The sequence below is a fragment of the Oncorhynchus nerka genome, linkage group LG11, assembly GCF_034236695.1.
Source record: "Oncorhynchus nerka isolate Pitt River linkage group LG11, Oner_Uvic_2.0, whole genome shotgun sequence".
Taxonomy (NCBI): Eukaryota; Metazoa; Chordata; class Actinopteri; order Salmoniformes; family Salmonidae; genus Oncorhynchus; species Oncorhynchus nerka.
In genome coordinates this window covers 66,727,469-66,794,603 of record NC_088406.1, presented here as the reverse complement: position 1 = coordinate 66,794,603, position 67,135 = coordinate 66,727,469, and the positions used below count along the sequence as shown (strand labels likewise).

The window sequence follows — 67,135 nt, the reverse complement described above, 5'->3', positions numbered from 1 at the left end:
CCTGGGCTGCACTGGGGTGGTGGTGGGTTCCTCTGTGACTACAGGGGTCGCGCCAGCCTCTCCCGTCTGGATGTCTCTGCTGTGCCGCAGGTCCTCCCCTCCAGCTTGACCCCAGAACCTGTAGCCTTTGACACAAGAAGAGAGGAGGTTATTACCGGAACATGAGTACAATTGGATAACAATATCCTTGGGACGTTTCACAAGCTCCCCTATGGCAGATGTACATGTAAGAAAGTGAATAGCAGAGTGGAGCCTTTCTGGGGAAAAAAAATAATAGACCACATTTAATTTACAAAGTACTTGCAACAATATTACCCTGACCTCTATCATGTGCTGGGTTGAGGTTCCACTCCCCTCATCAACAGTGATTGGTTGGTCATCTCTCCATGTATTGTGTCCCGCTGGCTTCACAAAGCACCTATGGCCTCCAGTGAGATGTCCTTCACCTGAGAGTGTGATTGGGGGATAAGAGGTGGTTAGGTTAGCTATTGTCTGCTCAAAGGTATAGACCCCTTTTTGTGTTTGCAAACATTGCTGCACGAGGGCGATACGCGCAATTTGGTTGCAGAACACGGGGGAGTTATTATAGAAAGCCGCCCCCCAAAACATCTATTTACATGTTTCTTATTAATGTATTTCAAACTACTTTTGGATTATAATTGTATTTTAAGGCTCACATGAACGTCCTGCTTTGTGTCATCATTGCAAATCAACTGCATAATACTTTAAAAAAACACTTGGCCCAGTAAAATCTGAATGAGCGTTAGCATTCTAGCTAACAACTGCTACATCCAAAATATATATCGTACAAAGATCACAACCAAATATAATGTGGGTGACTGTTCCAGCAATAATCAAAACAACACTGTAAGCGTATGACATCCCCAAAATATATTGCTGTTGTTACAACAACCTATGAATGTTTCTTCGTGGAGCTGGGTGACCCGGGTGGCAGATTAATCTGCATCCAAAAATCACGCGCATCTGGTTAGAATATTCATGGTTGAGTAGGTTACTTTCTAAATGTAATCCGGTACCAGTTACCTGTCCAAAATTGTAAATAGTAACGTAACTTTTGGATCACCCAAACTCAGTAACGTAATCTGATTACTTTAGATTACTTTCCCCTTAAGTGGCTTTAGAAGAGGACAAAGATGTATATTACCAATTGAACAACATCTATTGCAGGATAAATCAATGTTAGAATTTACATTGCTGGCCATATATGGATGTTGTATTTTACTTTATGGGTTGGTTATGTAGGCTTCTTCTAACACATTGCTTTCGCCAGCATAATACTACGATTAGACTAAATCTTTACATTCAAAACCAAATTCTGTCAAATTTCCAGTCATTACAATTCATTCAATACCCCTTGATCTTTAAGAGTAGGACTTGGAATTATGGAAATATTAGATTAGCCTAAATGTTTTACCTGAGCATAATCCCAAAACAAAGGATTTATCTGTTTTTTATGATTTTGTTGTCATGGAGGACTGATTGGGCTCATAATTGATTCGTGATGAAAAATAAATGCTGCTCTTAGAATGGCATGCTTTGAGCACTACTGAAAAGTGCTATTTGTATGTGAAAAATGTATGCCATATGCTGCATTTGCTACAGGCCTATTGTTTACGTTTTTGTTAGTGATACTTAGATATTTCAATAATTTGCAGCTGTCAAAAGTGTGTGAGTTTGAGCAGACTGTATTTGCAAGCTGACGGCTAGAGTGCACGTGCCAAGACCAGAGTAAGAACATTTGCGATTTAACGCAACAGTTTGTGACAAAACTATCCGTAGAGTTGAAAATGGGATGGAAACACTTTGAACATTATATTTTTATTTGGTGTATTGAAACTTAAGCGAAAAATGCATCATCATGCACTGATTTTTATGTGAAACGAGTCTGTTTGGTGGAAACACACCCCTGGTGGTAAAATGCTCGTACCTTCTTTATGCAGATTTGAGAATATTCGCATGAAAATCTGCCACCAATTGGATGGAAACCTATCTATTGAGAAAAAAGAAAGGTCTCAAAAAAAAATTGCGCAAAACATCGTTTCTGAATTTTTAAGGAATCCTCAAAGTAATGATCTATTTTTTCAAAAGGAATCTGTAATCTGATTACAATATTTTTAGCTGGCAATGTAATGGATTAGGCTACAATTAGTATTTTTGTAATCCGTTACATGTGATCCGTTACTCCTCAACCTTGAATATTATACATGGTCTTTGTGCAAGATACACTACCTGACCAAAAGTATGTGGACACCTGCTTGCCGAACATCTTGGGAGAAAATCATGGGCATCCTATACAGTGCCAGTCAAAAGTTTGGACACACCTACTCATTCAAGGGTTTTCTTAATTTTTTTACTATTTTCTACATTGTAGAATAATAGTGAAGACATCAACTATGAAATAACACATATGGAATCATGTAGTAAACCAAAGAAATGTTAAACAAATCAAAATATATTTTATATTTGAGATTCTTAAAATAGCCACCCTTTGCATTGACGACAGCTTTGCACACTCTTGGCATATTCTCTCGACCAGCTTCATGATGTAGTCACCTGTAATGTATTTCGATTAACAGATGGGTCTTGTTTAGTGAATTTGTGGAATTTCTTTCCTTCTTAATGTATTTGAGCCAATCAGTTGTGTTGCGACAAGGTAGAGGTGGTATACAGAAGATGGTCTTTTACCAAATAGGGCTAGGTCCATATTATTGTAAGAACAGCTCAAATAAGCAATGAGAACGACAGTCCATCATTACTTTAAGACACGAAGGTAAGTCAATCTGGAAAATTTCAAGCACTTTGTGCAGTCGCAAAAACCATCAAGCGCTAGGATGAAACTGGCTCTCATTAGGACCGCTACAGGTAAGGAAGACCCAGAGTTACCTCTGCTGCCGAGGAGAAGTTCATTAGTTACCAGCCTCAGAAATTGCAGCCCAACTAAATGCTTCAGAGTTCAAGTAAGAGACACATCTCAATATCAACTATTCAGAGGACACTGTGTGAATCAGGCCTTCATGGTCGAATTGCTACAAAGAAACCACTACTATAGGACACCAATAATAAGAAGAGACTCGTTTGGGCCAAGAAAAACAAGCAATGGACATTATACCGGTGGAAATCTGTCCTTTGGTCTGATGAGTCCAAATTTGACCACTGTGTCTTTGTGAGACGCAGAGTTGGTGGACGGATGCTTCCGCATGTGATGGTGAAGGGATGCCTCCGCATGTGATGGTGAAGGGGTGCTTTGCTGGTGACACTGTCAGTGATTTATTTAGAATTCAAGGCAGACTTAACCAGCATGGCTACCACAGCATTCTGCAGCGATACACCATCCCATCTGGTTTGTGCTTAGTGGGACTATTATTTGTTTTTCAACAGGACAATGACCCAACACACCTCCAGGCTGTGTAATGGCTATTTGACAAAGAAGGAGAGTGATGGAGTGCTACATCAGATGACCTGGCCTCCACAATCACCTAACTTCAACCCAAATGAGGTGGTTTGGGATGAGTTGGAACGCAGAGTGAAGGAAAAGCAGCCAACAAGTGCTCAGCATATGTGGGAACTCCTTTAAGACGGTTGGAACATAATTGCAGGTGAAGCTGGTTGAGAGAATACCAAGAGTATGCAAAGCTGCCATCAAGGCAAAGAGTGGCTACTTTGAAGAATCTAAAATATACACTACCGTTCAAAAGTTTGTGGTCACATCGAAATGTCCCTATTTTTGAAAGAAAAGCACATTTTTTGTTCATTAAAATAAAATGAAATTGATCAGATATACAGCGTAGACATTGTTAGTGTTGTAAATTACTATTGTAGGAAACTGCAGTATTTTAGGGAATATCTACATAGGTGAACAGAGGCCCATTATCAGCAACCATCACTACTGTGTTCCAATGGCACGGTGTGTTAGCTAATCCAAGTTTATACTTTTAAAAGGCTAATTTATCATTAGAAAACACTTTTGCAATTATGTTAGCACAGCTGAAAACTGTTGTGCTTATTAAAGAAGCAATAAAACTGGCCATCTTTAGACTAGTTGAGTATCTGGAGTATCAGCATGTGGGTTCGATTACAGGCTGAAAATAACCAGAATCAAAGACTTTGTTCTGAAACTCGTCAGTCTATTCTTGTTCTGAGAAATTAAGGCTATTACATGCAAGATATTGCCAAAAATCTGAAGATCTCATACAACGCTGTGTACTACTCCCTTCACAGAACAGCGCAAACTGTCTCTAACCAGAATAGAAAGAGGAGTGGTAGGCCCCGGTGCACAACTGAGCAAGAGGACAAGTAAATTAGTGTCTAGTTTAAGAAACAGACGCTTCACAAGTCCTCAACTGGCAGCTTCATTAAATAGTACATGCAAAACTCCAGTCTCCACATCAACAGTGAAGAGGCGACTCCAGGATACTGGCCTTCTAGGCAGAGCTGCAAAGAAAAAAGCCATATCTCAGACTGGCCAATGAAAAGAAAAGATTAAGATGGAAAAAAGAACACAGACACTGGACAGAGGAACTCTGCCTAGAAGGCCAGCATCCCGGAGTCGTCTCATCACTGTTCATGTGGAGACTGGTGTTTTGCAGGTTCAAGTAAGAGACATCTCAATATCAACTGTTCAGAGGAGAGACTGTGTGAATCAGGCCTGCTGGAGTGGTGTAAAGCTTGCAGCCTTTGGACTCTGAAGCAGTGGAAACGCATTCTCTGGAGTGATGAATCAATCTTCACCATCTGGCAGTCCGAAGGACGAATTTTGGTTGGCGGATGCCAGGAAAATACTACCTGCCAGAGTGCATAGTGCCAAAAGTAAAGTTTGGTGGAGGAGGAATAATGGTCTGGGGCTGTTTTTCATGGTTTGGACTAGGCCCCATAGTTTCCATTGAAGGGAAATCTTAACGCTACAGCATTCAATGTAGTGGAGCAGGTTGAGAGCTTCAAGATCCTTGGTGTCCACATCACCAACGAACTATCATGGTCCAAACACACCAACAGTCGTGAAGAGGGCACGACAACATCTATTCCCCCTCAGGCGACTCAAAATATTTTGAAATGGGTCCTCAGATCCTCAAAACGTTCTACAGCTGCACCATCCTGACTGGTTGCATCACCGCCTGGCATGGCAACTGCTCGGCCTCCGACCGCAAGGTACTACAGAGGGTAGTACATACGGCCCAGTACATCACTCGGGCCAAACTTCCTGCCAGTACATCACTGGGGCCAGGACCTCTATACCAGGTGGTGTCAGAGGAAGGTCCTAAAAATTGCCAAAGTCTCCAGCAACCCTAGTCATAGACTGTTCTCTCTGCTACCGCAATGCAAGCGGTACCGGAGCACCAAGGTCCAAAAGGCTTCTTAACAGCTGCTACCCCTAAGTCATAAGACTCCTGCACATTTTGGAGAATATTCAGAGGTGGAAACTTTCCAAAACTTTCCATGACATTTTTTTTTGCATTGGGTATATTTTCCATATCAGATGGAGACAGAAACATAAACATTGTACCTTATCATAAGGAGACATAATTGCAAATGATTAAATGCTTCCAATATATATATATTTTTTAAAGTCATGAACTGAACTTAAATTAAACAAGTGGACTCTTCACATGGGATGATTTCACTGAACAACAAAAAAAGGGAATATTGAATGATCCCCAATGATCCATCACATCTCCCAAATACATCTGTAAAATTATAGTCTAGAAACTAAAGCTTTGGTTGTCTTCCTCTCAGGTTTCCATGTCTTCTCCCTGGACTTCCTCAATGTTCACCTCTTGAACATCAGACTCTGAGGCCTCATCTTTACTGTCACCTTTCAACCTTGTTGAGGATGGCTCGTTGTCAGGCTCAAAAAGCCTCAAATTTGCCACCAATTTTTCAACCCTTGTATTGGACAACCTGTTGCGTGCTTTGGTGTGTGTGTTCCCAAACAAGGACAGGTTGGGCCCTGAGGTGGCTGATGTTGATGGGATTTGGAGGATGATGGAGGCAACAGGGGAAAGAGCGTCAGATCCACAAAATCCCTTCCATCAGGTGGCTGATGAGATATGTTGGCACGACTGCCAAATTGCATCTCCATGCCAAAGCTCTTGCTTGAAAGGGTACTTCGCCAGACTGCCAAGAACCTTGCCCTCATCCAGGCCATGCTGGTATCTGCACCAGACAGGATGCTCTTGCCAGCATACTTGGGGTCCAAAATGTACGCTGCGGCGTGTATGGGCTTCAGGCAGAAGTCTTCTCGCTTTTTGATGCAACAGTGAAGTGGGCAGGGCAGTACGGATTTCTTCTCTTACAGGATGTTCAGTCCATACCGAGATATGGCAATTTCTTGGAAAGACTCCTTCTCCTCCAGGAGACTGTCAAACATGATGACAACACCACCCCAACGGGTGTTTCTGGGAAGCTTCAATGTGGTACCCTTATTCTTCTCACTTTGCTTGGTGAGGTAGATTGCTGCTACCTAACCATTTCCTTCGCTCTCTTGTAGAGTGTATCCATTGTTTTCAGTGCCATGATGTCCTTGAGGAGCAGATTCAATGCATGAGCAGCACAGACAATGGGTATGATGTGAGGGTAGGACTCCTCCACTTTACACCAAGCAGCCTTCATGTTCACAGCGTTGTCTGTCACCAGTGCAAATACCTTCTGTGGTCCAAGGTCATTGATGACTTCCTTCAACTCATCTGCAATGTAGAGACCGGTGTGTCTGTTGTCCCTTGTGTCTGTGCTCTTATAGAATACTGGTTGAGGGGTGGAGATGATGTAGTTGATTATTCCTTGCCCACGAACATTCAACCACCCATCAGACATGATTGCAATACAGTCTGCTTTCTCTATGATTTGCTTGACCTTTACTTGAACTCTGCATCCAGTAAATGAGTAGATAAAGCATGTCTCGTTGGAGGGGTGTATGCTGGGCAAAGAACATTCAGAAAAGTATTTCAATACACATTGCCTGTAAGCAATAGGGGCGGCAGGGTAGCCTAGTGGTTAGAGCGTTGGACTAGTAATCAGAAGGTTGCAAGTTCAAACCCCCGAGCTGTCGTTCTGCCCCTGAACAGGCAGTGCTTACAGGCAATGTGTATTGAAACACTGTTCCTAGGCCGTCATTGAAAATAAGAATTTGTTCTTAACTGACTTGCCTAGTTAAATAAAGGTAAAATAAAATTAAAATAAAAAGCATCAGAGGTGAACAAGTTGCATACACAGCTCGAGCAAGACATTCATCAGCATTTCTTTGACTACAATCCTCCATAGAGTAAAACAAAACTGCTGATTCCAGGAGGACCATGAGCTGTTACTATTGTGAAGGTGTCTGATTCATCATTTTCACCTTGAATAGAAGTAGAGGGACTTTTGTCAGAGGTTGTGAGTGCTAAGGGAACTTTATGCCAGATGATTCTGCATCTTTGTTGCATTCTTCACATTTGATTTGGCACAGTATTTGCAAATGTACACAGCTTTTCCTTCTACATTAGCTGCAGTCTCCACACATCAGATAGTGCCTAATATAATGTTTACATGCCCTACATTATTCATCTCATATGTATACGTATATACTGTACTCTATATCATCTACTGCATCTTTATGTAATACATGTATCACTAGCCACTTTAACTATGCCACTTTGTTAACATACTCATCTCATATGTATATACTGTACTCGATACCATCTACTGTATCTTGCCTATGCCGCTCTGTACCATCACTCATTCATATATCTTTATGTATATATTCTTTATCCCCCTACACTTGTGTGTATAAGACCGTAGTTTTGGAATTGTTAGTTAGATTACTTGGTTATTACTGCATTGTCGGAACTAGAAGCACAAGCATTTCGCTACACTCGCATTAACATCTGCTAACCATGTGTATGTGACAAATAAAATTTGATTTGATTTGATGGCATTTTCCTGTAAAGATTAGAAAGAAAAAAATAATACAATTCCATGTAGAGATAAATAATTAAGCAGTTAGATTAAACAACTCCTTTGTAAGATAAATGTTTTAAATGAAACATGTATGGAAAGAGGCGAATTAACACTCCTCATTTAGCAGGCTCAAGCAACCCACATGGTAGCAAAAACTAACTAGCAGAAATTGTTCACAAGTTAGAAATGATTTAAACACACTTTGCTGTAGGCTACTATTTACTAGTTAACAAAAAAAGTATGTATGTCATAGAATATATTCACCCCACCCATTATTATAATTGAAACGTACCAGAAAGCATGTAGTCCTTGGCTCAGACAGTGTAGTAGTGTGGCCTCAATAGCATCTCATTAGTTAATGATTTGAAACTTGATAGAGCAGTCTGACTGAGAGGTGGTAGGCAGCAGCAGGCTTGTAAGCATTCATTCAAACTTTACTGCGTTTGCCAGCAGCTCTTAGCAATGCTTTATCACAGCGCTGTTTATGACTTCAAGCCTATAAACTCCTGAGATTCGGTTGGCAATACTAAAGTGCCTATTAGAACATCCAATAGTCAAAGGTATATGAAATACAAATTATATAAAGAGAAATAGTCTGTCATAATTCCTATAACTACAACCTAAAAATTCTTAACTGGAATATTGAGGCGGCAGGGTAGCCTAGTGGTTAGAGCTTTGGACTAGTAACCGGAAGGTTGCAAGTTCAAATCCCCGAGCTGACAAGGAACAAATCTGTCTTTCTGCGCCTGAACAGGCAGTTAACCCACTGTTCCTAGGCCGTCATTGTTCTTAACTGACTTGCCTAGTTAAAAAAAAAAAAAAAAAGGGAATTTTTAACCACCAGCTTTCATATGTTCTGAGCAAGGTACTTAAACGTTATCTTTTTTACATGGCACATATTGCACCTTTACTTTCTTCTCCAACACTGTGTTTTTGCATTATGTAGAGCAAATTGAGCATGTTTCATTATTTATTTGAGACTAAATCAATTATATTTACAGTTGAAGTCAGAAGTTTACATAGACTTAGGTTGGAGGCATTAATACTTGTTTTTCCACCACGCAACAAATGTTTTGTTAACAAACTATAGTTTTGGCAAGTCGGTTGGGACATCTACTTTGTGCATGACAAGTAATTTGTCCAACAGTTGTTTCACAATTCCAGTGAGTCAGAAGTTTACATTCACTAAGTTGACTGTGCCTTTAAACAGCTTGGAAAATTCCAGAAAATGATTTCATGGCTTTAGAAGTTTCTGATAGGCTAATTGACATGATTTGAGTCAATTGGAGGTGTACCTGTGGATATATTTCAAGGCCTACCTTCAAACCCAGTGCCTCTTTGCTTGACATCATGGGAAAATCCAAATAATTCAGCCAAGTCCTCAGAAAAAAAATTGTAGACCTTCACAAGTCTGGTTCATCCTTGGGAGCAATTTCCAAACGCCTGAAGGTACCACGTTCATCTGTACAAACAATAGTACACAAGTATGAACACCATGGGACCACGCAGCCGTCACACCGCTCAGGAAGGAGACGCGTTCTGTCTCCTAGAGATTAACGTACTTTGGTGCGAAAAGTGCAAATCAATCCCTGAACAACAGCAAAGGACATTGTGAAGATGCTGGAGGAAACAGGTACAAAAGTATCTATGTCCCCAGTAAAACAAGTCTTATATCGACATATCCTGAAAGGCCGCTCAACAAGGAAGAAGCCACTGCTCCAAAACCACCATTAAAAAAGCCAGACTACGGTTTGCAACTGCACATGGGGACAAAGATCGTACTTTTTGGTCCTCTGATCTGATGAAACAAAAATAGAACTGTTTGGCCATAATACCCATTGTTTTGTTTGGAGGAAAAGGGGGAGGCTTGCAAGCCAAAGAACACCATCCCAATCGTGAAGCATGGGGGTGGCAGCATCATGTTTTGGGGGTGCTTTGCTGCAGGAGGGACTAGTGCACTTCACAAAATAGATGGCTTCATGAGGGAGGAAATTATGTGGATACATTGAAGCAACAGCTCAAGACATCAGTCCGGAAGTTAAAGCTTGGTCGCAAATGTTCCAAATGGACAATGACTCCAAGCATACTTCCAAAGTTGTGGAAAAATGGCTTAAGGACAACAAAGTCAAGGTATTGGAGTGGCCATCACAGCCCTGACCTCAATCCTATAGAAAATGTGTGGGCAGAACTGAAAAAGCGTGTGCGAGCAAGGCCTACAAACCTGACTCAGTTACACCAGCTCTGTCAGGAGGAATGGGCCAAAATTCACCCAACTTATTGTGGGAAGCTTGTGGAAGGCTACCCACAATGTTTGACCCAAGTTAAACAATTTAAAGGAAATCCTGCCAAATACTAATTGAGTGTATGTAAACTTCTGATCCACTGGGAATGTGATGAAAGAAATAAAAGCTGAAATAATTCATTCTCTCTACTATTATTCTGACATTTCACATTCTTAAAATAAAGTGGTGATCCTAACTGACCTAAGACAGGGAATTTTTACTTGGATTAAATGTCTGGAATTGTGAAAAACTGAGTTTAAATGTATTTGGCTAAGGTGTATGTAAACTTCCGACCTCAACTGTATATTATAGGAAAGTAAAAGTGTTAATTGTTCATTCAGTATTGTTGTAATTGTCATTATTACAAATAAATATATAATATAAAAAATACATTGAAAAAATATATATTTCAGAAATTGGCCGATTAAACGGTATCAGCTTTTTTTGGGTCCTCCAATAATCGGTATCGGCATAGAAAAATCATAATCAGTACCCGACCTCACTAATGATCGTGGCTGAATGGAAGCAAGTCCCCGCAGGAATGTTTCAACATCTAGTGGAAAGCCCTCCCAGAAGAGTGGAGGCTGTTATTTATTTAACCCTTATTTTACCTGGTAAGTTTACTGAGAACACATTCTCATTTACAGCATCAACCTGGGGAATAATTACAGGGGAGAGGAGGGGGGATGACTGAGCCAATTGTAAGCTGAGGATGATTAGGTGGCCATGATGGTATGAAGGCCAGATTGGGAATTTAGCCAGGACACCGGGGTTAACACCCCTACTCTTACGATAAGTGCCATGGGATATTTAGTGACCACAGAGAGTCAGGACACCCGTTCAACGTCCCATCCGAAAGACAGCACCCAACAGAGGGCAATGCCTAAGGCAGTGGAAAGGGTGCTCCTGCTGGCCACTTCCAGCAGCATCTGCTCTCCCATCCAGGTGTAACGGATGTGAAACGGCTAGCTAGTTAGTGGTGGTGCGCGCTAATTAGCGTTTCAATCGGTGACGTCACTTGCTCTGAGACCTTGAAGTAGTGGTTCCCCTTGCTCTGCAAGGGCCACAGCTTTTGTGGAGCGATGGGTAACGATGCTTCGTGGGTGACGGTTGTTGATGTGTGCAGAGGGTCCCTGGTTCGCGCCCGGGTATGGGCGAGGGGACGGTCTAAAGTTATACTGTTACACAGGGACAGACCAGGAGCAACCTTTCTTAGCTTCAGAAGCAAGCCAGCCGTGGGATACATTGAACATTAAAGCGCCAATCAGTAGTTGAAACAAAGTGAAGTCCCCTCACCTGTTTCTGTAAAAAGCTGAGGAATGGGGTTAGAAAAATGTAACCGCTCTCTAATTCATAGACAAAGCTATGGATGCAAGGACTGACCATCCAAAGGACTGACCATCGATGATATCACAATTCTAGTTTTAACTATATTTTGAGGCTATATAGTGTTTGTTAACATTTACTTTGTTTACAAATATTGGAGTAAAACAAATGCCTATTTTGGGTTCTGATGGGGTTAGACAGTTTGAACTAAGCTCATGAGGCAAAGGGGGACCAACTCCATATTAAATGCCCATGTTTTTGGAATGAGATGTTCGAGGAGCAGGTGTCCACATACTTTTGGTCATGTAGTGTAGTAATCTGGCGAAATATTGCATACTATCCAAAAACTGACCAACACCCAATTCTGGGTAACACATCTGAACACATGTGCAGAGGGGCACGGGGAACCGGGCAAAGGGACTAAGCTATATGAAGAGGGGAACCGGGCAACTGTGTTTGAAATTGCGCGCGGCTTGAAATCCAAATAAGGTAATGTTACTGCTTATTACATTACACAACAAAGCGCCGATCAGTAGTTGAAACAAATCCCCTCCCCTGTTTCTGTAAAAAGCTGAGGGATTTAGTTTTCTCTATTAAGCAGCGAATCGGTGTCTGAGGCCGAGTCTTCTCTTGTCTCTACTCCTCCCGTTACGGGGTCTGAGACGCCGAAGCCTCACACCATTAGCTCTGACAAATTGAAAACCCTAGTCATTGGCGACTCCATTACCCGCAGTATTAGACTTCAAAAGAATCACCCAGCGATCATACGCTATTTACCAGGGGACAGGGCGACCAAAGTTCGGGCTAATCTGAAGATGGTGCTGGCTAAAGCTAAAACTGGCGAGTGTAGAGAGTATAGAGATAGTTATCCACGTCGGCACCAACGATGTTAGGATGAAACAGTCAGAGGTCACCAAGCGCAACATAGCTTCAGCGTGTAAATCAGCTAGAAAGATGTGTCGGCATTGAGTAATTGTCTCTGGCCCCCTACCAGTTAGGGGGAGTGATGAGCTCCACAGCAGAGTCTCATAACTCAATCACTGGTTGAAAACTGTTTCCTGCCCCTCCCAAAAGATATAATATGTAGATAATTGGCCCTCTTTCTGGGACTCACCCACAAACAGGACCAAGCCTGGCCTGCTGAGGAGTGACGGACTCCATCCTAGCTGGAGGGGTGCTCTTATCTTATCTACCAACATAACTCCTCTTGCTCCACAATGAAATAGGGTGTAGGCCAGGCATCAGGCTATTAGCCAGCCTGCCAGTTTAGTGGAGTCTGCCACTAGCACAGTCAGTGTAGTCAGCTCAGCTATCCCCATTGAGACCTGTCTGTGCTTCGACTTAGGTTGGGCAAAACTAAACATGGCGGTGTTCGCTTTAGCAATCTCACTAGGATAAAGACCTCCTCCATTCCTGCCATTATTGAAAGAGATCGTGATACCTCACATCTCAAAATAGGGCTACTTCATGTTAGATCCCTCACTTCAAAGGCAGTTATAGTCAATTAACTAATCACTGATCATAATCTTGATGTGATTGGCCTGACTGAAACATGGCTTAAGCCTGATAAATTTACTGTGTTAAATGAGGCCTCACCACCTGGTTACACTAGTGACCATATCCCCCGTGCATCCCGCAGAGGTGTTGCTAACATTTACGATAGCAAATTTCAATTTCAATTTATTTATTTATTTTCATCTTTGGAGCTTCTAGTCGTGAAATCTATGCAGCCTACTCAATCACTTTTTTTTTTTATAGCTACTGTTTTACAGGCCTCCTGGGCCATATACAGCGTTCCTCACTGAGTTCCCTGAATTCCTATCGGACCTTGTAGTCAGCAGATAATATTCACATTTTTGGTGATTTTAATATTCACATGGAAAAGTCCACAGACCCACTCCAAAAGGCTTTCAGAGCCATCATCGACTCAGTGGGTTTTGTCCAACATGTCTCTGGACCTACTCACTGTCACAGTCATACTCTGGACCTAGTTTTGTCCCATGGAATAAATGTTGTGGATCTTAATGTTTTTCCTCATAATCCTGGACTATCGGGCAACCATTTTATTACGTTTGCAATCACAACAAATAATCTGCTCAGACCCCAACCAAGGAGCATCAAAAGTCGTGCTATAAATTCTCAGACAACACAAAGATTCCTTGATGCCCTTCCAGACTCCCTCTGCCTACCCAAGGACATCAGAGGGCAAAAATCAGTTAACCACCTAACTGAGGAACTCAATTTAACCTTACGCAATAACCTAGATGCAGTTGCACCCTTAAAAACTAGAAACATTTGTCATAAGAAACTAGCTCCCTGGTATACAGAAAATACTCGAGCTCTGAAGCAAGCTTCCAGAAAATTGGAACGGAAATGGCGCCACACCGAACTGGAAGTCTTCCGACTAGCTTGGAAAGACAGTACCGTGGAGTATCGAAGAGCCCTCACTGCTGCTCGATCATCCTATTTTTCCAATTTAATTGAGGAAAATAAGAACAATCCGAAAAAATGTTTTGAAAAAGCAGCATTCCCCAAGTGAGGATGGCTTTCACTTCAGCAGTAATAAATTCATGAACTTCTTTGAGGAAAATATCATGATCATTAGAAAGCAAATTACGGACTCCTCTTTAAATCTGCGTATTCCTCCAAAGCTCAGTCTGCACAACTCTGCCAGGACCTAGGATCAAGAGAGACACTCAAGTGTTTTAGTACTATATCTCTTGACACAATGATGAAAATAATCATGGCCTCTAAACCTTCAAGCTGCATACTGGACCCTATTCCAACTAAACTACTGAAAGAGCTGCTTCCTGTGCTTAGCCCTCCTATGTTGAACATAATAAACGGCTCTCTATCCACCGGATGTGTACCAAACTCACGAAAAGTGGCAGTAATAAAGCCTCTCTTGAAAAAGCCAAACCGTGACCCAGAAAATATAAAAAACTATTGGCCTATATCAAATCTTCCATTCCTCTCAAATCAAATGAATCATTTGCGCATAGGCCTAACACTGTGTGCACATTGCGAAAATGTGACAAAATAATAGTTCAGCAACATTGTAAGATAAACATTCTAGATCTGTTCCATCAGCCTTATTGACACAGGGTATACCTCCACTACACTACTTTGATATGCATCGTGGGGATTAAGAAGTGAGTATACTAATTGCCCACTGGCGTTCTGCCCACCTCCAGAATGCCACTGCTCTTACTCCAGGTCACTTCACATGATAGCTAAAGTATGGTCCCCTGTGTACATCGTCACATTTTTATTGATTTAACTAGGCAAGTCAGTTAAGAACAAATTCTTATTTACAATGACTGCCTACCCCGGCCAAATCCTAACCTGGACGACGCTCGGCCAATTGTGCGCCGCCGTATGGGCCTCCCAATCACGGCCGGTTGTGATAGAGCCTGGAATCAAACCAGGGTCTGTAGTGATGCCTCTAGCACTGAGATGCAGTGCTTTAGACCGCTGCGCCACTCGGGAGCCCTCTCTAGCCACACTGCTCCGATTTCTCCATATTGTGGACACTCCTATGTCTGATAAGGCTACTCCGGAAGGAGAAGCTCTTGTAACATAGTTTGCACTTGAAGGGCCTCTCCTTGGTGTGAACGGTCTGGTGCTCCTTCACATAGTTTGCCTCAGCGAAGCGCTTCCCACATGTAGAGCAGGCGTAAAGCTTGTCAGCGTCTGTCCTAACGCTCGGCCTCCCACGTTGTGACCCAATGACACCAGAGGAGGTAGAAGCAGGAGCGACCACCCTCAGGTGGTTCGTCTTTGAGCTCCCTCCTTGACCTCTAGCCATTGTTTGGGTGTTGTTGGGATTGTGTGCTGTGTTATAGGCTAGGTACCTCTTGTGGTGAACGCCCATCCTGACCTTGTCTGTATTAGTGGGGTAACCATGAGGTAACTGAGGAAGGCTAGACCCAGGGCCAGGCTTTCTATGAACCCAGTCACCAGGTATTAGAGGAGACTCTGAAGGAGAAGACAGATTTCCTGATAGACTACCTCCAGGGGGGTCTCCCACCACTCTCTGTGAAGGCTGAAGCCCAGGGTGACCTGCTCTGTTCATTGTGGATACTGTGGTGTTTGTATCATAGGAACAGGAGGGTCTATCTCTATCAGCCCCAGGCCCTGCTTCATCCCTGCACTGAGACTGTGAAGAGAAGGGTCTGGGCTGCAGACTGGATCCCTGACTGGAGCCTCTATCTCTCTGATGACCACCAGGACTGAGGTTGTTCAGTCCACTTGTCCACTGGTTGTGTTTTGTGTGGTGGTGGAGTCTCTGTCCCTCGTGGTTCGGTCCTTGTTCCGACTCTGGAAGGAAGAGTGATGGCCCCTGATCTATGGTTCTGATCCGGGGCCATGGTTTGTGACCAGCCACCTCAGAGGTCCAGTATTTCCAGCCAGCAACACCGGATATCAGCAGGTCCTCATGGACTGCAGACTTTAAACACAAATTGAACAGAAAAGTATAACGTTTTACATAAGAAACTTTGCGGTACACACAAAAATATGACATTATAAAATGTTTACCACAGTCTAGCCCATATCAAACACTGTGATTCAAGTACCTACATTTTTTAATTTTACCTTTATTTAACTAGGCAAGTCAGTTAAGAACAAATTCTTATTTTCAATGACGGCCTAGGAACAGTGGGTTAACTGCCTGTTCAGGGGCAGAACGACAGATTTGTACCTTGTCAGCTCGGGGATTTGAACTTGGAGCCATTGGAGTGTATTATAAATACATAAATATAAATAATGTCCACATGTGTTGATTAAAAAAAATGTATAATGTTTTGTTTCACTGAGATAAGGGAAACTCAGTCGCTGCAATTATTTAAAAAAATTGTCTCTCAATTCTGTAATTCAGTTCAACAAAATAAATGGTCATACAGTTAAATCTAGAACCTTCACTTTGATAGAATACATTTTTAAATATTTTGAGGGACAAATGTAATAAGACACTTGGTATTTCACTATAAACCACAGCATCAAACAGGACAAGGTTTTAACTTTTCATCAGTGAAGCATTTTTACAGACACCATCACCATATCATCTACTCTGCCTCATCATACACATTATTTCCTCACTTCCCTACTACATACAAAACCAACAGAATTAATTACAAACTAACTAATACTATATTACATGTCACTATACATGGGCCGTGTGCATTTTCTGCTGGTGTATCCTGAGATAGCTCCTCTCTGAGAACCTCTTCCTGCAGTGTGTACAGGCGAACGGCCTCTCTCCCTTGTGGACCTTCAGGTGGATCTTCAGATGGTGCTGGTGGGAGAACCTCTTCTCACAGTGGGGGCAGCTGTAGGATTTCTCCCCTGTGTGGACCCTCTGGTGCATCTTCAGGTTGGATGTGTCTGGTAAACTGGCCCGGCACAGGTGGCACCCGAATGGTTTCTCCCCCTTGTCCATCCTCTGGTGGATCTCCACCTGCTTGGGGAAACTGAAGGCTTTCCCACAGAACGAACACAGGATGCGCTTCTCCTTGCCACTATATTTGCTGATAGCACTACTACTGTAATTTGTCAATGGGCTTGTCTGAGGTGTGAGGAGGATGAAGGCCAGGGAGTGTCTGTGTTGTTGCAGGGTCCATGTTCCAGTTGATAGATCCTATAGAAGGCAGGCTGAAGGCAGCACCTGTTATGGGGTTAACCTGAGGCACCATCAGTCTCTCTGAATCACAACTATAGGAGCAGGATGGAGCATCGCTAGCCGAGTCTGTGTCTGTTCTCTTCCGCTGCATATGGACACCTCCCTGTCTCTGCAGACCAAATCTACACCTCGCCCTGTTCTCAGCTAATCTGTTGTCATGGAGACTAAGTTTGGTTGTTGTTTTGTGTTCGTCAGTCTGTTTCTGGTTGTGGTTAACAGTGTTGTTCCCCAGCCCAGAGTTGAGGACGCTGTCCCATCCACTGACCTCCACTATGTTGCCTTTGGTCCCGGCTTGCTCGGTGATGTTGTCCCCTGGGCCCTTGGCTGCACCCGTATGGTAATCCAATATGGCCTCCCAGTCGCCTCTGTTATCCTCCAGCCAACCACCTCCAGGAAGAGTTTAGAAAATAGACTTTACAAACATGGCAGAGAACTCTGGATTTTTTTGTCATCAATAATAGCCAGGTGCATCACTATTCCCATTGAAGATCTATTACTGTATGTAGGCTATATGTATTTCTCCCTTACCTTGCTCCCCCATCTTTAGTCCACTCAGCAGGTCAATGCTCTCTGGTCTGTCTTCTATTGTCTCCTCTTTGACCAGCAGCAGATCAGGCTTCCCATCCTCCATGTCTACTGACTGTAAGAGATACAGAGTGAGAGGATGTTGGATCAAGAAATCTGATTTGAATACCCTGCTATGGAGCATCTTCTGATTGGACAATGAGTAATTAATCAAGACCTGGCCCTTATCCATACCTCAGTGAGACTGTGTGTGGTCCTGTGCTGCTCAGCTGGTTCCTCTGTGGGTTCAGGAGGAGGTGTAGTCTGGTTGTCCTCCATGACCATGGTCCCCTCAGGCTTCCCCAGACCCTCCTCCTTCACCAGCAGCACCTCTGGACCCTCCTCCTCCTGGAAGAGACAGGTGATACAGATTACACAGACATACACTCCCTCAGGTATGTACACACAGATAATAAACACAATTTCAACATGGAGTATTTACCCATCCCCACTACGTTTGAGTCCTGTACTGTAGTTACAGAATGACTTCATTGTTGTTAAACCCATCATGGTGGACATAAATGTGTTGTGGGTAAATATGAGTCAGCTATAAGTCAAAAGTCAGACAAACCTGACTAAACTATTTTGATGTACAGTAGGTGTTAGTTATGTGGGTATTTGTAGGTATATTTAGTAAGTGTATATTGGTTATGAAGTGCTGTCGGGTGTATGCAGAATAGGGTGAGATCAGATTTACTAAAGAGAGTCTCAATGAAAGTCTTATAATGAAAAGTCCCATTTTGTGTTTATTAACCATAAACAAGTTTGAAATATACCATATGAAAACCACACATACGTCTTAAAAAAAAATTCTGCATTCATTTTCTCATTAAAAGTGTCTTGGGAAAAAAATTGTAATTGAATGGAAGCAGTGAAATATGCATTTGTGAACATCATATACAGTACAAACACAATATATAGCAGACTTTGTAGGCTTATACAGTGGGGCAAAAAAGTATTTAGTCAGCCACCAATTGTGCAAGTTCTTCCACTTAAAGATGAGGCCTGTAACTTTCATCATAGGTACACTTCAACTATGACAGACAAAATGAGAAAAAAAAATCCAGAAAATCACATTGTAGTATTTTTAATGAATTTATTTGCAAATGATTTTTTTTTCTTCTCATTTTGTCTGTCATAGTTGAAGTGTACCTATGATGAAAATTACAGGCCTCATCTTTTTAAGTGGGAGAACTTGCACAATTGGTGGCTGACTAAATACTTTTTTGCCCCACTGTATATGCATTATATATCACACAATGTCTGGATGCAATATTCTACTGAGGAATATTCAACACTGAAATCTGTAACTCTCGTTATACCAAATGAATCCGTGGGTCTTTTCTGCTGACAACAATAAATTAATCTTTGTCTTTAATGCAGGGTTTCATCTAAATATCATCTAAATATCAGAAGCTATCGAGTGGAATGGTTACTTTTCATGTTATAGAGTGGAATGTTTTTTCTGCTGGTGTATCCTGAGGTAGCTCCTCTCTGAGAACCTCTTCCCGCAGTGCGTACAGGCAAACGGCCTTTCTCCCGTGTGGACCTTCAGGTGCGTCTTCAGCTGGTGCTGGCGAGAGAACCTCTTCTCACACTGGGGGCAGCTGTAGGGCTTCTCCCCTGTGTGGACCCTCTGGTGCCTCTTCAGGCTGCAGGCCTGGGCGAAGCGCATGTGACACTGGGGACAGCTGAATGGTTTCTCCCCTGTGTGGACCCTCCGGTGGATCTCCACCTTCTGGGGGCAGCTGAAGCCTTTGTTACAGAACATGCAGAGGAACCTCTTTTCTTTACTATTGCCTGATGTGGCTCCCCCTCCCTGAACCTGGGCTTTAGTCGTGTCGTTTGAGTTCAATACCTGATCGAAAAGGACGAGGCTATGTGAATCGGAAGGCCCCATCGAAGTGGACTCTGGGTCGTGATCCTTGAACGTGTGTAAAAGGGAGTGGGTGGCAACATTTAGATTTGTCTGTAAATTTCCCCTGTAATCAAATAAATCTCTGCCCTGTGAGTTTCCGTCCCCTAGGTGACTATCTGCATTCCATGTAGGAGGAACGTCACCCTCCACTTTCACAGTCACTTCATCTACAATCAGACCCTCCCCTTTCTTATCTAGGCACCCTTCAGAGTATACACTACTACTGTACCGGTTCCAGTCCCCTCTAGACAGATCAGTCTGTGTCTCTAAACCCAAGGGCATGTTGCCAGGGTCCATCTCTGTAGTGTAAGAACAAGACGGATCATCACCGCCAGTGTCGAACGCGTCACCATGACCACTTGAATGAACCGTCCTCTGGCTTTGGTGAAACACTGGTAAACACTCTGAGCCGGGGGCAGGAGGACAGCACAGTCTCCCAAACCCGCGTCTCTCTGGGTTTGATCTGTGGTCAGCTCCTGTGTGTACAGTTAAAGTCTTGGTGTCTGACTCTGACTTGAGGATGGAGTTCGGCGTTCCACTGACCTCCGTGATGAGGCATTGTGTCCTGGACTGCACTGGGGTGGTGGTGGGGTCCTCATTGGCTACAGGGGGCGCTCCAGACTGGATGTCTCTGTTGTGCAGTGGGTCCTCCACTCCTTCAAACCTCTCCAGCTTGACCCCAGGACCTGCAGCCTCTTTATCTGCAGACTGACACAATAAGAGGGGTTATTAACAGTACTTCGTAGGGAAGTCTCACAAGTTCCCCTATGACAGGTAAATGAGGATGTACTGTACATGTCAGCAAGTGAATAACTGAGGGGAGCCCTACTGAAATAAACAGGCACATTTGATTTACAAAGTAACTCTCATTCTTTATGCACCACTAACCTCGATCCCAATAAAGTACTGGGTTGAGGTTACACTCCCTTCATCAACAGTGATCGGTTGGTCATCTCTCCATGTATTGTGTCCCGCTGGCTTCACAAAGCTCCTGTGGCCTCCAGTGAGATGTCCTTCACCTGAGAGTGGGGGGAAAGTGGTGGTTAGGTTAAATACTGTAAATGCTCAAGGCTACATTGTACAGTCGTGGCCAAAAGTTTTGAGAATGACACCAATATTCATTTTCAAAGTTTGCTGCTTCAGTGTCTTTAGATATTTTTGTCAGATGTTACTATGGAATACTGAAGTATAATTACATGCATTTCATAAGTGTCAAAGGCTTTTATTGACAATTACATGAAGTTGATGCAAAGAGTCAATATTTGCAGTGCTGACCCTACTTTTTCAAGACCTATGCAATTCGCCCTGGCATGCTGTCAATTATCTTCTGGGCAACATACTGACTGATGGCAGCCCATTCTTGCATAATCAATGCTTGGAGTTTGTCAGAATTTGTGGGTTTTTGTTTGTCTACCCGCCTCTTCAGGAACGACCACAAGTTCTCAATGGGATTAAGGTCTGGGGAGTTTCCTCGCCATGGACACAAAATATTGATATTTTGTTCCCCAGGCCACTTTTGCCTAATGGCAAGGTGCTCCATCATGCTGGAAAAGGAATTGTTCATCACCAAACTGTTCCTGGATGGTTGGGAGAAGTTGCTCTTGGAGGATGTGTTGGTACCAAGCATTTTTTTCCGGACACCCCAAACAATTTGAAAGGGGATTCATCAGAGAAAATTACTTTACTCCAGTTCTCAGCAGTCCAATCCCTGTACCTTTTGCTAAATATCAGTCTGTCCCTGATGTTTTTCCTGGAGAAAAGTGGCTTCTTTGCTGCCCTCCAAAAGTCTTCGCCTCACTGTGCGTGCAGATGCACGCACACCTGCCTGCTGCCATTCCTGAGCAAGCTCTGTACTGGTGGTGACCCGATCCTGCAGCTGAATCAACTTTAGGAGACAGTCCTGGCGCTTGTTAGACTTTCTTGGGTGCCCTGAAGCCTTCTTCACAACAATTGAACTGCTCTCCTTGAAGATCCGATAAATGATTGATTTGGGTGCAATCTTACTGGCAGCAATATCCTTGCCTGTGAAGCCCTTTTTCTGCAAAGCAATGATGACAGCACATGTTTCCTTGCAGGTAACCACAGTTGACAGAGGAAGAACAATGATTCTAAGCACCACCCTCCTTTTGATGCTTCCGGTCTGTTATTTTAACTCAGTCAGCATGACAGAGTGATCTCCAACCTTGTCCTTGTCAACACTCACACCTGTGTCAACGAGAGAATCACTGACATGATGTCAGCTGGTCCTTTTGTGGCAGGGCTGAAATGCAGTGGAAATGTTTTTGGGGGATTCAGTTTATTTGCATGGCAAAGAGGGACTTTGCAATTAATTGCAATTCATCTGATCACTCTTCATGACATTCTGGAGTATATGCAAATTGCCATCAGACAAACTGAGACAGCAGACTGAAAATTAATATTTGTGTCATTCTCAAAACTTTTGGCCACGGCTGTACACTATTGTCACTGTCAACAATTGGCAAGAATGTAAGGTAAACATGTCTCATAAATAAATAGTATATCAATAAGTTATCAATATACTATATGTTCCATGCATCACATTGTTTTCATTGAGTAAATAATAAGAAATGCAGTAAAACAATAATCTGGTTATAATATGATTGTGTATTTGCACATTGTAGCTAAATAATTTGGGGAACTATCCCCCCCAAAATCCTAGACCCAATTATGGGTGCAGAGGGGAAAGGGGGACGGGCCGCAAAGTCTCGGCCTGCTGCTAAATGTACTGTACCTCTTGCCATTCCTCTGTATCGATCGAGGATCTTGACACTACTGGGACGACTGGCGAGGCCGCGCTCTCGCGTTGTCCTCTCTGCGCGCTCCCGTGCCACTTTCATTTCCAGTAGTTTCCTCCGCAATGCCATGTTTTCTTTCTGGCTTTGAGTTATTTCCAAACGAAACACTGCATAGTCGTCGTCTACGAGTTTACAGATTTCTGCCACGGCTGCATTCGCTAGCACCTCCATGATGGAGGCTATTTGAGTGTGAAAAACCATACAGCTAGACATTGTTAGCTAACGTTAGCAGCTAACTAGCGTTACCTAGATAACATGTATCAACCTGTCTCCAACGCAAATTAAACACTACATGGGGTAAATATGTGGCGCTGTGCAGTTAAATTAGTCATATTTTGAGTTACAGGGTGTTAATAAAGGTTTCAGTAACAACAATAAAAACGCAAACTTGGAAATTCTTCTTGGTCACGTCTTTGTGTGATTTTCCAGCAGACGAGACGCTGTGTTGCGTATTGCTGCTTGTCACAGGTCGGAGTGTGAATTACACTTTTGTAACAAAAAAGAGTTGTTAAAAAGGGAAGTGAAAAGTAAATCGCACCACCATCTAACCCTACACATATACACCACTACACCCCAAAAACCAACCACCCCTATCCCCACTACTTTAGCCCTATCAGATCCTACTCCAGGAGAACAGTCTGGGTGGAACATAATTCTCTTTAAAGTGGTCCTGTGGACAGATACTCCAATCTCCGCTGTGGAGCTTTGCAGCTCCTTCGGGGTTATATTTGGTGTCTTTGTTGTCTCTCTGATTAGTGCCATCCTTGCCTGGTCTGTGAGTTTTGGTGGGCGACCTTCTCTTGGCAGGTTTGTCATGGTGCCATATTCTTTCAATTTTTTATAATGATGTATAGGTGCTCCATGGGATGTTCAACGTTTCTGATATATTTTTTTATAACCCAACGCTGATCTGTACTTCTCCACAACCTTGTCCCTGACCTGTTTGGAGAGCTCCTTGGTCTTCATGGTGCCCCTTGCTTAGTGGTATTGCAGACTCTGGGGCCTTTCAGAACAGGTGTATATATACTGAGATCATGTGTCAGATCGTGTGACACTTAGATTGCACACAGGTGGACTTTATTTAACTAATTATGTTACTTCTGAAGGTAATTGGTTGTACCAGATCTTATTTAGGGGCTTCATAGCAAAGGGGGTGAATACATATGCACAGACCACTTTTCCGTTTTTTAGAAAAATGTCCTTTTTTTTCATTTCATTTCACTTCACCAATTTGGACTATTTTGCGTATGTCCATTACATGAAATCCAAATAAAAATGCATTAAAATTACAGGTTGTAATGCAGCAAAATAGGAAAAACGCCAAGGGTGATGAATACTTTTGCAAGGCACTGTGTTTGTTTTTTAAACAGCTGCATGCTTTTCTCCAGCAACAAAACAAAAGCTGATTCAAAGGTGGCATGGTAGATTCCAAAAAGACTATCAACGAGGGGAGGACACTTCCTTTGGACTACTAACGAATTTATATCTCCTCGGCCACTTATCGGAGGTCGGGAAGACACACCCGGGTGGAGGGTGGTTGGAAGAGCGCGCTTGTTTGAAAAGGAAAAGCGGCACGATAGCTTTTGATGAAGAACATCAAGACGAAACAGATGCTTTATAAGTGGGATACCCTGTTGAGAAATACATCCCGAGGGGTTCGTGCTGACTGCACGAGATTGTGACAGCCGGTTAAAATTGCGTCCCTTGACAAGGTAAGAACAATATGTATGTCAGTAGAAGTGCAATATTATCATAAGGAGATGTATACTTGGAATATGGAGGGGGGAAGGAGAGGCAGAGGAGGTCTGAGAGGAAGATGGTGAGGCTTGAGTTGGTTAAAAATGATTGGGAAAGGGAGATGGTTTGTTAAAGAAGAATGGTAGAAAGTGTAAGTAGAGTGAGCTGAAGACAGGAGGAGAAGTGGAAGTGAATGAGGGCGAAGTATTGGAGGTGGTCGGTGTGGGGAAGTTCTCTGAGCCCGAGGCTAGCACTGAGGGTCAGGATATTGATGAATCTGTGACCGTAGGAGTGAAGTTTGGAAAAAGTGGACCCTTTTGGCTGATCCATTTGTGGTTTCAGGTGGGTGAAAAGAGTTTGGTGCTGTGGAATCGGTGAGGGAAACTAGAAGTGGTCTTGTGATAATTGTTTGTGTTTCTGCTGGTCAGGAAAGTAGTGGTATGTGTTACCTGTAGGGGTGCCTATGGGGCTTGAGATCAGAAATGTCCAGTGCGAGAGGCAGGTTGAGGTTTCCAGGGTTAGAGTAGTGCAGAAGTTGTCATATGCTGCTGGGCTGAATTGAATGTGAGGCTGGGCTGGCTGAGGCAGTGAAGAAAGTAGAGGAAGATGGGTCAAGGAGGAGGGATCCTGAGAGGAGTGGTGTGAGTAGAATATCTGTACCAGTAGAGGGATAGGACAGCAAGTGACATATATGTTTCAGTAAGATTGGATTTACAGCAATGATCATCAATCGTACTGCAGGGATGGAATGTAAAGTTGCAGAAAATTGAGGTTGTGGTGGCAGCTGCAAAGAGGTAGCTGACATCAGAGTTAATGGTTGTGTTAAGTGGTGGTGTCAGGTTGTTGGCCTGAGGTAGGACTACATAGATTTAAATAGTGGGGTTGTGGGTTGTGTTATGGGTTGTGTTATTTTTTTGTGAGTGTCGTGTTAGATGGTAGGGCATTTGTTTTTATTTTTTCCAAGCAAAGTATACGGGAGGTGTACTCCAGTCTAGTAGGTGGCGGTAATGCAACATGCCAACCCCCATTAAACCTCAAAGAAGACCACTTATCGGTTTCCGGTTCACGGAGGACATACTTTTTTTCTCAAATACGGAAAGGCCAATGAATAGATTTGATGTGTAACGTAATAAGCAATACCGTATTTCAAAGAACAGCGCGCATATACTTTTTATTTAGCCGCACCATTTGAGCTGACTTCAACCAATAACATCTGTGTAAACGCAAGTAAACAATGATCAAGAACCATTTCCACGTTAGCATTTTTGTTGGAATTTAGACTTTTATTAACACCCTGGAACTTATAACTGCACAACATCACTCCAGGTAGAATTTAAATCGCGTTGGAGACGGGACTTACTTGATAGATGTTATCTAGGTAACGCTAGCTAGCTGTTAACGTTAGCTAACAATGGCTAACTGTATGGGTTTTCACACTCAAATAGCCTCCATCATGGAGCTGCTAGCGAATTCAGCCGTGACCGAGATCTGTAAACTCGTAGACGACGACTATGCAGTGTTTCGTTTGGAAATAAATCAAAGCCAGAAAGAAAACAGGGTATTGCGTAGGAAACTACAGCTACTGGAACTGAAGGTGGCACGGGAGCGCGTCCTCGCCATTCGTCCCAGTAGTGTCAAGATCCTCGATCGATACAGAGGAATGGCAAGAGGTACATTTTGCAGAAGGCTGTGGGTCATGTCTAGAAGGGATGTCATCCCGCTAATGTCAAAAGTTGAGTCGGTGAGAATTTTGGGATTTTAGCTTGTACTTTTCTTAACCTTAACGTAACGTAGCAGGTTATTATAGTTAGGTTAAGTATCCTATATTGCTGCGTAAAGTCTGCTAACCTGATACGGAAAGTGACTTCTGACATTAGCTGCATCCCACCTAGTCAAAATCTACACTACGCGGACAATACCTAATTTAACCACCTCCAATAACTATTAGGTGAAGGACATCCCACTGGAGGCCACATGAGCTTTGTGAACCCAGCGGGACACAACACGTGGAGAGATGACCAACCCATAGCTGTTGAGGGGAGTGGAACCTCAACCCAGCATGTTATTGTGATAGAGGTTAGTGTCATAGTATTACATCAAAATTGGAGTACATCAAATGTGGCCTGTTTACTTCAGAAAGGCTACCCTCAGCTATTCATTTGCTTACATGTACATCCTTATCTCCCATAGGGGTGCTGTGAGCCTTCCCTACAACATTGTTATCCAATTCAAATCATGTACAGATAATAATCTCTTCTTGTGTCAGTCTGCAGAGGCTGCAGGTCCTGGGGTAAAGCAGGAGAGGGCTGAAGGGGAGAACCCAAGACACAACAGAGACATCCAGACTGGCGCAGAGGCTGGAGTGACGCCCCCAGTAGTGATGGGTGACTGCCCCACCGTCACCATGCCCCAGGCCAGGACCCAACGCAACACCAGGGAGGTCAGTGGAACGGCGAACACCGTCCTCAAGTCAGATGCACTCAGAGACTTTAACTGTAACACACAGGCTCTTACACGCAGGATCTAACCACAGATCAGACCCAGAGAGATGGGGGGGGGGGCTGAACTCTTGCTCCTGGCTCAGAGTATTTACAGGTATTTCAGCAGAGCCAGAGGATGGTTAATTGGGGATACTGATGTTTTAGACATTGGCAGCCATTATCCGTCTTGTTCTTACGCTACAGAGATGGACCCTGGCGACATGCCATTTGGTTTAGACACAAACTGATCTGTCTAGAGGGGACTGGAACCTGTACAGTAGTAGTGTATACTCTGAAGGGTGCCTAGATAGGAAAGGGCAGGGTCTGGTTGTAGATGAAGTGACTGAAAGCGGAGTGTGACGTTCCTCCCACATGGAATGCAGATAGTCACCTAGGAGACAGACTCTCACAGAGCAGACATTTCTTAGTTTACAGGGAAAGCTTAGACAAATCCAAGTGTCACGACCCACTCCCCTTTCCACACGTTCAGGGATTGTGACCCAATTTCCTCATCGATGGGGCCTTCTGATTCAAATGTCCTTTTCAATCAGGTATTGAACTCAAAGGGCCAAGTTGTGGGGAGGGGGCGCAACATCAGTCAATATTAAAGACAAACGTTCCTCTGCATGTTCTTTCATGGGGTCCACAGGGGATAGAAGCCGTTCGCCTGTACACACTGCAGGAAGAGGTTCTAAGAGAGGAGCTACCTAAGGACACACCAGCAGAAAAAAATCCCATTCTAGAACATAAAGTAACCATTCCACTCGATAGCTTCTGACGTTTAGATCAAACCCTGCATTAAAGACAAAGATGTATTGTGATTGTTGTCAGCTTAAAACATCCTATCCTCGGATGCATTTGATGCATACTGAAGATGGCGCCGGCGGGTAGGGCTGCTGTCTTATCGGCTCTTAACCCACCATGCTATTTTGCTTTTTTTTGTTGCGTTGTTTGCAACTTGTTTTGTACATAATGTTGCTGCTACCGTCTCTTATGACCGAAAAGAGCTTCTGGACATTTGAACTGGGATTACTCACCTCATATTGGACAAGGCCTTCTTCAATGAGTCAGATGTGAGGGATATACAATGGACACCCGACCAGGTCCAGATCCCCATGATTCGCTGGCAAAGTAAACAGGTTTCGCAGAAAGAGATCAGGCTGGCTTGTGAGGATAAGGTGACGAGTGGCTAATCTGCCCTTGCCTTCTGTACTGCTAGCTAATGTTCAATCGCTGGAAAATAAATGGGACAAACTGAAAGCGCGTATATCCAACCAACGGGACATTAACTGTAACATCTTATTGTACAATGAGGCGTGGCTGAACGACGACAGTAAGAATATACACCTGGCGGGTTATACGCTATCGACAGAACCGCAGCCTCTGGTAAGACACAGGGCGGGGGCCTATGCATATTTGTAACAATAGCTGGTGCACAATATCTAAGGAAGTCTCAGGGTTTTGCTCACCTGAGAGTGTGGTCTACAGCTTATCATGAGATACTCTCTAGGTAGATAGAGTTCATCTGTAGCGCTCTACTAGAGGTCGACCGATTTATGATTTTTCAACGCCGATTATTGGAGGACCAAAAAAAGCCAATACCGATTAATCGGCTGATATTTTTTTTTTTTTACATTTATTTGTAATAATGACATTTACAACAATACTGAATGAACACTTATTTTAACTTAATATAAATCAATAAAATCAATTTAGCCTCAAATAAATAATGAAACATGTTCAATTTGGTTTAAATAATGTAAAATCAAAGTGTTGGAGAAGAAAGTAAAAGTGCAATATGTGCCATGTAAGAAAGCTAACATTTAAATTCCTTGCTCCGAACACGAGAACATATGAAAGCTGGTGGTTCCTTTTAACATGAGTCTTCAATATTCCCAGGTAAGAAGTTTTAGGTTGTAGTTATTATAGGACTATTTCTCTCTCTACCATTTGTTTTTCATTAACCTTTGACTATTGGATGTTCTTATAGGCACTTCAGTGTTGCCAGTGTAACAGTATAGCTTCCGTTCCTCTCCTCGCTCCTACCTGGGCTCGAACAAGGAACACAAAGACAACAGCCACCCTCGAAGCAGCGTTACCCATGCAGAGCAAGGGGAACAACTACTCCAAGTCTCAGAGCGAGTGACGTTTGAAACGCTATTAGCGCGCACCCCGCTAACTAACTAGCTATTTCACATTGGTTACACCAGCCTAATCTCGGGAGTTGATAGGCTTGAAGTCATAAACAGCTGCTGGCAAACGCACGAAAGTGCTGTTTGAATGAATGCTTATGAGCCTGTTGCTGCCTACCATCACTGTCAGACTGCTCTATCAAATCATAGACGAGACGTTTATTCTTTCAGTGAAATACGGAACCGTTCCGTATTTTATCTAACGGGTGGCATCCATAAGTCTAAAAATTCCTGTTGCATTGCACAACCTTCAATGTTATGTCATAATTATGTAAAATTCTGGCAAATTAGGCAGCCCAAACTGTTGCATATACACTGACTCTGCGTGCAATGAACGCAAGAGAAGTGACACAATTTCACCTGGTTAATATTGCCTGCTAACCTGGATTTCCTTTAGCTAAATATGCAGGTTTAAAAATATATACTTCTGTGTATTGATTTTAAGGCATTGATGTTTATAGTTAGGTACACATTGGAGCAACGATACGCACCGCATCGATTATATCGATTATTAACACAGGACATGCTAGATAAACTAGTAATATCATCAACCATGTGTAGTTAACTAGTGATTATGATTGTTTGTTATAAGAAGTTTAATGCTGGCTAGCAACTTACCTTGGCTTATTGCATTCGCGTAACAGGCAGTCTCCTCGTGGAGTGCAATGTAATCTGGTGGTTAGAGCGTTGGACTAGTTAACTGTAAGGTTGCAAGATTGAATCCCTCGAGCTGACAAGGTAAAAATCTGTCTTTCTGCCCCTGAACGTAGCAGTTAACCCACCGTTCCTAGGCCGTCATTGAAAATAAGAATGTGTTCTTAACTGACTTGTTAGTTAAATAAAGGTGTAAAAAAAACTTTTTTTTTAAACTGCAAAACCGGTGTCCAAAAATACAGATTTCCTATTATGAAAACGTGAAATAGGCCCTAATTAATCGGCCATTCCGATTAATCGGTCGACCTCTACTGTCTACATACCACCACAGACCGACGTTGGCATTAAAACAGCACTCAATGAGCTGTATTCCGCCATAAGCAAACAGGAAAACGTTCATTCAGAGGTGGCGCTCCTAGTGGCTGGGGACTTTAATGCAGGGAAACTTAAATCAGTTTTACCTATCTATCAGCATGTTAAATGTGGAACCAGAGGGAAATATTTTCTAGACCACCTTTACTCCACACACAGAGACTCACACTTACAAAGCTCGCCCTCCATTTGGCAAATCTGACCTTAACTCTATCCTCCTGATCCTGCTTACAAGCAAAAATTAAAACAAGATGCACCTGTGACTCAGTCTGTAAAAAAGTGGTCAGATGAAGCAGATGCTAAACTACAGGACTGTTTTGCTAGCACAGACTGAAATATGTTCCGGGATTCTTCCGATGGCATTGAAGTGTACACCACATCAGTCACTGGCTTTATCAATAACGTCGTCCTCACATTAACTGTACGTACATACCCAACCAGAAGCCATGGATTACAGGCAACATTCACACTGAGCTAAAGGGTAGAGCTGCCGCTTTCAAGGAGCAGGACTCTAACCCGGAAGCTTATAAGAAATCCTGCTATTCCCTCCGACAAACCATCACAGGCAAAGCGTCAATACAGGACTAAGATCGAATCGTACTACACCGGCTCCGATGCTCGTCAGATGTGGCAGGGCCTGCAAACTATTAAACTACAAAGGGAAGCACAGTCGAGTGCTGCCCAGTGATACGAGCCTACCAGACGAGCTAAATAACTTCTATGCTCACGTCGAGGCAAGTAACACTGAAACATGCATGAGAGCATCAGCTGTTCCGGAAGACTGTGTGATCACACTCTCCGCAGCCGATGTAAGACCTTTAAACGGGTTAACATTCATAAGGCTGCTGGGCCAGGCGGATTACCAGGACGTGTAATCCGAGCATGCGCTGACCAATTGGCAAGTGTCTTCACTGACATTTTCAACCTCTCCCTGTCTGAGCCTGTAATACCAACATATTTTAACTTCTTGATGCACCCATCCCGTTAGCGGGATCATTTTCGTCAACATCCTCTGAATTGCAGAGCGCCAAATTAAATTACAAAAAAATATTCAATTTTCATGAAATCATAAGTGCAATATAGCAAAACACAGTTTAGCTTGTTAATCCACCTGGCGTGTCAGATTTCAAAAAAGCTTTTCGGCGAAAGCATACCAAGCGTTTATGTAAGGACATCTCTCTCAGCATACAAAACATTACAAACAGCTAGCAACCAAGTAGATTGGTCACGAAAGTCAGAAAAGTAATAAAATGAATTGCTTACCTTTTGATCTTCGGATGTTTGCACTCACGAGACTCCCAGTTAAACAATAAATGTTCCTTTTGTTCCATAAAGATTATTTTTATATCCACAACACCTCCATTTGGTTGGTGTATTATGTTCAGAAATCCACAGGCTCGAGTGGTCACGACGGAGCAGACAAATTCCAAATAGTATCCGTAAAGTTCATAGAAACATGTCAAACATTTTTTTTATAATCAATCCTCAGGTTGTTTTAAAAATATATAATCGATAATATTTCAACCGGGACTGTAGCTTCTTCAATAGGAGAGAGAGAGAGAGAAAATGTCTGCTCCAAGCTGTTGCGCATGCAAAACGCTGCTGGCACCCAGCCATACAATGACTCTGTGATCTTTCTCGCTCAGTTTCAGGCTTTTATTTTGAAAAATATGTCTAAAGACTGTTCACAGCATGTGGAAGCCATAGGAAAAGGAATCTGGTTGATATCCCTTTTAAATGGAGAGACGGCCGGCAATGGAACAGAGCTTTCAGGAAAAACAGCATTTTCGGGTTGGGTTTTCCTCAGGTTTTTGCCTGTAATATCAGTTCTGTTATACTCACAGACAATATTTTGACAGTTTTGGAAACTTTAGAGTTTTCTATCCTAATCTGACAATTATATGCATAATCTAGATTCTGGGCCTGAGAAATAGGCAGTTTCATTTGGGTACATTTTTCATCCAAACATCAAAATACTGCCCCCTACACTCAACAGGTTAAGCAGACAACCATAGTCCCTGTGCTCAAGAACACGAAGGTAACCTGTCTAAATGACTACCGACCTGTAGCACTCACGTCTGCAGTCATGAAATGCTTTGAAAGGCTGGTCATGGCTCACATCAACACCATTATCCCAGAAACCCTAGACCCACACCAATTTGCATACCGCACCAACAGATCCACAGATGATGTAATCTCTATTGCACTCCACACTGCCCTCTCCCACCTGGAAAAAAGGATCACCTACGTGAGAATGCTATTCATTGACTACAGCTCAGTGTTCAACACCATAGTGCCCTCAAATCTCATCACTAATCTAAAGACCCTGGAACTAAACACTCCCTCTGCAACTGGATCCTGGACTTCCTGACGGGTCACCCTCAGGTGGTAAAGGTAGGCAACAAATCTGCTACGCTGATCCTCAACACGGGGGCCCCTCAGGGGTGTGTGCTCAGTCCCCTCCTGTACTCCCTGTTCACTCATGACTGCACAGCCAGGCACGACTCCAACACCATCAAGTTTGCTGATGACACAACAGTGGTAGGCCTGATCACTGACAATGATGAGAAAGCCTGTAGGGAGGAGGTCAGAGACCTGACCGTGTGGTGCAAGGACAACAACCTCTCCCTCAATGTGATCAAGACAAAGGAGATGATTGTGGACTATAGGAAAAGGAGGACCGAGCATGCCCCCATTCTCATCGACGGGGCTGTAGTGGAGCAGGTTGAGAGCTTCAAGTTCCTTGGTTTTCACATCACCAACAAACTAACATGGTCCAAGCATACCATGACAGTTGTGAAGCGGGCACAACAAAACCTATTCCCCCTCAAGAGACTGCTTCTACAGCTGCACCATCGAGAGCATCCTGTCTGGTTGCATCACTGCCTGGTATGGCAACTGCTCGGCCTCCGACCGCAAGGCACTACAGAGGATCGTGCGTATGGCCCAGTACATCAGAGGCCAAGCTACCTGCCATCCAGGACCTCTACCAGGCGGTGTCAGAGGAAAGCCCCAAAAATACTCCAGCCACCCAAGTCATAGACTGTTCTTTCTGCTACCGCACGGCAAGCGGTACCGGAGCGCCAAGTCTAGGTCCAAGAGGCTTCTAAATAGCTTCTACCTCCAAGCCATAAGACTCCTGAACAGCTAATGAAATGGCCACCCAGACTATTTGCATTGCCCCCACCCTCTTCTACGCTGCTACTCTGTTATTATGTATGCATGGTCACTAACTTTACCTACATGCACATAATTCCCTCACCGGTGACCCCCGCACATTGACTCTGTACTGGTACCCCCTGTATATAGCCCTGCTATTATTTACTGCTGCTCTTTATTTGTTATTCTTATCTTATTTTTTAGGGATTTACTTAATGTCATTGTTGGTTAAGTAATCATTTCACTGTAAGGTCTACACATGTTGTATTCGGCGCATGAGACAAATAACATTTGATTTGCAATTACGAGAGTAAAAGATTTCAGTGTTGAAGATTCCCGTAAAAGTATTGCATCCAGACACTGATATACAGGTGAAGTCGCAGATTTACATACACCTTAGCCAAATACATTTAAACTCAGTTTTTCCACAATTCCTGACATTTAATCCTAGTAAAAAATCCATGTCTTAGATTAGTTAGGATCACCACGTTATTTTAAGAATGTGAAATGTCAGAATAATAGTAGAGTGATTTCTTTTTATTTCTTTCATCACATTCCCAGTGGGTCAGAAGTTTACGTACACTCAATTAGTATTTGGTAGCATTGCCTTTTTAAATTGTTTAACTTGGGTCAAATGTTTCAGGTAGTCTTCCACAAGCTTCCCACAATAAATTGGGTGAATTTTGTTCCATTTCTCCTGACAGAGCTGGTGTAGATTATAACAGAACATGGCCAAGATGTTCATAAATGACCAGCATGGTCAAATAATAATAATCACAGGCAGAACAGTTTAAACTGGAGCAGCAGTACGGCCAGGTGGACTCGGGACAGCAAGGAGTCATCATGCCGGGGTAGTCCTGAGGCATGGTCCTAGGGCTCAGGTCCTCCGAGAGAGAGAAAGAAATTAGAGAATTAGAGAGAGCATACTTAAATTCACACAGGACACCGGATAGGACAGAATTACTCCAGATATAACAAACTGACCCTAGCCCCCCGACACATAAACTACTGCAGCATAAATACTGGAGGCTGAGTCGGGAGGGGTCAGGAGACACTGTGGCCCCATCCGATGATACCCCCGGACAGGGCCAAACAGGAAGGATATAACCCCACCCACTTTGCCAAAGCACAGCCCCCACACCAACTTGTCCATTTGGAAGACCCATTTGTGATCAAGCTTTAACTTCCTGCCTTTATGATGCCATCTATTTTGTGAAGTGCACCACTCCCTCCTGCAGCAAAGCACCCCCACAACATGATGTTGCCACCCCCGTACTTCACATTTGGGATGCTGTTCTTTGGCTTGCAAGCCTCCCCCTTCTTCCTCCAAACATAACGATGGTCATTATGGCCAAACATTTCTATTTTTGTTTCATCAGACCGGAGGACATTTCTCCAAGAAGTACAATCTCTGTCCCTATGTGCAGTTGCAAACCGTAGTCTGGTTTCTTTTAATGGTGGGTTTTGGAGCAGTGGCTTCTTCCTTGCTGAGCGGTCTTTCAGGTTTTGTCGATTTATAGGACTCGTGTTATTGTGGATATAGATACTTTTGTACCTGTTTTCTCCAGCATCTTCATAAAGTCATTTGCTGTTCTGGGATTGATAAGTACGTTCATCTCTAGGAGACAGAACGCGTTTCCTTCCTGAGCGGTATGACGGCTGCGTGGTCCCGTGGTGTTTATACCTGCGTACTATTGTTTGTACATATGAACATAGTACCTTTAGGCATTTGAAAATTGCTCCCAAGTATGAACCAGACTAGTGGAGGTCTTCAATTTGTTTTCTGAGGTCTTTGCTGATTTCTTTTGATTTTCCTATGATGTCAAGCAAAGAGGCACTGAGTTTGAAGCTAGGCCTTGAAATACATCCACAGTTACACCAAATTCTAATTGAGTGTATGTAAACTTCTGACCCACTGGGAATGTGACAAAATAAATAAAAGCTGAAATAAATTATTATCTCTACTATTATTCTGACATTTCATGTTCTTAAAATAAAGTGGTGATCCTAACTGACCTAAGACGTGGAATTTTTACTAGGATTAAAATTGTGAAACTGAGTTAATGTATTTTGCTAATGTGTACAGTGGGGCAAACAAGTATTTAGTCAGCCACCAATTGTGCAAGTTCTATACTTGTTTTCCACCATAATTTGCAAATAAATTCATTAAAAATCCTACAATGTGATTTTCTGGATATTTTTTCCTCATTTTGTCTGTCATAGTTGAAGTGTACCTATGATGAAAATTACAGGCCTCATCTTTTTAAGTGGGAGGACTTGCACAATTGGTGGCTGACTAAATACTTTTTTGCCCCACTGTATATACTTAATCTATGGCAAGAACTGAAAATGGTTTTCTAGCAATGATCAACAACCAATTTGACAGCTTGAAAATGTTAGAAAAGTATAAATGGGCAAATATTCCACAATCCAGGTGTGGAAAGTTCTTCGACTTACCCAGAAATACTCCGTTGTAATTGCTGCCAAAGGTGCTTCTACAAAGTATTGACTCACGGGTGTGAAATTTCCTTTTCAATAAATTTGCAAAAATGTCAACATCTTTTCACTTGATCATTATGGGATAGTGTGTGTAGGTGGATGAGAGAGAAATCCATTGAATTCAGGCTGTAACGCAACAATGTGAAATCAGTCAAGGTGTATAAATACTTTCATTGGCATTGTATAAGCCTAAAACGTCTGTTACATAGTGTTTGTACTGAGTAGGCTATATGATAACAAATGCCTATTTCATTACTTCCATTGAACTACTTTTTTTTTTTTTCATGCACTTTTTTTGAATGAGGAAATGTGTGCAGTTCAAGTTCATGCAGATTTTTTTTTAAACGTGTATGTTCAATAGAATAAAATCTAATTTTGTGTTAGACTTGCTTGAGGCTCTCTTTAGTATACGTACATCTGATCTCACCCTATTCTGTGTACACACAATAGCGCTTTATAAGCAAATATACACTTACTAAATATACCTACACATACTAACACCTACTGTACACGTCAAAATTGTTTACGTAGTGGGGATGGGTAAACCCTCCTGAAAGTGTGTTTTATTATCTGTGTGTGTTTGTACCTGAGGGAGTGTGTCTGTAATCTGTATCACCTCTCTTCCAGGAGGAGGAGGTTCCAGAGGTGCTGCTGGTGAAGGAGGAGGAGGGGTGTGAGGAGGGTCTGGGGAACCCTGAGGGGAACATGGTCGTGGAGGACAACCAGACTACACCTCCTCCTGAACCCACAGAGGAACCAGCTGAGCAGCACAGGACCACACACAGTCTCACTGAGGTGAGCCCACTGTGAACTACTGTCTGAATGGTATTCGGTCAGGGCCTGAATCCACACAACCTCAGAGCAGGAGTACTGATCTAGCATCAGTTTTGCCTTTTAGATCATAACGAACAAGATTTATATGGAAAGATATATGGACCATGCCTTCGAATTATCAAACTATTAAAGAATGTCAAGTAATCAAATTAACTAACATGTTTGCATTGTACTCATAGCAATCCCTCATAGCTCCATAGCAGGGTGCTCATATCAGATTTCTGGATCCAACATCCTCTCACACTGTATCTCTTACAGTCAGTAGACATGGAGGATGGGAACCCTGATCTGCTGCTGGTCAAAGAGGAGACAATAGAAGATGGACCAGAGAGCATTGATCTGCTGAATGGACTAAAGATGGGGGAGCAAGGTAAGGGAGTAATACATAAAACCTACATACAGTAATAGTTATTCAATGGAAATAGTGACGCTTCTGGCTATATATTTTTTTTCTTCAATAAAGGAAATCAATACAATTTATGTTAAATACAAAAACACAATATATAAACCTGACAAAACAAAACACGTGGAGTTTTTTAGTCGTGTTTATAAAGTATATTTTCTAACTTTTTCCTGCAGGTGATTGGCTGGAGGCTAACAGAGGAGACTGGGTGGATATCTTGGATTCCCAGATCCAGACCGGTGCAGCCAAAGGCCCAGGGGACAACTTTACTGAGCAGGCCAGGACCAGAGGTGACATAGTGGAGGTCAGTGGATGGGACAGTGTCCTCAACTCTGGGCTGGGGAACAACACTGTCAACCAGAAACAGACAGTCGAACACAAAACAACAACCAAACTGGAACACAAAATAACATCCGGATTTAGTCTCCATGACAACAGATTGGCTGCGACCAGGACGAAGCATAGATTTGGTCCGCGGGGACGGGGAGGTGTCAGTATGCAGCTGGAGAGAACAGACACAGACTCTGCTAGCGATGCTCCGTCCTGCTCCTATAGTTGTGATTCAGAGAGACTGATGGCGCCTCAGGTTAATCCCCTACCAGGTGCTGCCTTCAGCCTGCCTTCTATAGGATCTATCAACTGGAACATGGACCCTGCAACAACACAGACACTCCCTGGCCTTCATCCTCACATTCCCCTAATGTTAAATCAGACCTCAGACAATGCCAGTGCCTCAACACTAAATGGATACACAAGCCCTTTGACAAATGACAGTAGTTGTGACGCTATCAGCAGATCCGGTGGAAAAGAGAAGCACTTCCCGTGTTCTTTCTGTGGGAAAGCCTTCAGTTTCCCCAAACAGTTGGAGATCCACCAGAGGATGCACACGGGGGAGAAACCATTCGGCTGCCATCTTTGCCGGGTGAGTTTCTCCCAGTTGTCCAACCTGAAGAGGCACCAGAGGGTCCACACAGGGGAGAAACCCTACAGCTGCCCCGAGTGTCACATGCGCTTCACCCAAGCTGGCAGCCTGAAGAGGCACCTGAAGGTCCACACGGGAGAACGGCTGTTCGCCTGTACGCACTGCGGGAAGAGGTTCTCAGAGAGGAGCTATCTCAGGATACACCAGCAGAAAAACCATTCCACTCTATAGAATAGACATAATTCCACTTAATTGTTTTACATTTAGATCAAGCTTTGCATTTAAGACAATGTTCATTGTTGTCAGCCAAAAAGATCCACAGGTGCGCTTTGAATAATGAGGTTAACAGATTTCAGTGTTGAACATTCCTGGGTAGAATATTGCATCCTGACATTGTGTGATATATAGAGCATATATAAAAAGTATGTTACATATTGTGTTTGTACTGAGTAGGTTATGAGGTTCACAAATTCCTATTCCATTACATCCATAGAACGACACATTTTTAATGAGAAAATGAATGCAGTTTATCAAGTTCATGCCGATTTTTGTTGACATGTATATGTGTGATTTTCATATGGTGTATTTGACACCTTGTTTAATAAACACAAAATGGGACTTTTCATTGTGAGTCTTCAGTATTCATCACATCTGATCTCACCCTATTCTGCAAACACCAATACAACCTTCAAAGGGCCCGATTCAATCAAATCCACTTTAGGCAACATCTACATAGCTGATGTTTTGAGGTGTCGGAGGTGGAACTGAAGGTAGCACTGTCAAATCCACAAGCAGCTCCAGGCATTATACCTAAAGCGGACATTGCCATTGGCTGCACAAGTCTCATTAAGAGAGATCCCATGCAGCCTTTACAATTTTGAACAATGGAATTTGAGATGTAATCTATACCCTGATTAGGCCTCGTTTGAATGATTTTCAATTTGAGCGTCACTATTTCTGTACAGCATACACTTTCTCATTCTGAACTTCTAACGCGAGTGGGACGGGTGTAGCTTCGTGACAATGATCACGAGCTGCTGGTCACCGATTTGACAATTCCGCCACCAAAACAGCTATTGCAGGTGTCTGCTATAGCCTATTAATGATTGCTCCTATTGAATCCAAGCCTTAATATACCTACACATGCTAACAAACACCTCCTGTACACATCAAAATATTTGGCAGGTTTGTCTGACTTTTGACTTATAGCTGACTCATATTTACCTACGACACATTTATGTCCACCATGATGGGTTTAACAATTAAGTAATTTTGTAACTACAGTATAGGACTCAAACATAGTGGGGATGGGTAAACACTTCGGGGCCATACTTTTGAACATTAGGAAAAAGTAGAAGTTCAAGGTTAAGCATCAGCCAATTAAAATCATTGATGTAGTCACGCGTGATCAAAAGCTACATGTTAGCTGTTCCCATTACATAACCTTGCACATTTAGCCCTATGATAACCTCACCAGGTGGCTGATTATTTCCTGTAACAAATTATGTATCAGCCAATTAAAACCCTTGGACTTGTTCACGGAAGCTTCATCAGAGAAGTACAACAGCACATACTGATAATCAAAGCAACTACATCAAGTGTATTTCACTGACTGGTCAAATTGCTCTTTGTATAGAGTGCCTAGCTCCATGTAACTGTGGCAAGGGTTCGAATCTCACGTTTTCTCTCCCCCCCTGAAATGTAAAATGACATTTATTGTGTGTTGAAAGGACGTAGCCTACAGCCAACCGTTTGAAAATTAAGATCAAGAATGAATTTAATAAGGAGCTACCTCTTTCTTCAGCCTTGTAGACAAACACACTAAAAATGCTTCACTGATGAAGAGTGACAAACTTTGTCCCTTTAGGTTGTTGCTGGTGTTTTATAGTCAGATAATGATAGTGCCTTAATTCATGTTTACTTGACATGAAGTAGTGAATATGTGTGTACTGTAATGTTGAACCTTTTCAAAGGTATTCTAAAATAAATGTTATCAAAGTGAGGGTACCAGATTTACAGAAAATGGTTACCATAGTGAGAAGTTATTCTACTTTCACATGTATCGCAATAAAAGTACTGTACTTCAAAGTTGAGTGTATGACCATTTAAAAAAAATTTAATACAAAATTGACCCTGTGCTGACAGACATTATTTAAAAAAAATCATTACAGGGACTGAGTTTCCTTTATCTCAGTCTAACCAAAATATACTTAATTCTTCAATCAACACATATGGAACGTTTGTATAATGACCTCCAATGGCTCCATATTGTTTAGTGTTAGAGATGGGCTTGACTGTGGTTATTTTATAATGTCATGTTTCTGTGTGTACAGCAAAGAGTTTATTTCATAAACCTTTATGCTTTTCTGTTCAATTAGTGTTTATAGTCTGCAGTTCATGAGGACCTGCTGATATCCAGTGTTGCTTGCAGGAGAAAGTGGACCTCCTGAAGCGGCTGGTCACAACCTGGCCCCGGATCAGAACTCTGGATCAGGAGCCGTCGCTCTTCCTTCCCGAGTTGCAACTAGGACCCGACCACGAGGGACAGAGACTCCACCACCACCACACAGAACACAACCAGTGGACAGGTGGACTGAACAACAGTCCTGGTGGTCATCAGAGAGACAGAGGCTCCAGTCAGGGATCCAGTCTGCAGCCCAGACCCTTCTCTTCACAGTCTCAGTGCAGGGATGAAGCAGGGCCTGGGGCTGATAGACCCTCCTGTTCCTATGATACAAACACCAGTGCCCATGATTAAAAAATCAGGTCACCCTGGGCTTCAGCCTCCACAGAGAGTCTATCTCAAGTCTGTCATCTCCTTCAGGATCTTGTTTAATGCCTGCTGACTGGGTTCATAGAAGGTCTGGGTCTGGGTCTAGACTTCCTCAGTTACCTCATGGTTACCCCACCAATACAGACAGGGGCAGGATGGGCGTTCACCACAAGAGGTACCTAGCCCGCTCTCTAAGCAGAATCTCTCCCACTGGGTTGTGGAGGCTATCTCCCTGGCATATAGCAGCAAGGGTTACCTACTGTAGTGTGGTACCAACTCCACTAGGGGTCTGGCAGCGTGTTGGGCGTTGTTTAAAGGGTTGACTGTAGGAGATATTTGTGCTGTGGCGAGTTGGGCATCACCACACACTTTTGTGAGGTTTTATCGCTTGGATGTCACTGCTCCGTGTTTAGCCCACAGCATGCTTACTGCGGAGACAGCCGTTTGGACTCGCACCACCCGTTACTGGGCTCTGTGAAGAGTGGTATTAAATTGAAGGAATGAGTCCGAGCTTTACGCTTATCACCTATGGAAGGCGGGACTGCCAGCGAGGAGTGGATTTCAGACCCTTCGATCATAGTATGTTATACCTTGTTTCCCTCCTTCAGGGAACAGTAGTCATAACGTTACATTTGCTATTCTGTTAGGGCCCTCAACAGAGCTTTAGTGATAGATTACCACAGTTCGAGTGGGGCAGAAAGTTTCCTATGCTGAGGCAGTAAAGAGAGGATGGAGGTGAGTAATTTGACAGGGAGCCCCCTAGTGAGTAGGTCTGAAGAGAGAGATCCAGAGAGGATGATTTTTAGTAAGGTAGGATTTGAGTTTATTGCTATGGTTATTAAATGTACTGCACTGATGGAGCATAAATCCCAGGAAATAGATGTGGTAGTGACAGCAGCAGAGACATTGTTGGGTGTAAGAGTTTAGCGCAGAAGATCAACAGGGGGGTTAACCTCTCTGTGCACGGAACCCGGTAGCGGGATAAAATTCGACAACATACGGTGATCGCTACATAAATAGTCATATTAAACATTCATGAAAATACAAGTGTCTCACATGTTTCGAAAGCCTAGAATCTTGCTAATCCAACTGCGTTGTCAGATTTTAAAAAGGATTTACTGTGAAAGAATACGTTGCGATTATCTGAGGATAGAGCCCCATAAAAAACAACTATTTCAACCAGCACAGGCGTAACAAAATCACAAACTGCAATAAAATAAATTGTTTACCTTTGACGATCTTCCTCTGTTTGCAATCCCAATGCTCATTGTTACAATTGTTTTTTCGTTTGATAAAATCCATTTTTATAGCCTTACACGAAACATTTTGTGAACCGCTTGTGTTGTGAATTCCGTCTGATTCCATTTTTGACGACACATTCGAGGTAAATACACACACAGAACATGTATTTTCCAGTCTTTGGTTTCATTGCAATCAACTGGTTTGTTTGTAACACAACTAAGCCTGATGGGTCATTTCGCGGGACGTATTGAAGACAAGTAATGACATTGTGCACCAATGATTTGCCCGCTGTTTCGTTGATTGACTGTATTTTAACCCAATGACTACTGATCGTCTTGAAATCTAGCTGGGTAGATAGCCAATGAGCTGAGGTAAACGGCAATATGTAATGTTTATGTGTTGGAAGACCAACCCATGTAGTAAACTCCGGCGTAAAGAGGTTTATTCGCCATTGACGATTCATACCGGAAGGAGCAACGCTCCTGTTTATATATCAATCAGTATGGCAACTAAGTCAGGAAAAGCTCAATCTAAGTCTAGATATACAGATGTACACACAATTTTAGAAGAAATTGATAGAGGACGATTCATTTAGCGATTCCCAAATGGAGGAATATTTTTTGAACGGAGAGGACATCGTTTTGGACTGGTAAGATCTTCTCATGCTAATGCCGTTGTTTGAAATTAATAATATAAAATATTATTTGTGAAATGAAATAGCCTATTTGAGGCTGTTGAGGGGAGGGCAGGCCCACAACAATGGCCAAAGGGAAATGGAGACAGTAGATACAGCTGGTCTGTTGTAATATAATAAAGACAGATCTAGCTGGTCTGTCATAATATAATAGAGACAGTAGATCTAGCAGGTCTATAATAATATATTCAACCTTATGTTCCCTGTACTCTATATCTGTTTATTATACCTGTTGATACAGGGCTCATATGTGAAACTATTCTAACTGAACATTTTCTTTCACAGTGACACTGACTCCAACTGGGAGCCCCCAGTGCCAAGGTGTCCATCCCCCGCTGAAGCTGGTTCATCCAGCTCCTGCCACAAGTGGTGTTCATCTGCCCAAATGTATTTCTGCAGGCATGGATGTGCTATGGCACCTGGCATCAGCAGCATAATATTGTGTAGAGGACTGAGGGTCTTCCAAATATTGAAAGTGTTATTTTGTAAATGTGTATTTTTTTTCTTCATGTTTTTTCTATAAAATAAAATAAAATGGGGGGGGGGGGGTGTTAGAATACCATTTTGGATTTTTGTATATAGTTATTCCATTCAAAATGTATAACTTCACCAATTTGGCCACTTGGGTACATTTGGGCTACTTGTGTGGGACACCTGGGTGACTTCATGATAAATGTCATGTAGCACACTCATTTTGGAAGTTATCATTCTGAAACTTTGCACAAGTACGGTTGCCCTCTTATGTTTTTCACTGAAATTGTCCCCATCATCCTATCTGAATGTTTGTTTTATCTTGTTCATTTTAAAGATGATACAACAATAAAAAGAAAACGTATGTTTTTTTCAAACCAGATCTATTGTGTTATATTCTCCTACATTCAATTCACATTTACACAAACTTCAGAGTGTTTTCTTTCAAATGGTACCAAGAATATGCATACCCTTGGTTCTGTGCCTGAGCTCCAGGCAGTTAGATTTGGGTATGTCTTCAGGCGGAAATTGAAAAAAGTAGCTCTAAGAGGTTAAGCCGTACACTCCACAGAGCTGGGCTTTACGGAAGAGTGGCAAGAAAAACGCCATTGCTTAAAGAAAAAAATAAGCAAATAAGTTTGGCTTTCACCAAAAGGAACTTGGGAGGCACCCCAAACATATGGAAGAAGGTACTCTGGTCAGCTGAGACTAAAATGTAGCTTTTTGGCCATCAAGGAAAACGCTACGTCTGGCACAAACTCAACACCTCCCATCACCCCGAGAACACTATCCCCACAGTGAAGCATGGTGGTGGCAGCATCATGTTGTGGGGATGTTTTTCATCGGCAGGGACTGGGAAACTGGTCCGAATTGAAGGAATGATGGATGGTGCTAAATACAGGGAAATGCTTGAGGGAAACCGGTTTCAGTCTTCCAGAGATTTGAGACTGGGACAGAGGTTCACCTTCCAGCAAGACAATGACCCTAAGCACACTGCTAAAGCAACACTCGAGTGGTTTAAGGGGAAATATTTAAATGTCTTGGAATGGCCTAGTCAAAGCCCAGACCTCCATCCAAATGGGAATCTGTGGTATGACTTAAAGATTGCTGTACACCAGTGGAACCCATCCAACTTGAAGGAGCTAGAGCAGTTTTGCCTTAAAGAATGGGCAAAAATACCAGTGGCTAGATGTGCCAAACTTATAGAGACATACCCCAAAATACGTGCAGCTGTAATTGCTGCAAAAGGTGGCTCTACAAAGTATTAACTTTGGGGCGGGTTGAATAGCTATGCACACTCAAGTTCTGCTTTTTGTCTTATTTCTTGTTTGTTTCAAATATTGTGCATCTTCAAAGGGGTTGGCATGTTGTTTAAAGCAAATGATACAAACACCTAAAGAAAAATCCATTTTAATTCCAGGTTGTAAGGCAACAAAATGGAAAAAATGCCAAGGGGGATGAATACTTTTGCAAGTCACTGTATGTTACTTATGTTTTATCTATAACATTTCTTGCACAACTAACTTAATTATCACTTTACACATTTATTTTGGGATCAAGCCCTAAACATTATTTGCCTCATGACCTGCGAATATGGAGAAGCAGTCTCATTTCATTCAAGCGCATTTTCATCCACATTCCCTCTCCTCGATTACCTTTGACCTTTTTCAAAAGGAGGCCGGAGGAGAGAAGACTCCGGAGTCCATGATCAGTATTTCCGTAAATGACCTAAAAGGAATGGTTGGCAAGGACAGAGACCTATAGGTTTGAAGGAAGCCAAGGAGACTAAGGCCAATTTGAATTCAAAATGATAAACAAGCAAATACAAAATCAACACATCAAAAGGACAACATGATATCTCATTTATTAACAAATTTGCTCACCTATTTATTTAGTACAAAACTAACTACTGTTCAGTCCTGGTAGTTAATTGCACTCACCTGGTGTCCTAGGTCTAAATTAGTCCCTTATTAGGAGAAGATGAAACCCAGAAGGGTTTTGGCCCTCCAGGACTGACATTGAACAGCGCTGAGGGACTTAGTAATCCAAAAAACCCTCTTACCGCAAGACACTTCACATGATAACTATAATATGTCAGCTAAAGAATGGTTCCCAGACATCCCCTGTATACATCTTAAGCCACAGTCATAAGGCTATGACTTCTCCTCATTGTGGACACTCCTATGTTTGATAAGGTTACTCTGAAAGGAGAAGCTCTTGTAACACAGCTTGCACATGAAGGGCCTCTCCTTGGTGTGAACAGTCTGGTGCTGCTTCACATAGTTCGCATGAGCGAAGCGCTTTCCACATGTGGGGCAGGCATACGGCTTGTCAGCGTCCGTCTTAATGCTCGGCCTACCACGTTGTGACCCAATGACACCAGATGAGGTAGAGGGAGAAGTAGGAGCCAACTTCGAGCTACCTCCTTGAGCCAACTTCGAGCTACCTCCTCTAGCCATTGTTTGGGTGTTGTTGGGATTGTGTGCTGTGTTATAGGCTAGGTACCTCTCATGGTGAACACCTATCCTGACCCTGTCTCCATTCGTGGGGTTACCATGAGGCAGCTGAGGAAGGCTAGGTCCAGGTCCAGGCCTTCTATGAACCCAGTCACCAGACATTAGATGAGACCCTGAAGGAGAAGACCGACTTCCTGAAAGATTACCACCAGGGCGGTCTCCCACCACTCTCTGTGAAGGCTGAAGCCCAGGGTGACCTGCTCTATTCATCATGGATACTATGGTGTTTGCATCATATGAAAAGGAGGATTTCTCTCTATCAGCCCCAGGCCCTGCTTCATCCCTGCACTGAGACTGTGAAGAGAAGGTTCTGGGCTGCAGACTGGATCCCTGACTGGAACCTCCGTCTCTCTGATGACCACCAGGACTGAGGTTGTTCAGTCCACCTGTCCACTGGTTGTGTTCTGTGTGGTGGTGGAGTCTCTCAAACTCGCGTTTAGGTCCTGGTTCTGACTCAGAAAGGAAGAGGGAAGGCTCCTGGTTCAGGATCCTGATCCGGGGCCAGGTTTGGTGATCAGCCGCTTCAGAGGTCCACTCTCCCCCACCAGTAACACTGGATATCAGCAGATCTTCTTCGACTGCAGACTGCAAAAAAAGATTGTACAGAAAAGCTTAAAGGTTTATATAAAAAACTCTTTGCTGTACACACAGAAACATGACATGATATTATAAACTGTTAACCACAGCCAAGCCCATCTCTAATACTGTGATATAAGTACCTTAACAATTTGGAGCCATTGGAGTGTATTATTAAAACAATTCCATGTGTGTTGATTTAAGAATGAAGTATAATGTTTTGGTTTGACTGAGATAAGAGAAACTGAGTCCCTAAAAATACAAATAAAAAATCAGGTTAGCAGTCAATTCTGTATTTAATTTCAACGGAATAGCCATAAGCTCACATAACTTTGAAGTACATTAACTTTATCGCACAAAACGATACGTGACAAGTAAAATATATTTTCTCACTGTTAATGTAACCAGGTAGAAGTTTGGGGTCAGACCCCGACCCTACTTGGTATCGGAAAATTAAAGGGAAACAGTATGGCAGTCTGCAGTCTCTCTTACTTGGCCAACACTGTCCGCGCTTTGCTAAAAAGCGTGTTATTCAAGCAGTGTTGCGCGCTGTTAGACAATGGTCATCGGTCAGATATTCTTGCTTCACGGTGAGCTACAACCGACAGACGGGGATACAGTGTGTGTGTGTGTGTGAGAACATTACGTTGACTATTGTAATGCAGATTAGTTACTGTCGCTATTCATAAATGAAGTACATGACATGCTCCATTTCTCTGATAATGTGTAACTAGCCCGTTTGAGTCATTCCGTGTGGGTTACAGATAAGAAACGGTATGTTACTTTTTGCTGATTGTATTGATTTTTGTGAAAGCTCAGACACACCGGTAGGATTGTCAAACGTTTGCCTGCCGACAGTACCTCTGAACAGTGTCGACAGCCAGTACCAGACCATGGCCAAATGTTTAGCTATCGTTAGCGTATTCGCTAGCTAGCACAATATAGCTAGCTAAGGACACTGCACTAACACAGGTAGCTGTTTCATGGAAACTAATCCATTTTGCTTCCATTACTAGCTATAGTGGTTAGGTTGCTGGGAGGAAGTATTTATTGTTGTATGCATTGCGTCTGTGCACTTAGCTAGCTAACGTTAACATCCAATAGCTTACACTGCATATGAAGTGTGACTGGCTCATGACACTGCATATGAAGTGTGACTGGCTCATGACATTTAACCGTGGATGTAGAGAAAATGCCCTATTTCCCCCACTTTTGTTGTCAGTCCTTTTATTCCCCCAGTTCGTGCTCTCGGATTGGCTCAAAGTCAAGTTGTTGGCCAATGACGAGCATTATGATTCTTCAAGTAGAAACCGCAGGTTCGTCGCTACCGGTTCGGCACGCAGCAGGTACCACTTTTGTTCTTGCAAGAGAAGGAACGACCTCCCACTGTGATAAGTACCTATCTGCAGTGAGATTCTCAGTGCATTTCATGCAAAACCAATTGCATTTTCATCTTTAAACCATGCATTGTAGCCATGCTGTATTTCTTACATTGTGTTCCGTATTTGGTTTCAGATTTGGCCTTTGTTAGACCTGAATAGCTATATGAGCTTCTGATAGGCTACTAGAACTATGCATTAGGCATTTTACCAAAATAATGTGAACCTGATCTGCTCCTATACAGACCCATTTATACAGTATCTTCCTCTTGTATACAGTATCTTCCTCTTTTGTCTTAAACAATTTTTTATAAAAAGGGAAACTGGGTTGTGCCTCTGAGGGAGAACCTGAGTACATTCTCGATATTAGACTTTTCTGTACCTTCGCTTTAATAAATACAATTTAGAATACTTTGGAAAAGGTTCATTACACACATCTTCACTACTTTGTCAAGTAAACATGACACTTAATCGGTGAAACATTTTTACAGACATCACACCAACCATCACCATATCTACTCGGCCTCATCATACTCATTCCTTCCTCAGTTCACCTCAACCAGTTCCCTACTACATCCACAATCAACAGAATTAACAACAAACTAACTAGTACTACATTGCATGTCACTATACTCTATACATGGGCCGTGTGCATTTTCTGCTGGTGTATCCTGAGGTAGCTCCTCTCCGAGAACCTCTTCCCGCAGTGCGATCAGCTTCTCTCCCGTGTGGACCTTTGGGTGATTCTTCAGCTGGTGCTGGCAGGAGAACCTCTTCTCACACTGGGGTGCAGCTGTAGGATTTCTCCGCTGCCACATCTGGACAAGTGTGAAACATTGGCCTGGCACAGATGGCAGCCGAACGGTTTGTTCCCCGTGTGCAGGTATTCCCAAACTGGGGTACTCCAAATAAAAATGTGATTCACATTTAAAATTTTCTTCACATTTTCAAACCGTAAATGTATATTTTCCAACGGGGCTATACATTTGGATAAGGTTTATTTCCTGCCCGAGTAGCCTCGTTTTCACTGCGAAATAACAACACAATGTCAACTACAGGTAGCCTAGTCAAATAATTAACGTCCAATCACATTAACCGTTACCTTCTCACGGGATGTCTTCACTCTTGCACAGACATTTAGAAACGAAACATGACAATTTGATTGAGAATAAAGATGACATGTATAAAAGGAACAGATGCATTAATAAGGGGCTAGAAGCATCTTATACGGTGAGCTACTGAGTGGCTAGGACAGGCAAGCTCCATACTATTGTGGAGGACTTAAATCTTCCTGCTCCGCAGATATGGCTGGGACAATGCTGGGGGGAAAGGCCCAAAAAACTATACAGACAATGCATTCCTCAAACAATTGTTTCACGACACATCAGTGACATGGCAGGAGATGTTTTGAAACAATTACTGCTTCGCTTACAAGTCAGTGAATTATGTGTACCTGACATGATGACTCCTTGCTGTCCCCAGTCCACCTGGCCATGCTGCTGCTCCAGTTTCAACTGACCTGACCCCTAGGACCATGTCCCAGGACTACCTGACATGATGACTCCTTGCTGTCCCCAGTCCACCTGGCCATGCTGCTGCTCCAGTTTCAACTGTTCTGCCTTACTATTATTCAACCATGCTGGTCATTTATGAACATTTGAACATCTTGGCCTTGTTCTGTTATAATCTCCACCCGGCACAGCCAGAAGAGGACTGGCCACCCCACATAGCCTGGTTCCTCTCTAGGTTTCTTCCTAGGTTTTGGCCTTTCTAGGGAGTTTTTCCTAGCCACCGTGCTTCTACACCTGCATTGCTTGCTGTTTGGGGTTTTAGGCTGGGTTTCTGTACAGCACTTTGAGATATCAGCTGATGTACGAAGGGCTATAGAAATAAATTTGATTTGATTTTGATTTGATTTTGGACACTACAGTGAAAATGGTTAACTTTGTTAAAGCAAGGCTCCTGAACTCTCGTGTATTTTCTGCACTATGCAATGATATTGGTAGCAACCATGTAACGCTTTTACAACATACAGAAGTGCGCTGGTTATCAAGGGGTAAAGTATTGACACTTTTTTTTATTGAGAGACCAGCTTAAAGTTCTTTACTGACCATAATTTTCACTTGTCTGACCGCTTACATGATGACGAGTTTCTCACATGACTGGCCTATGATGTTTTTTCTCACCTGAATCTAGGATTACAGATACTCTCCGCAACTATATTCAATGTGACAAAATTGAGGCTATAATTAAGAAGTTGGAGCTCTTTTCTGTCTGCATTAACAAGGACAACACACAGGTCTTTCCATCATTGTATGATTTTTGTTGTGTGCAAATGAACTCAAGCTTACGCACAATGTCATATGTGATATAGCGAAGCACCTGAGTGAGCTGGGTGTGCAACTACGCAGGTACTTTCCCAAAGGGGATGACACAAACAACTGGAATCGTTATCCCTTTTATGCCCTGCCTCCAGTCAACTTACTGATATCTGAACAAGAGAGCCTCATCAAAATTGCACAAGCGGTTCTGTGAAAATCAAATTTAAATCAGAAGCCACTGCCAGATTTCTGGATAAGGCGTTTCTTCTCAGAGTTTCTTGCCTTGGAAAATCGGGCTGTTAAGACACTGATGCCCTTTGCAACCACATACCTATGTGAGAGTGGATTCTCGGCCCTCACTAGCATGAAAACTAAATACAGGCACAGACTGTTTGTGGAAAATGATTTAAGACTCAGACTCTCTCCAATACACCCAACATTGCAGAGTTATGTGCATCCACTCAAGCACACACTTCTCAATTAACCTGTGGCGAGTTATTCACAATTTTTGATGAACAAATAAGGTTTTATATGTAAGATGGCTAAATAAAGAGCAAAATGATTTATTATTATTTGTGCCCTGGTCATATAAGAACTCTTTGTCACTTCCCACAAGCTGGGTTGTGACAAACTCACACTCATTCTTATGTTTAATAAAAGTATCATATAATCTGTGTGGCAGGTTTACAATGATGGCAAAAAAACATTTGAGAGTGCACTGACCCTGGTGCTAAAGGGGGTACGCAGCTGGAATGTTTGAAGGAGTATGGGACTATAACAAGTTTGGGAAACGTTGCTCTGGTGGATCTCCACCTGTTTGGGGAAACTGAAGGCTTTCCCACAGAATGAACACGGGAAGCGCTTCTCTTTGCCACCGGATCTACTGATAGCGTTACTACTACTGTCATTTGTCAATGGGCTTGTGTAGCCATTTAGTGTTGAGCCACTGGCATTGTCTGAGGTCTGGTTTAACATTAGGAGAGTGTGAGGAGGACGAAGGCCAGGCAGTGTCTGATGTCACAGGGTCCATGTTCCAGTTGATAGATCCTATAGAAGGCAGGCTGTAGGCCGCACCTGTTAGGGGGTTAACGTGAGGCACCATCAGTCTCTCTGAATCACAACTATAGGAGCAGGAAGGAGCATCGCTAGCCAAGTCTGTGCCTGTTCTCTCCTGCTGCATACTGACACCTCCCCGTCCCCGCAGACCAAATCTATGTCTCCTCGTCCCCACAGTCAGTTGTTAAGTACGGATGTTGTTTTGTTTTTCGACTGCGTTTCTGGTTGTGGTTAATATGTTATTCCCTAGCCTGAGTTGAGGACGCAGTCCCATCCACTGACCTCCACTATGTCACCTCTGGTCCTGACCTGCTCAGTGATGTCGTCCCCTGGGCTCTTGGCTGCACCGGTCAGGGTCTGGGAATCCAAGATGGTTGCCCAGTCTCCTCTATTAGCCTCCAGCCAACCACCTGCAGGAAGAGGTTAGAAAACTCACTTCATTTTGGTAAATTAACTGGTCAAGTTCAGCCATTATAATGTGTTTTTGTATGTAGACATACATTCTATTGATTTTATTTTATGAATGAGGAACAAAATAGCCTGGCGCATCAATTTTCCTTTTGAAGATCTGTTACTGTATGTAGACTATAGGCATTGTCTTACGTCAGATAGTGAGACGATTACTCCAGGACTGATGAGGGATGGGCCTTGCATAGAAGCGATGCCAGCTGTTGGAAGACTATGGGTTATATGTATTTCATTCTTACCTTGCTCCCCCATCTTTAGTCCACTTTGCAGGTCAATGCTCTCTGGTCCGTCTTCTATCGTCTCCTCTTTGACCAGCAGCAGGTCAGGCTTCCCATCCTCCATGTCTTCTGACTGTAAGAGATACAGTGAGAGGATGTTGGATCAGAAATCTGATATGAGCACCCTGCTATGGAGCATCGTCTGATTGGGGTATGAGTACTATGCAACATTTAGTTAATTTGTTACTATGCAAAAGTATTAGTTGATTTGATTACTTTACACTCTTTAATGGTTTGATAATTCAAAGGCATGGTCCCACACTTAAGACAAAATGAATCAAGACCTGGCCCCGTATCCACAAAGAGTGCTGATCTAGGATCTTTCCATATAATCTCATTCATTACGATCTAAAAGGCAAAACTGATCAAAGATTAGCCCTCCTACTCAGAGTCTTTGTGGATTTGGGCCCTGACCTAATATAATTCAGACAGTAGTTTACAGAGGGCTCACCTCAGTGAGACTGTGTGTGTTCCTGTGCTGCTCAGCTGGTTCCTCTGTGGGTTCAAGAGGAGGTGTAGTCTCGTTGTCCTCCATGACCATGGTCCCCTCAGGGTTCCCCAGACTCTCCTCACACCCCTCCTCCTTCACCAGCAGCACCTCTGAACCCTCCTGGAAGAGACAGGTGATACAGATTAGACATACCCTCAGGCACGTACACACACACAGACACTTTCACCATGGAGTATTAACCCATCCCCACTACGTCTGAGTCCTATACTGTAGTTACATTGTTGTTACAGAATGACTTCATTGTTGTTAAACCCATCATGGTGGATATAAATATGATGTTGTGGGTAAAATAGTCAGCTAGTCAAAAGTCATCAGACAAACCTGACTAAACTATTTTGACGTGAACAGTAGGCGTTTCTTAGTATGTAGGTATGTGTTGGTATATTGGTTATAAAGCACTGTCAGGTGTATGCAAAATAGGGTGAGATTAGATGTGATGTATACTAAAGAGTCTCAATGAAAGTCTTGGAATGAAAAGTCACATTATGTGTTTATTAACCATAAACAAGCTTTAAATACACCAGATGAAAACCACGCATACACACGTCTCAACTAGAAATCAACATGAACTTGATGAACTGCATTCTTTTTCTCATTAAAAGTGTCTCGGGATAAAAAGTAGTTGGAAGTAATGAAATAGGCATTTGTGAACATCATATAGCCTACTCAGTACAAACACAATATGTAACAGACTTTTTATGCTATACTGTTTGTCATTTTACCTTTACATGTTTAAGTAATTTAGCACACTCTTATTCAGAGCGACTTACAGGAGAAATTAGGGTTAAGTGCCTTGCTCAAGGGCACACAGATTTTTCTTAGATTTGAACCAGCCAACTTCCGGTTACTGGCCCAAAGCTCTTAACCGCTAGGCTACCTGCTGTCCTCTAAATGTGACTTATATATTCCACAATGTCTGGGTCTTGCATTTCAACACGCTTGTTTGTTGTGGAAATTGATCCATTACTGCAGTTTACTTTGTGCATGCATCTACTACAGTGCCTTCAGAAAGTATTCAGACCGCTTGACCTTCTCCACATTTTGTTACGTTACAGCCTTATTCTAAAATTGATTAAATAAAAATCTAATCTAATGACAAAGTGAAAAAGATTACATTTAAAAAAACATATTTACATAAGTATTCAGACTATTTGCTATGAGACTCGAAATTGAGCTCTGGTGCATCCTGTTTTCATTGAGCATCCTTGATGTTTCTACAACGTGATTGAAGTCCACCTGTGGTAAATTCAATTGATTCGAGATGATTTGAAAAGGCATACACCTGTCTATATAAGGTCCCACAGTTGACAGTGCATGTCAGAGAAAAACACAAGCCATGAGGTCGAAGGAATTGTCTGTAGAGTTCTGAGACAGGATTGTGTCAAGGCACAGATCTTGGAAAGGGTACCAAAACATTTCTGCAGCATTGAAAGTCCAAGAACACAGTGACCTCCATCATTCTTAAATGGAAGACTTTTGGAACCACCAAGACTCTTTCTAGAGCTGGCCAAAAGGCCAAACTGAACAATCGGGGGAGGAGGGCCTTGGTCAGGGAGGTGACCAAGAACCCGATGGTCACTCTGACAGAGCTCCAGAGTTCCTCTGTGGAGAAGGGAGAACCTTCCAGATGGACAACCATCTCTGCAGCCACTCCTCAGTAAAAGGCACAACAGCGCGCTTAATTTGCCAAAAGGTACCTAAAGACTCTCAGACCATGAGAAACAAGATTCTCTGGTTTGATGAAACCAAGATTCAACTCTTTGGCCTGAATGCCAAGCATCATGTCTGGAGGAAGCCTGGCACCATCATGCTGTGTTTTTTTTGTTTTCAGTGGCAGGGACTGGGAGACTAGTCAGGATTGAGGCAAAGCTGAACGGAGCGAAGTACAGAGATATTCTTGATGAAAAACCTGCTCCAGCGCGCTCAGGACCTCAGACTGGGGCGAAGTTTCACCTTCCAGCAGTACAACGACCCTAAGCACACAGCCAAGACAACGCAGTGTCCTTGAGTGGACTTGAACCCGATCGAACATCTGAAGACCTGAAAATAGCTGTGCAGCAATGCTCCCCATCCAACCTGAAAGCTAGAGAGGATCTGCAGAGAAGAATGTGAGAAACTCCCAAAATACAGGTGTGCCAAGCTTGTAGAGTCATACCCAAAAAGACCCGATGCTGTAATTGATGCCAAAGGTGCTGAGTAAAGGGTCTGAATACTTAAGTAAATGTCATATTTTTATTTTTAATAAATTTGCAAAAATTTCAAAACCTGTTTTTGCTTTGTCATTATGGGGTATTGTGTGTCCATTTGATGGGGGGGGGACTATTTAACCAATTTCAGAATATGGCTGTAACCTAAAGAAATGTGGAAAAAGTCAAGGGGTCTGAATACTTTCCGAAGGCACTGTACGTCATCTTGCTGAATCTACCTTCAATACAGGGTTTAATCTAAATATCAGAAGCTATCGAGTGGAATGATTACTTTCTATGTTATGGAGTGGAATGGTTTTTTTGCAGGTGTATCTTGAGGTAGCTCCTCTCTGAGAACCTCTTCCCGCAGTGCGTACAGGCAAACGGCCTCTCTCCTGTGTGGATCTTCAGGTGCATCTTTAGATGGTCCTGGCGAGAGAACCTCTTCTCACACTGGGGGCAGCTGTAGGGTTTCTCCCCTGTGTGGACCCTCTTGTGCCTTTTCAGGGTGCCAGCCTCAGTGAAGCGCATGTGACACTGGGTGCAGCTGAACCGTTTCTCTTTACTATTGCTTGATGTGGCGCCCCCTCCCTGAGCCTGGGCTCTAGCCCTGTCATTTGGGTTCAAACACTGATCGAAAAGGACGTGGCTGTCTGAATCGGAAGGAACCATCGATGTGGACACTGGGTCGTGATCCCTAAACAAGTGTAAAGGAGAGTGAGTCGCAACATTTGGAAATGTCTCTAAGTTTTCCCTGTAATCTAAGAAATCTCTGCCCTGTGAGTGTCCATCTCCTAGGTTACTATCTGCATTCCATGTGGGGGCAACGTCACCCTCCAATTTCACAGTCACTTCATCTACGACTAGACCCTCCCCTTTCTTATCTCGGCACCCTTCGGAGTACACACTACTACTGTACCGGTTCCAGTCCCCTCTAGACAGATCAGTCTGTGTCTCTAAACACAAGGGCATGTTGCCAGGGTCCATCTCTGTAGTGTAAGAACAAGACGGATCATCACTGCCAGAGTCTAACGATTCACCATGACCACTTGAATGAACCGTCCTCTGGCTTTGGTGAAATACTGGTAAACACTCTGAGCCGGGGGCAGGAGGACAGCCCAGTCTCCGCACCCCCAGTCTCTCTGGTTCTGATATGTGGCCAGAACCTGTGTGTAAGAGCCTGTGTGTTACAGTTAACGTCTTGGTTTCTGTCGCTGACTTGAGAACGACGTTCTGCGTTCCACTGACCTCCGTGATGCTGTGTCGGGTCCTGGGCTGTGTTGGGGTGGTAGTGGGATTTTCCATGGCTACAGGAGGCGCACCAGACTCTCCAGTCTGGATGTCTCTGCTGTGCCGTGTGTCCTTCTGTCCCTCAGTCCTCTCCTGCTTGACTCCAGGACCTGCAGCCTCTGCATCTGCAGACTGACAAGAAAAGTGGTTATTATCAGTACAATGGTTGAATTGGATAACAATGTCAAAGAGAAGTCTCACAAGCTCCCCAATGGCAGATAAATGAGGATGTACATGTAAGCAAGTGAATAGCTGGGGACACTTTTGATTTACAAAGTAACACATTTTTAATGCAACACTATTCCACTAACCTCTATCACGATAACATGCTGGGTTGAGGTTCCACTCCCCTCATCAACAGTGATTGGTTGTTCATCTGTCCATGTGCTGTGTCCTGCTGGCTTCACAAAGCTCCTGTGGCCTTCAGTGAGATGTACTTCACCTGAGAGAGTGATTGGGGGAAAATAGGTTGTTAGATTAGCTACTGTCTGCTCAACAGTGTAGACCCCTTTCTGTGTTTGCAAACATTGCCGCACGAGGGCGAAGTGTACAATTTTGTTGCAGAACTCAGGGGAGTTAAACGAGTCCATAGCATATATATAAATATTTAAAAATGTATCTTCAATAGCTCTTAAACAAAGTGTGCCAAGCCTGCCCCAAAAAGTGGATTTTTATCCATCCTCCCCTGATTTAGAACACATTTTCATATTCATGACACACTTTGTTCAGGAGTTAGTCTCGGTACCAGTCTTAGCTAACATTCCAGTCCTGTCATTTTCCAAAGAGACTGGGCGTTTGGCAATTTCAACATTCATTATGCAGACGGATTTACTGCAAGGTTGCTGATTGTTAGTTGACAGCATCAATATTTTCCATGACAACGCTCTGACATAAGACAATGCCTGCTGCGGTAATTCCCTTGTGAGAAGGCAGTGTCAATGCAAGATCATGTTGTTCAAAGATGACTCCGTCATGAGAGAGAGATATAACGATAGAAAAAAATATTAGCCTACAAGATTCAAATCGAGCTGCATTTGATTTAATAAGAGGAAAGTTATGCAGAACTGGCACCTGTCTTCATTCCTTGCACTGGCTGGTCATCATGACTTGCTTACATTTTTACAATCTTATGCTCATTTCAGTTCTATTTGTTCCTCCTCACTTATACTTTTTTGAATGGACATTAGGAAAAACAGCTCAATGCAGACCAGCGAAGTCTTGAAACTGGAGTAGCCCCGCCAAGCCACGGCAGCTGGGCTTCGCCGATTAGTTATGGTACGCAAAAAGGACCAGCCATACTGTCTGTGTGAACTACAGGGCTCTAAATTAGCATATTGTTAAGGATGCATATCCACTTCCTCGTATCCAAAACACTCTAGATACCCTGTCGACGGCCAAATGGTTTAGCACTTTGGACTTAACGTCAGGCTACTGGCAGGTAGAACTTATTCCCAGCGACGGTAAGGTGGCCGCTTTCTGCAGCAGGAAGGGCCTCTGAGTGAAATGTGATGCCTTTAGGGCTCTGCAACGCACCAGCGACGTTTCAATGTTTAATGGACCGCGTCCTGGCCAGAATACAATGAGAGACTGGCGGCAGGTAGCCTAGTGGTTAGAGCATTGGGCCAGTAACCGAAAGGTTGCTGGATCGATTCCCCGAGCTGACAAGGTAAAAATCTGTCGTTCTGCCCCTGAACAAGGCAGTTGGCCTACTGGGGAACAGTGGGTTGTCATTGTAAATAAGAATTTGCTTAGTTATACTATTAAATGTTTTATCTCGATGACATCATCCTGGGAAGGGATGTCATGGAGACGCGCTAACGCCTGGCACAAGTGTTTAATCGGCTAAGCCAAACCAACCTGAAATTGAAACCCTCCAAGTGCTGTCTCTTCTGCCGACAGAAGAGACATCGTTTCTGAACACAGCATCGCCATAGATCCCCCAAAAATTCTGAAAGTCCAAGAATGGCCCCAGCCTACCTGCGTTTCAGAAGTCTTGTCAGTTCGTCAGCCTGGCCTCGTACTACCGACGTTTTGTCAAAGATTTTGCTGCTGCATGAGCTTACAAAGAAGCATGCTCGTTTCCAGTGGACACCAGAGTGCCAGGAGGCGTTAAAAAAAATGAAAGCTACTCACCACCGCGCCCGTCTTGGGCTATCCACTCAACAGTGGCGACCTCATCCTCGATACAGACGCCAGCAATTTCGGCATTGGAGGTGTCTTGTCCCAGTGAGGAATGCATTCTAGAGTACGGGAGTCAGCGGCTGTCCTCCACCGAGCAAAACTATTGTATCACACGGAGGGAGCTACTGGTAGTAGTGGAGTTTACTACACACTTCCGTCAATACCTGCTTGGAAGACCCTTCATCGTGCGCACCAACCACAGCAGCCTTCGGTGGCTCATAAGGATGAAGGAACCAGAAGGTCAACTGGCGAGGTCGCTCGAGAAGCTTGGAGTATAACTTCAAGGTCATACATCATGCAGGATGCCACCACAAATGCTGACATCCTGTCCAGGAGGCGCTGCCGCCAAACCCCTGCACTATACAGGACCCTACCCAAAATAATGACCGTTTCAGGTACCAGGAAGTGCTGTCTGACCTCAGCCCCAGCATAGCTGATAATGCTGTGGAAGCTACTTTTATGGAGCTCTGCTCAGTGGGGGTAGGAGACCCCAGCCTATAGCCTGCACTCCCTAAAGCTTCTGGAGCTGCCTTCAACGTGGAGTCGGGTCATCGGGACAGTGAAGATGACATGTCGGACGTGGAAATGATTAGCCTCACTGTTCTGTTCCATGGACTGACATGGGCCCCGTGAAGAGATAGCTCGAGGAAGGTCAGGAACGGCCATCGTGGGGGGCCTGTGTCGCCAGTCGGGCCATTGACTGAGGCATATAGGAGCCAGTGGAAGAGACTATGTCAAGAACTCTTATGAGACTATGTCTCATTTCTCTTATGGTGCTTCTACTGTACCGAAGGCGCAGTGTTTTACCCACAGATACTCCTACCTCGTGTGTTCGGGACAGACATCAAGAAGCAGATGCATGACGGCCCAGTAGGTGGTCACATTGGCGTGGAATGCACAAATGCCCGGCTGCAGACAAGACACTACTGGTACCGAAATAGAGAGGATGTCAAACTATGGTGTCGTACATGTACCAGCCGTGCCACTAAAGCCAGACCTTCGAGGAAGCCCCAAGCACCTAGGGGCACTGTCCGCTTGGGAGTACCTAAGGAGAGGATCACCATTGATCTAATGAGCCCCATGAACGAGACAGAATGCTACAATCGCTACTTATTGGTTGTTCAAGACTAGGGTTGCACATTTTGGGGAATATTTAGAGGTGAAAACTTTGTGGGAATTAACAGAAATATTTGAAAATTAATACCATTTAAATGTAGATGTTTTTTTTTACATTGGATATATTTACGATATCATATGGAGACAAACAAACCTTTTACCTTATAATTAGACATAATTGCAAATGATTAAATCCTTCCAATAGAAATAAAAAAAACATTTTAGACATCCTAAATCAACTATTTATCGGATCATCAAGAACTTCAAGGAGAGCGGTTAAATTGTTGTGAAGAAGGCTTCAGGGCGCCCAAGAAAGTCCAGCAAGTGCCAGGACCGTCTCCTAATGTTGATTCAGCTTCGGGATCGGGACACCACCAGTACAGAGCTTGCTCAGGAATGGCAGCAGGCAGGTGTGAGTGCATCTGCACGCACAATGAGGCGAAGACTTTTGGAGGATGGCCTGGTGTCAAGAAGGGCAGCAAAGAAGCCACTTCTCTCCAGGAAAAACATCCGGGACAGACTGATATTTAGAAAAAGGTACAGGGATTGGACTGCTGAGGACTGGGGTAAAGTCATTTTCTCTGATGAATCCCCTTTTCGATTGTTTGGGGCATCCGGAAAAAAGCTTGTCCGGAGAAGACAAGGTGAGCGCTACCATCAGTCCTGTGTCATGCCAACAGTAAAGCATCCTGTGACCATTCATGTGTGGGGTTGCTTCTCAGCCAAGGGTGTGGGCTCACTCACAATTTTGCCTAAGAACACAGCCATGAATAAAGAATGGTACCAACACATCCTCCGAGAGCAACTTCTCCCAACCATTCAGGAACAGTTTGGTGAAGAACAATGCCTTTTCTAGCATGATGGAGCACCTTGCCATAAGGCAAAAGTGATAATTAAGTGGCTCGGGGAACAAAACATCGATATTTTGGGTCCATGGCCAGGAAACTCCCCAGACCTTAATCCCATTGAGAACTTGTGGTCAATCCTCAAGAGGCAGGTGGACAAACAAAAACCCACAAATTCTGACAAACTCCAAGCATTGATTATGCAAGAATGGGCTGCCATCAGTCAGGATGTGGCCCAGAAGTTTAATTGACAGCATGCCAGGGCGGATTGCAGAGGTCTTGACAAAGAAGGCTCAACACTGCAAATATTGACTCTTTGCATCAACTTCATGTAATTGTCAATAAAAGCCTTTGACACTTATGAAATGCTTGTAATTATACTTCAGTATTCCATAGTAACATCTGACAAAAATATCTAAAGACATTGAAGCAGCAAACTTTGTGGAAATTAATATTTGTGTCATTCTCAAAACGTTTGGCCACTACTGTAGATATATAGTTTGGTCACTTATTGAGCAATTCAAAAATCTCTCTCTATATATACACATCAATATCCACAGTACCAGTCAAGCGTTTGGACACACCTACTCATTCCAGGGTTTCTTTATTTGTACTATTTTCTCATTTGTAGAATAATAGTGAAGACAAACTTTTAAATGTATTTATGGAATAATGTAGTTACCAAAAAAGTGTTAAACAAATCAATATGTATTTTATATTTGAGATTCTTCAAAGTAGCCATCCTTTGCCTTGACAGCTTTGCACACTCTTGGCATTCTCCCAACCAGCTTCATGAAGTAGTCACCTGGAATGCATTCCAATAAACAGGTGTGCCTTGTTTAGTTAATTTGTATAATTTCCCTTAATGCAGTTGAGCCAATCACTTGTGTTGTGACAAGGGAGGGGGGTATACAAAAGATAGCCCTATTTGGTAAAAAGACCAAATCCATATTATGGCAAGAACAACTCAAATAAGCAAAGAGAAACAGTCCATCATTACTTTAAGACATGAAAGTCAGTCAATAAGGAACATTTCCAGAACTTTGAAGGTTTCTTTAAGAGCAGTCGCAAAAACCATTAAGCGCTATGATGAAACTGGTTCGCATGAGGACCGCCACAGGAACGGAAGACCCAGAGTTACCTCTGCTGCAGAGGATAAGTTCATTGGAGTTACCAGCCTCAGAAATTGCAGCCCAAATAAATACTTAACAGAGTTCAAGAGGAGACTGAGTGAATCAGGCCTTCATGGTCGAATTGCTGCAAAGAAACCACTACTAAAGGACACCAATAATAAGAAGAGACTTGCTTGGGCCAAGAAACACAAGCAACGGACCAGTGGAAATCTGTGCTTTGGTCTGATGAGTCCAAATGTTAGATTTTGGTTTCCAACCGCCGTATCTTTGTGAGACGCAGAGTAGGTGAACGGATGATCTCACCATGTGTGGTTCCCACCATGAAGCATGGAGGAGATTTGATGGTGTGGTGGTGTTTGGCTGGTGAAATTTATCTGATTTATTTAGAATGTAGAATTATTTAGAATTCAAGGCACACTTAACCAGCATGGCTACCACAGCATCATGCAGTGATACGCCATCCCATTTGGTTTGTGCTTAGTGGGACTATCATTTGTTTTTCAACAGGACAATGACCTAAAACACACCTCCAGGCTGTGTAAGGGCTATTTGACCAAGAAGGAGAGTGATGGGGTGCTGCATCAGATGACCTGGCCTCCACAATCAACTGACCTCAACCCAATTGAGATGGTTTGGGATGAGTTGTACCGCAGAGTGAAGGAAAAGCAGCCAACAAGTGCTCAGCATATGTGGGAACTCCTTCAAGAAGGTTGGAAAAGCATTCCAGGAGAAGCTGGTTGAGAGAATGCCAAGAGTGTGCAAAGCTGTCAAGGCAAAGGATGAATCTCAAATATAAAAAATATTTTCATTTAACACTTTTTAGTTACTATATGATTCCATATGTGTTATTTCTTAGTTTGTCTTCACTATTATTCTACAATGTAGAAAATAGTAAAAATAAAGAAACCCTGGAATGAGTAGCTGTGTCCAAACTTTTAACTGGTACAGTATATTTGACGAAAGAAGCACCTTGCTCTTGCTTGCTGGATAAAAAAAATAGGCTATAGCGTTCACAGTGAATTGGCGGGGAGATTTGAATGGCGAGAGCTTTTCAGGTGTGATGTGATCACATTGGCTGGTGGTAATGGGAAATCCTCTCTTCTCCAGGCACCCAATGTTTATGTTTACAATCAAATGTATTATGTCAGAATGTCCAAATTTAGAATGCTTCTCATGAAATGTATTGAAAATGAAATACAGAAACGTCCTCTCACTGTCAGCTGTGTTTATTTTCAGAAAACTTAACATGTGTAAATATTAGAGATCGACAGATTAATCGGAAATCAGTAATTTTGGACGCCGATTTTGTTTTGTTTTGTTTTACACCTTTTATTTCATCTTTATTTAAGTAGGCAAGTCAGTTAAGAACACATTCTTATTTTCAATGACTGCCTAGGAACGGTGGGTTAACTGCCTTGTTAAGGGGCAGAACGACAGACTTTTACCTTGTCAGCTCAGGGATTCAATCTTGCAACCTTACGGTTAACTAGTCCAACGCTCTAACCACCTGCCTCACGGGGAGCACACCTGTTACGGGAATGCAGTAAGAAGCCAAGGTAAGTTGCTAGCTAGCATTAAACTTAATCATAATCACTAGTTATAACTACACATGGTTGATGATATTACTAGTTTATCTAGCGTGTCCTGCGTTGCATATAATCGATGCAGTGCGCACTCACGAAAAAGGACTGTCGTTGCTCCAACGTGTACCTAACCATAAACACCAATGCCTTTCTTAAAAGCAATACACAGAAGTATATATTTTTAAACTGCATATTTAGCTCAAAGAAATCCAGGTTAGCAGGCAATATTAACCAGGTGAAATTGTGTCACTTCTCTTGCGTTCATTGCACGCAGAGTCAATGGCTCATTGCGAACTAATTTGCCATAATTTTACGTAATTATAACATAACATTGAAGGTTGTGCAAAGTAACAGGAATATTTAGACTGATGGATGCCACCCGTTAGATAAAATACGTAACGGTTCCGTATTTCACTGAAAGAATAAACGTCTTGTTTTCGAGATGATAGTTTCTTGATTCAATCATATTAATGACCTAAGGCTCGCATTTGTGTGTGTTATTATGTTATAATTAAGTCTATGATTTGATAGAGCAGTGTGACTGAGCGATGGTAGGCACCAGCAGGCTCATAAGCATTAATTCAAACAGCACTTTCATGCGTTTTGCCAGCAGCTCTGCTGTTTATGACTTCAAGCCTATCAATTCCCGAGATTAGGCTGGTGTAACGATGTGATGTGAAATGGCTAGCTAGTTAGCGGGGTGCGCGCTAATAGCGTTTCAAACGTCACTCGCTCTGAGACTTGGAGTAGTTGTTCCCCTTGCTCTGCATGGGTAACGCTGCTTCGAGGGTGGCTGTTGTCGTTGTGTTCCTGGTTCGAGCCCAGGTAGGAGCGAGGAGAGGTACGGAAGCTATACTGTTACACTGGCAATACTGAAGTCCCTATAAGAACAACCAATAGTCAAAGGTATATGAAATACAAATGGCATAGAGAGAAATGTTCCTATAATTTCAATAATAACTACAACCTAAAACTTCTTACCTGGGAATATTGAAGACTCATGTTAAAATGAACCACCAGCTTTCATATGTTCTCATGTTCTGAGCAAGGAACTTAAACATTAGCTTTCTTACATGGCACATATTGCACTTACTTTCTTCTCCAACACTTTGTTTTTGCATTATTTAAACCAAATTGAACATGTTTCATTATTTGAGGCTAAATTGATTTTATTGATGTATTAAGTTAAAATAAGTGTTCATTCAGTATTGTTGTAATTGTCATTATTACAAATACATTTATAAAAAATATATATATATATAAAACATTTTTTTATCATAATCGGTCGACCACTAGTAAATATTTGTATGAACATAACAAGATTCAACAACTGAGACACAAACTGAACAAGTTCCAAAGACATGTGATACAGTGTCCCCGAACAAAGGGGGGGTCAAAATCAAAAGTAACAGTCAGTATCTGGTGTGGCCACCAGCTGCATTAAGTACTGCAGTGCATCTCCTCCTCATGGACTGCACCAGATTTGCCCGTTCTTGCTGTGCGATGTTACCCCACTCTTCCACCAAGGCACCGGCAAGTTCCCAGACATTTCTGGGGGGAATGACCCTATGAGGGAAGGGTACCACATGAGGGAGGAGGATGTCTTCCCTGTAAGGCACAGCGTTGAGATTGCCTGCAATGACAACAAGCTCAGTCCGATGATGCTGTGACACACCGCCCCAGACCACGACGGACCCTCCACCTCAATTGATCCCGCTCCAGAGTACAGGCCTCGGTGTAACGCTTATTCCTCCGACGATAAACCCAAATCTGACCATCACCCCTGATGAGACAAAAAACACGGCTCTTCAGTAAAGAGGACTTTTTGCCAGTCCTGTCTGGTCCAGCGACGGTGGGTTTGTGCCCGTAGGCGACGTTGCTGCCGGTGATGACTGGTGAGGACCTGCCTTACAACAGGCCTACAAGCTCTCAGTCCAGCCTCTCTCAGCCTATTGTGGATAGTCTGAGCACTGATGGAGGGATTGTGCGTTCCTGGTGTAACTTGGGCAGTTGTTGTTGCCATCCTGTACCTGTCCCGCAGGTGTGATGTTCGGATGTACCGATCATGTGTAGGTGTTGTTACACGTGGTCTGCCACTGCGAGGATGATCAGCTGTCCATCCTGTCTCCCTGTAGCGCTGTCTTTGTCGTCTCACAGTACAGACATTGCAATTTATTGCCTCGGCCACATCTGCAGTCCTCATGCCTCCTTGCAGCATGCCTAAGGCACATTCACGCAGATGAGCAGGGACCCTGGGCATCTTTCTTTTGGTGTTTTTCAGAGTCAGTAAAGGCCTCTTTAGTGTCCCAGGTTTTCATAACGGTGACCTTAATTGCCTACCGTCTGTAAGCTGTTAGTGTCTTAACGACCGTTCCACAGGTGCATGTTCATTAATTGTTTATGGTTCATTGAACAAGCATGGGAAACAGCATTTAAACCCTTTACAATGAAGATCTGTGAATTTATTTGGATTTTTAATTGTTGAGTTTATCTAATTTACATAAGTATTCACACCCCTGAGTCAATACATATTATCACCTTTGGCAGTGATTACAGATGTAAGTCTTTCTGGATTAGTCTAAGAGCTTTGCACACGTGGATTGTACAATTTTTACACTTTATTTTGTATTATTCACGCTCTGTCAAGGTGCCCTTCATTGCGAGGCATTGGAAAACCTCATTGGTCTTTTGAAATTCACTGCTCAACTGAGGGACCTTTAGATAATTATTTATGGGGTACAGAGATGAGGTAGTCATCCAAAAAGCATGTTTAACACTTATTGCACACAGTGAGTCCATGCAATTTATTAAGAAAATGTGGAAACAGTTAAGGGGTGTCAATACTGAAGGCACTGTAACTATGGAAAAATGCTATTTATAATGCTATTTATAATGAATGCTATTTAAGAACTATTGAAGACTGAAATACGTAAATTATAATAATTCAACAACGAATAAAAGTGGTGGATATTTCTCCATCTTCTGATTCAAAATATTATTGTCTTAGTCATGGCACGCTTTGTTTAATCCGAAATCGTATTATCTCATGTTTGGTAGCTATTGACGAGAGAAAATATACACCGAATTCCCAATATAAAAGAAATGTGTTCTCGGTCAGTTTTGAGATTGTCTAGAATTGGCAAGGATGTAAACTAACAACTTTCTGCAAGACATCCAAGTAATCACATCAGATTAATTATTGCATACAATCCAAACACATGCGCAGAGGGGAACGGGGCTAAATGTACCTCTTGCCATTCCTCTGTATCGGTCGAGGATCTTGACACTTCTGGGACGGCTGCCGAGGACACGCTCTCGCATTGTCCTCTCTGCGCGCTCCCGTGACACCTTCAGTTCCAGTAGCTGTAGTTTCCTCCGCAATGTCCTGTTTTCTTTCTGGCTTTGAGTTATTTCTAAACGACACACTGCATAGTCGTCGTCTACGAGTTTACAGATCTCTGCCACGGCTGCGTTTGCTAGCACCTCCATGATGGAGGCTATTTGAGTGTGAAAAACCATAACGTTACCATTACAGTTAGCCATTGTTAGTTAACCTTAGCAGCTAGCTAGCGTTACCTAAATAACACATCAATTAACCAAGTGCTGTCCCTAACGCGAATTAAAGACTGCCTGTGGTAGGTAGGTGTTGCTATGAAATTATATTTGTCTTATTTTGAGTTAATAAATGTCGAAATAACTATAAAACCGCTAAGGTAGTCTTGGTCACTGCTCACTTCCGTTTACTAGTTTTTCTTCGTGTAGTTTTCCGGCAGACTAGACGTTTTGTTGTGTATTGCTGCCTTACACAGGTCGGGGCGTGTATTGCACATTTCGTTTACAAAAAAGGGAAATAAGAAATTGCACAACCACCCAACAAATACAGTTCCTTTAGAAAGTATTCACACCCCTTGACTTTTTCCACAATTTGTTTTTAGTCTTCATTTTTAAATTAATAACATTTAGATTTTTTTTTTACACTGGCCTACATACAAAATCCCATAACCTTTAACGTGGAATTATGTTTTAATATTTTTTTTCCACAAATTATTTAAATGAAAAGATGAAATGTCTAAAGTCAATAAGTATTCAACCCTTTGTTATGGCAAGCCTAAATAAGTTCAGGAGTAAAAATTTGCTTAACAAGTCAGAGTGACTCCGTGCAATTTGTGTGCAATCATGTTAAACATGATTTTTGAATAACTACCTCATCTCTGTACCCCACACATACAATTATCTGTAATGTCCCTCCGTCGAGCAGTGACTTTCAAACACAAATTCAACCACAAAGACTAGGGAGGTAATCCAATGCCTTGCAAAGAAGGGCACTTATTGGTAGCTGGTTGAGAAGAAAAAAATACCTTGAATATACCTTTGAGTATGGGGAAGTTATTAATTACACTTTGGATGGTGTATCAATACACTCAGTCACTACAAAAACACGTGTCCTTCCTAACTCAGTTGCCGGAGAGGAAGAAAACCGCCCAGGGATTTCAACATGAGGCCAATGGTGATTTTAAAACAGTTAGAGTTTAATGGGTGCAAGATGAATAACTGAAGATGGATCGACAACATTGTAGTTACTCTACAATACTAACCTAAATGACAGAGTGAAAAGAAGTAAGCCTGTACAGAATACAAATATGTTTGGAATAAGGCACCAAAGTAAAACTGCAAAAAAATGTTGCAAAGAAATTAACTTTTTGTCCTGAATACAAAGCGTTATGTTTG

The 67,135-nt window shown here is 42.9% G+C and overlaps 4 protein-coding genes across 6 annotated transcripts; 1 reads left to right on the top strand and 3 right to left on the bottom strand.

Moving 5' to 3' along the window:
* Window positions 1-12,776: 12,776 nt before the first annotated feature.
* LOC115137554 (uncharacterized) lies at window positions 12,777-23,029 on the bottom strand. The gene is made up of 7 exons (XM_065024829.1): window positions 22,473-23,029; window positions 20,609-20,739; window positions 20,264-20,428; window positions 17,998-18,150; window positions 17,767-17,878; window positions 17,504-17,625; window positions 12,777-16,008 (listed from the first exon to the last, which is right to left on the bottom strand). Exons 1-7 carry the CDS (start codon window positions 22,747-22,749, stop codon window positions 15,055-15,057), a joined length of 1,914 nt encoding a protein of 637 aa, XP_064880901.1. The 5' UTR covers window positions 22,750-23,029; the 3' UTR covers window positions 12,777-15,054.
* On the bottom strand, window positions 16,144-17,329 carry LOC135574073 (gastrula zinc finger protein XlCGF49.1-like). Its single transcript, XM_065024947.1, has 2 exons — window positions 17,240-17,329; window positions 16,144-17,124 (listed from the first exon to the last, which is right to left on the bottom strand). The coding sequence occupies exons 1-2, from the start codon at window positions 17,327-17,329 to the stop codon at window positions 16,723-16,725; spliced, it is 492 nt and encodes a 163-aa protein (XP_064881019.1). The 3' UTR covers window positions 16,144-16,722.
* Window positions 23,030-23,718: 689 nt separating the features above from the next.
* LOC115137419 (oocyte zinc finger protein XlCOF29-like) lies at window positions 23,719-38,411 on the top strand. 2 transcript variants are annotated; one of them, XM_065024832.1, is made up of 6 exons: window positions 23,719-24,248; window positions 26,222-26,349; window positions 26,540-26,713; window positions 36,257-36,424; window positions 36,722-36,833; window positions 37,043-38,411. In XM_065024832.1, the coding sequence occupies exons 2-6, from the start codon at window positions 26,248-26,250 to the stop codon at window positions 38,017-38,019; spliced, it is 1,533 nt and encodes a 510-aa protein (XP_064880904.1). In that variant the 5' UTR covers window positions 23,719-24,248; window positions 26,222-26,247; the 3' UTR covers window positions 38,020-38,411. The 2 variants fall into 2 exon arrangements, with proteins under 2 accessions (XP_064880904.1, XP_064880903.1); XM_065024831.1 differs by lacking the exon at window positions 23,719-24,248 and adding an exon at window positions 25,367-25,943.
* Window positions 38,412-44,362: 5,951 nt separating this feature from the next.
* Window positions 44,363-66,166, bottom strand: LOC115137410 (uncharacterized). 2 transcript variants are annotated; one of them, XM_029673728.2, is made up of 7 exons: window positions 65,656-66,166; window positions 55,861-55,991; window positions 55,508-55,681; window positions 52,014-52,172; window positions 51,524-51,635; window positions 51,099-51,226; window positions 44,363-46,069 (listed from the first exon to the last, which is right to left on the bottom strand). In XM_029673728.2, the coding sequence occupies exons 1-7, from the start codon at window positions 65,948-65,950 to the stop codon at window positions 45,122-45,124; spliced, it is 1,947 nt and encodes a 648-aa protein (XP_029529588.2). In that variant the 5' UTR covers window positions 65,951-66,166; the 3' UTR covers window positions 44,363-45,121. The 2 variants fall into 2 exon arrangements, with proteins under 2 accessions (XP_029529588.2, XP_029529589.2); XM_029673729.2 differs by having other exon boundaries at window positions 51,126-51,226.
* Between the last annotated feature and the right edge of the window lie 969 nt (window positions 66,167-67,135).

Bases quoted from the DNA above. Each gene is read 5' to 3' on its own strand.
- LOC135574073 (XM_065024947.1), bottom strand. From the start codon at position 17,329: ATGCAGCGGAAGAGAACAGACACAGACTCGGCTAGCGATGCTCCATCC. The intron at 17,125-17,239 runs GTTAACCCCATA...CTCACACCTCAG, and splicing joins AGAGACTGATGGTGCCTCAG to ACAAGCCCATTGACAAATTA.
- LOC115137554 (XM_065024829.1), bottom strand. From the start codon at position 22,749: ATGTCTAGCTGTATGGTTTTTCACACTCAAATAGCCTCCATCATGGAG. The intron at 18,151-20,263 runs GTCAGTGGAACG...TGTCTCTTCCAG, and splicing joins CACAATGCCTCATCACGGAG to GAGGAGGAGGGTCCAGAGGT. The intron at 16,009-17,503 runs GTCAGTGGATGG...TTGTGTTTAAAG, and splicing joins CCAAAGGCAACATAGTGGAG to TCTGCAGTCCATGAGGACCT.
- LOC115137419 (XM_065024831.1), top strand. From the start codon at position 25,685: ATGGCTAACTGTATGGGTTTTCACACTCAAATAGCCTCCATCATGGAG. The intron at 26,350-26,539 runs GTTAGTGTCATA...TTCTTGTGTCAG, and splicing joins AGCATGTTATTGTGATAGAG to TCTGCAGAGGCTGCAGGTCC. The intron at 26,714-36,256 runs GTCAGTGGAACG...CCTCTCTTCCAG, and splicing joins CCCAACGCAACACCAGGGAG to GAGGAGGAGGTTCCAGAGGT.
- LOC115137410 (XM_029673728.2), bottom strand. From the start codon at position 65,950: ATGGCTAACTGTAATGGTAACGTTATGGTTTTTCACACTCAAATAGCC. The intron at 55,682-55,860 runs GTTAGTGGAATA...TTTTCTTGTCAG, and splicing joins AGCATGTTATCGTGATAGAG to TCTGCAGATGCAGAGGCTGC. The intron at 46,070-51,098 runs GTCAGTGGATGG...CTTTTTTTGCAG, and splicing joins CCAGAGGTGACATAGTGGAG to TCTGCAGTCGAAGAAGATCT.